The sequence below is a fragment of the Vipera berus genome, assembly GCF_964194415.1.
Source record: "Vipera berus genome assembly, chromosome: 15".
Lineage (NCBI taxonomy): Eukaryota > Metazoa > Chordata > Lepidosauria > Squamata > Viperidae > Vipera > Vipera berus.
This window is the reverse complement of record NC_138218.1, coordinates 4,221,988-4,293,721: the sequence shown is the minus strand read 5'-3', so window position 1 is coordinate 4,293,721 and position 71,734 is coordinate 4,221,988. Positions and strand designations below refer to the sequence as shown.

General features: G+C 47.5%; 1 protein-coding gene and 3 long non-coding RNA genes across 4 annotated transcripts; 3 read left to right on the top strand and 1 right to left on the bottom strand.

Annotated features, from left to right (window-relative positions):
• Positions 1–29,681: 29,681 nt before the first annotated feature.
• LOC308674780 lies at positions 29,682–62,359 on the top strand. The gene is made up of 2 exons (XR_014027957.1): positions 29,682–29,756; positions 57,825–62,359. It is a non-coding gene; the product is annotated as an uncharacterized lncRNA (long non-coding RNA).
• On the top strand, positions 48,671–50,209 carry LOC308674778. Its single transcript, XR_014027954.1, has 2 exons — positions 48,671–49,519; positions 49,969–50,209. It is a non-coding gene; the product is annotated as an uncharacterized lncRNA (long non-coding RNA).
• A 2,635-nt stretch (positions 62,360–64,994) lies between the features above and the next one.
• On the bottom strand, positions 64,995–66,215 carry LOC308675048. Its single transcript, XR_014028048.1, has 2 exons — positions 65,550–66,215; positions 64,995–65,259 (listed from the first exon to the last, which is right to left on the bottom strand). It is a non-coding gene; the product is annotated as an uncharacterized lncRNA (long non-coding RNA).
• A 297-nt stretch (positions 66,216–66,512) lies between these two features.
• LOC308675047 (uncharacterized protein) lies at positions 66,513–70,727 on the top strand. The gene has a single exon (XM_081339997.1). The coding sequence runs from the start codon at positions 66,718–66,720 to the stop codon at positions 68,377–68,379; it is 1,662 nt and encodes a 553-aa protein (XP_081196123.1). The 5' UTR covers positions 66,513–66,717; the 3' UTR covers positions 68,380–70,727.
• The last annotated feature ends 1,007 nt before the right edge of the window (positions 70,728–71,734 follow it).

The following is a 71,734-nucleotide window of genomic DNA, read 5'->3' as shown; positions in this document are numbered from 1 at the left end:
GGGAGCTATGATGTGCAATGCAATAAGGTGTACTCCTTCATTCCTTTTTTGTTCTTCTCTTTTGTAAGGCACTCATAGTCATTGAGAGTTGGGCTGCTCTCCAAATAAGTCATTCCGAAATAAATGGGCTGTTATGGAATTTATTGTGCAGAGGTCTCCTTGTGCTACCAAAGAGTTGCACAGACAAGGAAGGGCACTGAGAGCAGTAAAAGTCACACACAGAAATACACTGAGTTCTAAAAGCAAAAAGTATTTTACTTTGAGGTGGTGTAAAAACATAAATGCACAGTCAAAAAATAAACAGTCCAGGTCATAAACAATAGCAACAGTCCAAGCTACAAAGTCTTCTTACCGGTCCAGAGGTCAATACACTGTTCAGGTTACAACAGTAGTAAACCAACAGCAGAGCAAAAACAGTAACAGTAGAGAGCAGTGAATTCAGAGAGAGAGAGAAGCTACGTTCCTAGCTTCCTCTTATGGTCATGAGAACACTTACACACCCATTGGCCAATTAACTTCTTAAAGCCATAGCATTATGGTTAATATATTTTCAACCCAACATTGTAGGCTAACACCATATGCCTAACATTCTCCCCTTTGGGTAGAATAATATATAACTCTTACAATCTTATGCACATTCTTTCACAATTAGCATTGTGTTTCACAGCACTTTGTACCTTCGTAAAATGGTCTGCAATATTTACATCAGATGGACAATACTCTAACTGTATTAATTTATCTTTGACACATTGTCTGACATTTAAATAACGAGGATCAGTATGTTTAGATCTTGTTCTTACTGCAGCATTATTAGCCATCTTTATCGCAGCTTGATTGTCCTCATACACAATAAATGGATCATTTACATTTAAACCCATATCTAACAATAATTGTTTGTACACTAGCAGTTCTGTACATAACACTGATAGACATGAAAATTCAGCCTCCATTGTAGATAAGCTTATGTGTTTTTGTCTAATAGACTTCCATCCAATTAAAGAATCACCCAACATTACAGCCAACCCTGAGGTAGATTTACGACTGTTTGAATCAGAGGCAAAACTCGCATCTGCATATGCAGTAAGGATTAACTCACGATTTGGCTCTAGATATAACGAGTAGTGAATAGTCTGCTTCAAATACCTTAATACTCGTTTAGCTGATTGCCAGTGTCTAACAGTTGGATTATTGTTGTACCTTGCTAATTGATTTACACAGTAAGAAATATCAGGTCTAGTCCAATTACTCAGATACATAAGACTTCCTATCAAAGATTGGTACATAGTCTTATCAAATACAGGACTCTCAACATTAGTGTCCTTAAAATCCATAGCCATCGGAGTTTTTGCTGGTTTACACATTTCCATATTGTATCTCTTTAATAACTGAGATATTTTACTGGCTTGTGACACCTTAAAACCCCTATTTGTTTTCACAATATCTAACCCCAAATAGTGGCTTATTTTCCCAAGATTTCTAATTGTGAATTTATTTTGCAATCTTGAAATGATAGTTTGTGCTTCTAACTCAGTTTTTGTTATTATTGCAATATCATCTGTGAATAATAAAATAAAAGATAATGCTCCGTTGTGTTCTCTTCTAAACAAACAAGGATCAGCATTACTGGCTACAAAACCTATTGCACTTAACTCATTAACTAAACATGTATTACACTCATAGCCTGATTGTTTCAATCCATAGAGGCTTTTCTTTAATTCCCAACAATCATGGTCTCTATCACTGGTCAATCCTGGTGGTAGTCTTAAATAAATAGTATGTTGCAATGGAGCATGTAGATATGCAGTTTCAACATCTACATGGTTAACCATATATTGGTTTTTAGCCGCCCATACTAAAGCTGCTCTTAAAGTAGTTGCCCTTAGACTGGGTGCAAACACTTCGTCATAATCCTCAGTAGTTTGGGCAAAACCTTGTGCAACCAAACGTGCCTTATGGGTTATAGTTCCATCTACTCCCTTCTTTATTTTATATATCCATTTACAACCTATAGCTTGCTCACCAGGTGGCAGTTTTGCTTTCTGATAGACCTTAAGATTCTGCAAAGACTTCAACTCCCTGTTCATTGCAGCTTTCCATGATGCTTGTTCCTTTTCAGGATACATCCTGATCTCATCATAGTTAGATGGCTCTACACTAACTTGACATACTATACTAGCTTCATAGCGATCAGGTGGATGTCTGATACGCATTGAACGCCAAGGAATTACAGGGCTTTGAGTTTCTGACTCCTTTCCTTCCTCTGATTCCTCTATTATCTCCCCTATCTCCTCTTCATCTTTTATATTTACAGGAGATGCATTATCATTACTAGTTACGTTATCAGAGGAGTCCTCAAACACTAGAGGATCAGTATTAACAGTTACTTGCTCTAACCTATCCCAACCAACGTGCTCAAGGAACTTTGCACTAGCACTGTTATATACATTAGTTGTGCCTCGTTCCCAGAAACGATAGGATCTGTGATTAGCTTCATAACCTACGAAGTATAATTGCCTAGCCCTATGTTGGCCTTTACTCCTGAGTTGTGCAGGAATGTGGACCCAAGCTGGGGTGCCAAATGTGTGCAGGTAATCAAAGTTTGGTCTTCTACCATGCCATATAGTATATGGTATTTTACCAGTAGAAGTATTAACAACTATATTCAGAACATGGTTTGCACATTTTGCTGCCTCCCCCCACAGTCTATCTGTTAAGCCAGAATCTTTTAACATGGTTCTAATCATGGCTTGTAACGTTTGCCCACGTCTCTCAACAAAAGCATTATGTTGAGGCCTATATGGGGCTGAACGTTTATGCTCAATACCAGCTGATTGTAACATATCAACAAAACGCTTATTTGTAAATTCAGTACCATTATCAGTAATTATGCACTGTACCTTTCTCTTTGTTTTTCTCTCCACGAACTTCAGCCAGTTTGCAAATTGTTGGAAAGTGTCTGCCTTTGACTTAAGCAGATAACAAAAACCATATCTAGAGTAGTGGTCCAATATACTTAACATATAGCATGACCCTCCTAAACTTGGTTTCATGGGTCCAATTAAATCAGCAAACACAACTTCCAAAGGTACAGTTGTTTTGAAGCCGTTTATCCTGTTTGCAGGAGTTGCCTTGCTCTTTTCCTGATTACAGGCATTGCAATTCAAATACTTACTACATGGCTTCAGTTTAACTCCCTCTACTAACTCAACTGTTTTACGTAGTGAGTTAAAGTTTACATGCCCTAACCGCCTATGCAATAAATGTATACATTCATCATGTGGCTTCTTGTTCTCACATATTGAGTTAGCTTTAACTGTACTAACCTGGTTACTTGTGAGAACGAATAAACCATTTTTCAAATTTGCAGTTACACAGGTTCCATTCCTCTCAATAGTGCATTGCTCCCCTCTGAATGTTACCACAAAACCAACTTTAACCAATTCCCTTACAGATAACAGGTTGAATCTTAGCTTAGGTATATATAACATAGGTAACTGTTCATCAATGCATGGACAATAGGAATTACCTTCACCAGAGGCCTTCATCCTCCAACCATTGGCCAGTGAAACATATTGGTTGCTGTTTTTCATATTAATAAACCTCTTTTTCTCTTTAGTAATGCATTGTGAAGCCCCACTATCAACAACCCACAATTCATTATTTCTGGATGTTGGTTCACCAGAAATAGCCAAACCAATGCCCTTCTTAGCCTTCCCACTGCTATTCACATTCTGTTTTTTACCCTTTCTACAGAATTTGGCTATATGCCCTTTAGCCCCACAAGAATAACATTTCTTGACGTTGTAAGCAGTGGTGAATTGCTGCTTCTCTCGTGGCTGTGTCTCTCTCAGCTGGTCTCTGTCACGCCTTCTTCTGGACTCTTCCAGCAGTCTCCCAGTAATGTTAGTCAATGTCAGTTCCTCTCTGGTCAGGACTTCCAAAGAAGAAACATATCCATCATAACTCTCATCCAAAGATGACAGAATAATGTAGACCTGATGCAACTCTGAAAAAATCAGCTCCTTTTCATGAAGCTCTTGAAAAGTTGCCTTCATGTAATTTAAATGGGTCAGCATATCTCCATTCTTCTGCAGACGAGCCCTAAACAGCTTACGTGTAAGGTGTATATGTGCACCCACACTGTCTCGAACATAAAGCCTTCGCAAAACATCCCAACACCTAGCAGCAGACTCCTCACCACGAATATGGACAAGCTGCTGGTCATTCAGTGTTAGTCCAATAATGCAAAGAGCTTTCTCGTTGCTTCGTTTAAAGTTGTCTAACTTCTTTGCATCCTCTTCGTCATCTGGATCCCAAGCAGTAGTATCTGGTGGGTTATTTACAACAGCCCATAGTCCTTCCTTGCGCAAAAGCAAGCAGCATTTCGTGGACCAGGAAACATAGTTTGTCCCATCCAACCGGGTTATCCAGGAGATGCCTGACAACAGTTCCTGTGCCATTTTACACCAAAAAGCTAACACAAACTCAGCTAGGAAAACTGTGTGTACTTACTCTCAGTACAGGCCTGGGCCCATAACCAGTGTTATGGAATTTATTGTGCAGAGGTCTCCTTGTGCTACCAAAGAGTTGCACAGACAAGGAAGGGCACTGAGAGCAGTAAAAGTCACACACAGAAATACACTGAGTTCTAAAAGCAAAAAGTATTTTACTTTGAGGTGGTGTAAAAACATAAATGCACAGTCAAAAAATAAACAGTCCAGGTCATAAACAATAGCAACAGTCCAAGCTACAAAGTCTTCTTACCGGTCCAGAGGTCAATACACTGTTCAGGTTACAACAGTAGTAAACCAACAGCAGAGCAAAAACAGTAACAGTAGAGAGCAGTGAATTCAGAGAGAGAGAGAAGCTACGTTCCTAGCTTCCTCTTATGGTCATGAGAACACTTACACACCCATTGGCCAATTAACTTCTTAAAGCCATAGCATTATGGTTAATATATTTTCAACCCAACATTGTAGGCTAACACCATATGCCTAACATGGGCACTTCCCCCAATCCCTTCCGCTTGGATACCTCAGAGGATCCCTTTGAAACATCCCTGATGGAACAGAGCTGAGGTTGGTTATTAGTGAAGGAAAATTCAAATTCAGATTTAGAATAGAGCTGGAAGGGATCTTGGAGGTCTCCTAGTCCACCTCCCCACTCAAGCAGGAGACCCAATGTACCATTTCAGACAACTGGCTGTCCAATCTCTTCTGAAAAAACCCACAGGGATGAAACACCCACATGCCACGGATTGTGTGTGCTCAGGAAGTTTCTCCTTAATTCCAGGTTGCTTCTCTCTTGGTTCAGTTTCTGTTCTGGTGCTTTGGAAAAAGCCCTCAAATATTGGAAACTATCACATCCCCTTAGTCCTTCTTTTCTCCAAACCCTGCCACCGTTTTTCATTTGTTTTAGTCTCCAGAAAACCCCCGAAGAAATACATTTGGGAAAAGCATCATTGGCATACAAATATTTAAAGTCCAAGAATACAGGTAATTGCAGATCCTCCTATTTCCCCACGTGCGCGAAGAGGTTCCAGTGTGAATGCAGAGCGAGGGAAAGGAGAGGCAGAACTTCTGAAGAGCAGAACCTGCGGGGGGAGCCTGGCCCGAGCCCCCCCGGAGGAAGAGCCCCCCAACCCCCCCGCCTTGCCCAGGGAGAGACTCCGGAGGGGGAGGGAGGGAGGGGCGGAGACGCAGCCCGGGAGGCCCGTCAGCTCCGCCGGCCTGGATGCGGCGGGTGGGGAGAAGACGGGACCCCAAAGGTCAAGGGGAACCCCTCGCCTCTGCCCCCCCTTGCCAAAGCGAAACTCCGCTACTGCGCAGGCGCGCTCTGGCTGATTGAACGGAAGGATGCCGAATGGTCGCTCTGGCGATGACGGCGATTGGCGGGAGGACTCCTCGGGGCGGTCCATTCCAAGAAAACAGGAAGAGCTACCGGTAACAGGAAACAGGCCTGGCAGCGAAGTCCCGCCTCTACTTCCGTTAAGGAAAAGAACGGAGGCACCGAATTGATTCGTCCGCGGACGGGCTCGGAGCCAGGTAGGGCGCAAGGGATGCCGGGAGTCGCAGTCCGAGAGGCGGAGAAGGGAGGGAGGGAGGGAGGGGGAGGCCGAGGCCCGGTCTGGCGGGACGGGCGCTGGGAGGAAGGCTTGCCCGGAAAGTCTCACTGAGAGGCCGAGGTTTCGGCCTTGGCCCCAGGGAGGAAGAAGGGAGGGAGCGCCCCCCCAACTCCCCCCCCGCCCTGCCTGGGGAGAGACACAGCCCAGGAGGCCCGTCAGCTCCGCCAGCCTGGAGGCCGGGGGGGGCCAGGAGAGACGGGACCCCAAAGCTCAAAGGGAGCCGCTCCCCCGCCCACTTTGCCGAAAACAACCTCTCGCTACTGCGCAGGCGCGCTCTGGCTGATCGAACGAAAGGAAGGCGCAGATTGGTGGCTCGGGAGAGGACGGCGATTGGCAGGAGGACTCCTCGGGGCGGTCCTTTCAAGGAAAGAGGAAAACCTACCGATAACAGGAAAAGGATTCTCAGCGAAGTCCCGCCTCCGCTTCCGGAAACGAATAGAAGTGAGGCACCTAATTGATTCGGCCCGCGGACGGGCTGGGAGCCAGGTAGGGCGCAGGGGGAGGGGGGGGAGCCCGAGGCCTGGTCTGGCGGGACGGGCGTTGGGAGGGAGGTCTGCCCGGAAAGTCTCACTGAGAGGCCGAGGCTTCGGCCTTCCTCCCCGGGTGGGGCTGGGACTCCCCTCCGGGGAAGAAACGAAGCCGTGACCCGCCTCTCCCCCTTCGCCCCTGCAGGAGGACGGGCGAGCTCGGCGGAGGAAGGAAGGAGGCACCGCGGAGCAGCCCCGGGAGGAGACGGCGGGCAAGGCGCGGAAGGGATGAGCCGAAGGGCACTCCGGGAAAGGAGGCCGCCTGGAGGGCGAAGCGGGGAGCAGGAAACGGGCGGAGATCCCGAGACGGGCCTGGAGGGCGGAGGGTCCCTCAGAAGAGGCGGGAGACTCGGGAAACGCCTCAGAATCCAGGAGGGAGGAAAGAAATATCAGTGCCCGGAATGTGGAAAATCCTTCAAAAGAAATGGAGATCTTGAAAGGCATCTAAGAATCCATACTGGAGTGAGACCGTATGAATGCCCGGAGTGTGGAAAGACCTTCAGTCTGAGTGGAAACCTTTATAAACATCAAAGGATCCACTCAGGAGAAAAACCACATAAATGCCTGGAGTGTGGAAAGAGCTTCAGTCAGAGGGGAAACCTTTATACACATCAAAGGATCCACATAGGAGAAAAACATTATAAATGTCCGGAGTGTGGAAAGAGCTTCAGTGTGAAGAGCACCCTTTATACACATCAAAGAATTCACACTGGAGAAAAACCGTATAAATGCCTGGAGTGTGGAAGGAGCTTCAGTCGGCCGGGACACCTTTATAAACATCAAAGGATCCACTTAGAGAAAAAACTGCATAAACACCTGGGGTATGCAAAGAGCTTCAGTGAGAGGAGAACAGATGGAAGACTCGGGAGTCCCCAGAGAATCCAGGAGGGAGGAAAGAAATATCAGTGCCCGGAATGTGGAAAATTCCTAAAAATAAATGGAAACCTTAAAGCGCATCTAAGAACCCACACTGGAGAGAAACCACATAAATGCCTGGAGTGTGGAAAGAGCTTCAGTGAGAGGGGACACCTTTATAGACATCTAAGAATCCACACAGGAGAGAAACCACATAAATGCCTGGAGTGTGGAAAGAGCTTCAGTCAGAGGAGCAGCCTTTATGTACATCAAAGGACCCACACAGGAGAGAAACCACATAAATGCCTGGAGTGTGGAAAGAGCTTCACTCAGAGGGGAACCCTTTATGTACATCAAAGGACCCACACAGGAGAGAAACCACATAAATGCCTGGAGTGTGGAAAGAGCTTCAGTGAGAGGGGACACCTTTATAGACATCTAAGAATCCACACTGGAGAGAAACCACATAAATGCCTGGAGTGTGGAAAGAGCTTCACTCAGAGGGGAACCCTTTATGTACATCAAAGGACCCACACAGGAGAGAAACCACATAAATGCCTGCAGTGTGGAAAGAGCTTCAGTGAGAGGGAACACCTTTATAGACATCTAAGAATCCACACAGGAGAGAAAGCACATAAATGCCTGGAGTGTGGAAAGAGCTTCAGTCAGAGGAGCAGCCTTTATGTACATCAAAGGACCCACACAGGAGAGAAACCACATAAATGCCTGGAGTGTGGAAAGTGCTTCAGTGACAGGAGTAGCCTGTATAAACATCAAAGGACCCACACAGGAGAGAAACCACATAAATGCCTGGAGTGTGGAAAGAGCTTCAGTGAGAGGGGACACCTTTATAGACATCAAAGGACCCACACAGGAGAGAAACCACATAAATGCCTGGAGTGTGGAAAGAACTTCGCTCAAAATGGCACCCTTTATAGACATCAAAGAATTCACACTGGAGAAAAACCGTATAAATGCCTGGAGTGTGGAAGGAGCTTCAGTCGGCCGGGACACCTTTATAAACATCAAAGGATCCACTTAGAGAAAAAACTGCATAAACACCTGGGGTATGCAAAGAGCTTCAGTGAGAGGAGAACAGATGGAAGACTCGGGAGTCCCCAGAGAATCCAGGAGGGAGGAAAGAAATATCAGTGCCCGGAATGTGGAAAATTCCTTAAAATAAATGGAAACCTTAAAGCGCATCTAAGAACCCACGCTGGAGAGAAACCACATAAATGCCTGGAGTGTGGAAAGAGCTTCACTCAGAGGGGAACCCTTTATGTACATCAAAGGACCCACACAGGAGAGAAACCACATAAATGCCTGGAGTGTGGAAAGAGCTTCAGTGACAGGAGTAGCCTGTATAAACATCAAAGGACCCACACAGGAGAGAAACCACATAAATGCCTGGAGTGTGGAAAGAGCTTCAGTGAGAGGGGACACCTTTATAGACATCAAAGGACCCACACCGGAGAGAAACCACATAAATGCCTGGAGTGTGGAAAGAGCTTCGCTCATAATGGCACCCTTTATAGACATCAAAGGACCCACACAGGAGAGAAACCACATAAATGCCTGTAGTGTGGAAAGACCTTCACTCAGAACGGCACTCTTTATAGACATCAAAGGACCCACACAGGAGAAAACCCATTTAAATGCCTGGAGTGCGGAAAGAGCTTTAGTCAGAGGGGACACCTTAATAGTCATCAAAGAATTCACATTGGAGAAAAACCGTATAAATGCCTGGAGTGTGAAAAGACCTTCACTCAGAATGGCAATCTTTATAGACATCAAAGGACCCACAAAGGATAGAAACCACATAAAGGCCTGGAGTGTGGAAGGTGCTTCAATAAGAGGGGGCACCTTGATACACATGAAACTATCCACTCAGGAGACAAACCCTAGACAAGCGTTTATACATATCAAACACTCAAGTCACGAGAGAAATCATCAGTGTCTGGGTGTGGAAAGAGATTGTATGAGAAGTGAAGTCTTCATAAGCATCGATCCACTTGGGAGAGAAACCATACTTTGAGTGTGGAAAGAGCTTTATTGTTAAGAAACATCTCCGTGGACATTAAAGGATACAGTACATATGGGGAAAAAGCACTAAATATGCCTGAGTGTGCAGACCCTCAGTCACAACGGTGCCATTAAAATAACAATAGCATTTAGACTTATCTGCCACCCCATAGTGCTTTACAGTGCTGTCTGGGAGATTTACAAGGTAACCATTATTTGCATATTGCCCGCAACAATCTGGGTCTCATTTTACACCCTTAGAAGGATGGTCTGGCGGGACGGGCGGGACGGCCATCTCAATCTTTGTTAACATGAGTGTATACTGTATTCTCAGCCCAAACATTCAAGGTGTAAGTAAACGTATGTACAGCACCATTTTATTGTTCCCTTTATTGCTACACTCTATTTAATGATTCTGCTATTCTGTGGTGCCAAATAGTGGAATTTGAATAATATTACACACTTTTTCAAGGGGTATGTAATTTTACTCATTAGCTGCACACCCATGAATTTGATGCTGGTAACTATCTCCACAGGTGAATCATTAATACAGAGAAAAGGGTGGCTGTGCCTGCCTTTTCTGAAATCGACAATGATTTCTATGGTTTTTCTGGTATTTAAAACTAGGCTGTTTTCCTTACACCAGTTCACCAACCCCTCAACCTCCTTGCGGTAACTCATTTTCATCATGACTAAGGTCCGCTACTGTTGTATCATCTGTGAACTTCACAATATGGTTGGTGGCAAACCTAGCACCACCGTCATGGGTCAACAGGGTGAACAGCAGCAGACTTAGGAGGCAGCCCTGTGGATAACCTGTGCTCAAGAAAATGATACTAGAGGTATTTGTTCCAACTCGCACATATTGGGGCCTGTTGGTAAGAAAGTCAAGAATCCAGTTACATAAAGTGTTTCAGCCTAAAAGGCCCAGTTTATCTACTAGATGCTTGGGAATGATTGTGTTAAATGCCGAACTGAAATTGTGTGGTTGAAAACGCACCTCATTTGACTCGTGATACTTTTCCCCTTGTGAAGATTCTTTTAATGCAATGCACATTTCAATGGTTATGGTTAATATTATGGGATGTTATTGCCTATATGTGGAATAACTGAGCAGGATGATTTCTTCCATTCAATTAAGTCTTGTTTTGTACTTTTTCTAATATATGGCATATAAAATGAAACCAGATTCTGTGTCCTGGATGCCCTCTTTTCATTGAGGGAAATCTTTTTGTTATAAGTCTAATAAATTGCCTTTAAATCATCATCCCACTCAATTCCTAATTGAAGCAAATGTGCCATGGCTCAATCTAGGTCTAATTTGGCCTTCATTGTTGTGGGTGTGAAAGAACGGCTCCATCTCATTTTTGATATAATCTATATGGGTTTTCCAAATGTCAGCATCATGTAAAGCCATCCCCAGATATATGAAACTCTTGTAAATTGGATGCTGTCTATGGTCTCCTTGTCTTCAAGGCTTTTTTAGCAGAAACAAGAGACTTTGTAAAGCCAACAAAGCTCCGTGAGATACTATCCATATCCTCAGCATACAGGAAGAAGGGTCCACAGATTGAGGCAGATGTAAGTAGGAGACGATGAAATGAGCTGTCAAGGAGTTGAGATACAACTTAAAGAGGGTGGAGGTCTAAATACAGCCCTGTGAGACTTTTCTGAAGAGGTACCAGGTTGGTTAGCACATTTGGTACAAATGCTGAATGAGAAAAAGTAACATGCCTTTATATTGTATTCTCCACATTCACCAAGATTTCAAGTGGAATCAAATGTAGGCTTAAAATCTACAAAGGCCACTTGCAGTGATTTTGTCCATACCATTTATTTAGAATAATGTTAAGTCATAAATCAAAATTTACACCCAATGCATTATGAAACAATAAATTGTCCATGCCATTTAATTGCATCAGTTTCAACAGATATCACAGTAAATTGAAATTATTTGAAAAAAGTACCCCTAAATATTTTTTACTGCAATAAGAGGATTCGACCATTCACCTTGTCTTTCTCTGATTCTCCTGTACAGAATTTGAGGGGCCCAAAGTAGGCACAGTATTTATGATGCAGGTTGAGCAAGCAGAACCAACCAGAACAATTCTCAGCCTCTATTTCATGGCCCTGATCTGAATTCTTAGGAGAGGACAGTTTCTGGCTCCTTCTCCTCCTTCAGGAAGGGATTCAGCTGCATCCAGGATGGCCCAGAAAAGGGGCAGCTGAGAGGGTGGCTGTAACTCGAGCAGGAAGGCTGGTCTTGGACAACAGGCAAAGCCCCGGAAATCCAGCCCTTCTCAACACTGCCACAATTAGCACATGTGAATGTGGTTTTTATACCCTAGGGAGGAAGTTGTGTTCTGTGAATGGAAACAAGATGTGCTGAACTATAAACTGGCAATTTCTTGCCATTCAGCCTCTGGAATGCCTTCGCCAGCCTACCTGAGCAGGTTGTTGTGAGCTGTAATCTAGGGCCAGCCATTGCTCTACTATCCCCTTCAGAGGATGAGCTGTGTTCCAAAAGAAACCCGGGGCCGAGCCTCTCTGGGCTGCAGGGCTCCCAAGGGCCGGCAGGTGGCGTTAACAGCCATCCTTTGCTGCCCCCTGATGGCCGGTGGGGCAGTTGCCGCTCAGCTGTACTACATCTGCAGGGCCGGGAAAGTCCGTGCCCCCCCACCGCCCCTCGCAGGAAAGACCTCAGTGGGTCCCTCAAACATCTCGTCCCACGCCTCGGTTTACAGCCCTCCAGCCTTGAACGGGGTAGCAGCGGGAAGAGGACCCACTAGAGCTGCGCTGCACTATTGGTTGCTCTAATCTATACATTCTTTCACATGGGATGAGTCGCGCTTCTTGACGTGGAAGAGGCCTACGAGGAGAAATGCTGGAGGGCGCCATTTTGGTGCTGGGCGGAAGCGATGGAGGCTGCGGGCGCCCTCTTTACAGCAGGCGGAAGGAAAAGTAAGTTAGCACTGTCGCCTTCTGTGCAGCTGACGGAACAGAGCGAGAGTGCGCGCTCCCTCTGCAGGGAAAAGCTGGGAAAGGGAAGGAAGGAACAAGGCGATGGCTTGGAAGGATGCCCCTTTTAGGACGATCCAGCCAAATACTGTCCAAGCGGCCTCAGGAATTCTGGGAGTTGAAGTCATAAAAGGTCCATCATTGCTCACTTCTGACCTGGGAAAGCCCTAAACAAGAACCCAGCGGGACCAGAGGCTCTGTTCACAAGACTTCTTTCCCCACTCCTCGGTTTGCACATCCAGACCCCTAGCATTGTTCAACAGGCTCTTTGGAGGCCAACTTAACCTGGCATAAGACTAGCCAAACTGAGCATGTTGTGGAAATGTGAGGGCTTCCCTTGCCATTGAGTCTTATTGCAAGGACTCGCCCGGACAGTGTCCATCAGGGAACCTTCTCCAGCCAGGTGTCTCTCACTCTGTCCCTGGACATGTCTGGCTGACTTGAGAAGTAAAGCTTGTTTACACGTAGTTGGCACTTGGATGGGGCAGCACCAGGAAATGCAAGAGAAGCTGTCTAGCACTGGAAAGTTAAAAAAAGAACCAGCTCAGTCTCTATTGCTGTGCATAAATTCCCTTGAAAGGGCTTGTGAAGATACGGAGTGTAGGGTTTGACACGAGTATGGTTTCTGTGCTCAGTTGACTAATGGCTGATCTGGGAAAAGGTTAATTGAGGTCCAGCCTTTTTAGCACCTGGAGCACAGCAGGGACTGGAATTGGAAAGGCAGCGATGGCCCATTGCTTACATGTTGCCCCCCAAGAGAGCTGCAACCACCTCCCCTCTCGAACAGCATCACCCAGAGATTTCTGTGCCTCACCCAACAAATGTTCCACACATCTTTGAGGAGGAGGCTTTGCTCCTAGACTGGGGTGGGTGGGTCAGGAAGGTGGTTTGAGCCAGAGGGAGCTATGATGTGCAATGCAATAAGGTGTACTCCTTCTTTCCTTTTTTGTTCTTCTCTTTTGTAAGTCATTGGGAGTTGGGCTGCTCTCCAAATAAGTCATTCCGAAATAAATGGGCACCTCCCCCAATCCCTTCCGCTTGGATACCTCAGAGGATCCCTTTGAAACATCCCTGATGGAACTTGGTTTCTATCTCAGGCATGCAGGACAAGATCTGCCCCCCCCTCCACTCTTTCTTCCAGGTTTGATGCTTCAGCTGCTGAAGATGGAATGAGTTCCTGGGAAGAGTTCAGAGCTGAGGTTGGTTATTAGTGAAGGAAAATTCAAAGTCAAATTTAGAACAGAGCTGGAAGGGACCTTGGAGATCTCCTAGTCCACCCCCGCCCCCCTCAAGCAGGAGACCCAATATACCATTTCAGACAACTGGCTGTCCAATCTCTTCTTAAAAAACCCACAGGGATGAAACACCCACAACTTTTGGAGGCAAGTCATTCTGCTGATTGTGTGTCCTCAGGAAGTTTCTTCTTAATTCCAGGTTGCTTCTCTCTTGTTTCAGTTTCTGTTCTGTTGCTTTGGAAAAAGCCCTCAAATATTGGAAACTGTCAAGTCCCCCCTTAGTCCTTCTTTTCTCCAAACCCTGCCACCGTTTTTCATTTGTTTTAGTCTCCCGAAAACCCCCGAAGAAATACATTTGGGAAAAGCATCATTGGCATACAAATATTTAAAGTCCAAGAATACAGGTAATTGCAGATCCTCCTATTTCCCCACGTGCGCGAAGAGGTTCCAGTGTGAATGCAGAGCGAGGGAAAGGAGAGGCAGAACTTCTGAAGAGCAGAACCCGCGGGGGGAGCCTGGCCCGAGCCCCCCCGGAGGAAGAGCCCCTCAACCCCCCCGCCTTGCCCAGGGAGAGACTCCGGAGGAGGAGGGAGGGAGGGGCGGAGACGCAGCCCGGGAGGCCCGTCAGCTCCGCAGGCCTGGATGCGGCGGGGGGGAGAAGACGGGACCCCAAAGGTCAAGGGGAGCCCCTCGCCTCAGCCCCCCCTTGCCAAAGCGAAACTCCGCTACTGCGCAGGCGCGCTCTGGCTGATTGAAAGGAAGGATGCCGAATGGTCGCTCTGGCGATGACGGCGATTGGCGGGAGGATTCCTCGGGGCGGTCCATTCCAAGAAAACAGGAAGAGCTACCGGTAACAGGAAACAGGCCTGGCAGCGAAGTCCCGCCTCTACTTCCGGAAAGGAAAAGAACTGAGGCACCGAATTGATTCGTCCGCGGACGGGCTCGGAGCCAGGTAGGGCGCAAGGGATGCCGGGAGTCGCAGTCCGAGAGGCGGAGAAGGGAGGGAGGGAGGGAGGGAGGGGGAGGCCGAGGCCCGGTCTGGCGGGACGGGCGCTGGGAGGAAGGCCTGCCCGGAAAGTCTCACTGAGAGGCCGAGGTTTCGGCCTTGGCCCCAGGGAGGAAGAAGGGAGGGAGCGCCCCCCCCAACTCCCCCCCCGCCCTGCCTGGGGAGAGACACAGCCCGGGAGGCCCGTCAGCTCCGCCAGCCTGGAGGCGGGGGGGGCCAGGAGAGACGGGACCCCAAAGCTCAAAGGGAGCCGCTCCCCCGCCCACTTTGCCGAAAACAACCTCTCCGCTACTGCGCAGGCGCGCTCTGCCTGATCGAACGAAAGGAAGGCGCAGATTGGTGGCTCGGGAGAGGACGGCGATTGGCAGGAGGACTCCTCGGGGCGGTCCTTTCAAGGAAAGAGGAAAAGCTACCGATAACAGGAAAAGGATGCTCAGCGAAGTCCCGCCTCCGCTTCCGGAAACGAATAGAAGCGAGGCACCTAATTGATTCGGCCCGCGGACGGGCTGGGAGCCAGGTAGGGCGCAGGGGGAGCGGGGGAGCCCGAGGCCTGGTCTGGCGGGACGGGCGTTGGGAGGGAGGTCTGGCCGGAAAGTCTCTCTGAGAGGCCGAGGCTTCGGCCTTCCTCCCCGGGCGGGGCTGGGACTCCCCTCCGGGGAAGAAACGAAGCCGTGACCCGCCTCTCCCCCTTCGCCCCTGCAGGAGGACGGGCGAGCTCGGCGGAGGAAGGAAGGAAGGAGGCCCCGCGGAGCAGTCCCGGGAGGAGACGGCGGGCAAGGCGCGGAAGGGATGAGCCGAAGGGGACTCCGCGAAAGGAGGCCGCCTGGAGGGCGAAGCGGGGAGCGGGAAACGGGCGGAGACCCCGAGACGGGCCTGGAGGGCGGAGGGTCCCTCAGAAGAGGCGGGAGACTCGGGAAACGCCTCAGAATCCAGGAGGGAGGAAAGAAATATCAGTGCCCGGAATGTGGAAAATCCTTCAAAAGAAATGGAGATCTTGAAAGGCATCTAAGAATCCATACTGGAGTGAGACCGTATGAATGCCCGGAGTGTGGAAAGACCTTCAGTCTGAGTGGAAACCTTTATAAACATCAAAGGATCCACTCAGGAGAAAAACCACATAAATGCCTGGAGTGTGGAAAGAGCTTCAGTCAGAGGGGAAACCTTTATACACATCAAAGGATCCACTCAGGAGAAAAACCACATAAATGCCTGGAGTGTGGAAAGAGCTTCAGTCAGAGGGGAAACCTTTATACACATCAAAGGACCCACATAGGAGAAAAACCTTATAAATGTCCGGAGTGTGGAAAGAGCTTCAGTGTGAAGAGCACCCTTTATACACATCAAAGAATTCACACTGGAGAAAAACCGTATAAATGCCTGGAGTGTGGAAGGAGCTTCAGTCGGCCGGGACACCTTTATAAACATCAAAGGATCCACTTAGAGAAAAAACTGCATAAACACCTGGGGTATGCAAAGAGCTTCAGTGAGAGGAGAACAGATGGAAGACTCGGGAGTCCCCAGAGAATCCAGGAGGGAGGAAAGAAATATCAGTGCCCGGAATGTGGAAAATTCCTTAAAATAAATGGAAACCTTAAAGCGCATCTAAGAACCCACACTGGAGAGAAACCACATAAATGCCTGGAGTGTGGAAAGAGCTTCAGTGAGAGGGGACACCTTTATAGACATCTAAGAATCCACACAGGAGAGAAACCACATAAATGCCTGGAGTGTGGAAAGAGCTTCAGTCAGAGGAGCAGCCTTTATGTACATCAAAGGACCCACACAGGAGAGAAACCACATAAATGCCTGGAGTGTGGAAAGAGCTTCAGTGACAGGAGTAGCCTGTATAAACATCAAAGGACCCACACAGGAGAGAAACCACATAAATGCCTGGAGTGTGGAAAGAGCTTCAGTGAGAGGGGACACCTTTATAGACATCAAAGAACCCACACAGGAGAGAAACCACATAAATGCCTGGAGTGTGGAAAGAGCTTCATTGAGAGGAGACACCTTTATAGACATCTAAGAATCCACACAGGAGAGAAACCACATAAATACCTGGAGTGTGGAAAGACCTTCGCTCATAATGGCACCCTTTATAGACATAAAAGAATCCACACTGGAGAAAAACCGTATAAATGCCTGTAGTGTGGAAAGACCTTCACTCAGAATGGCACTCTTTATAGACATCAAAGGACCCACACAGGAGAGAACCCATTTAAATGCCTGGAGTGCGGAAAGAGCTTTAGTCAGAGGGGACACCTTTATAGTCATCAAAGAATTCACATTGGACTAGGAGTGCATATTGCAGCCTCAAATGTAAAATTGTATAAGAATAATTATGAAACACTATGGTTGAAGGTACAAAGGGACTTAAATAATTGGAAAAAATTACAATTATCACTACTGGGAAGAATTGCAGTTGTTAAAATGAATGTTCTACCAAAGTTCCTCTTTCTGTTTCAGATGATACCTATACTGAAAAAGGATGCCAACCTTGATCAATGGCAGAAGGGTATTAACAAATTTATCTGGGCGGGGAAAAAACCAAGAGTTAAATTCAAGATTTTACAGGATGCCAGGGAAAGAGGGGGACTCAAGGCGCCGAATTTGAAATTGTACTATGATGCGGCTGCTTTGACCTGGGTTAGTGATTGGCTTAATTTAACTAACAAGAGAATACTTCATCTTGAGGGATGGGATTTGGTATATGGATGGCATGCATACTTGCTTTATGATAAGAAGGTAGACAGGGCTTTTAAATCCCATATTCTTAGAAGTGCTTTACTGCGTGTCTGGAAAAAGTACTATAATAAGTTAAATTATAAAATACCGATTTGGGGAATTCCTGGACACGCGATAGAGGGTGTATCTATGGGAGTGAGTATGGATATGGTTTCTTATAAGGAACTACTCAAATTGCAAGGGAATGATTGGCAACTTAAATCAGCAGAGGAGTTAAGACAAGAAAACATTACTCTTGGTTTCAATATACCCAATTGAAAGCTAGGTGGAAGTCAGATCAAAAGGTTGGTATCACAATTACAGATCAAAATTTAGTAAAGCAAATTAGAGATTCAAAATGTGCACATATAAAGAGGATATATAATGCTTTAATTGAATTGGATTCGGAAACAGAATTGGTTAAAGATTGCATGGTAAAGTGGGCACAAAATATTCAGGAACCAATCTCGTTGGACACCTGGGAGATAATTTGGGTTAGAAATGTTAAATTTACCCAGGCTCAAAATTTAAGAGAAAAATTTTACAAAATGTTTTATAGATGGCATCTGGATCCCAAGAAGTTGTCCAACATGTATCCTAATCTGCAGTCTAAGTGTTGGAGGTGTGGTAGCTTAGAAGCTACCTATTTCCACATGTGGTGGACTTGTAGAAACATAAAAGCCTTCTGGATTAAAATTTGGAACATTCAAAAGATTTTTAAGAGGAAGATAAAGTTTTCCCCGCAATTGTTCTTACTGGGTATTGTTGTAAGTTGTGATGTCAAAGAGACTAATCTGATGTTGAATATGATAACGGCAGCACGGTTACTGGTGGGACAATATTGGAAGAAGGACAATCTGCCCACGGTAGAAGAATGGGTGTTTAAAGTTTCTAATCTTGCAGAAATGTCCAAGATTTCTGCTTATTTAAAGGATCACTCACAGGAGAGATATATTTCAGTTTGGAGGAGATGGATAAATTATATTGAAAACAAATATGGGACCAAAAAGTTCCATTTAGCTTATGAGTAGAATTTAGTGGGATATTGTTATTGTTAGTAGTTATGCTAAGAGAGAGTTAAAGCGCAGTACGAATTTGGTTGATTGTATATTGTGTAAATTTTTATTTAGAATATGATTGTTGTAACCATAATCCTGTATTTAGCTCTGGGAAGTGGGGGGGGGAAGTGGGAGGGGTGGGGTGGGAGGGATTTGGGGATATATTGTAAAATATTGTAAAACTCTTTAATAAAAAAAAAGAATTCACATTGGAGAAAAACTGTATAAATGCCTGGAGTGTGAAAAGACCTTCACTCAGAATGGCGATCTTTATAGACATCAAAGGACCCACAAAGGATAGAAACCACATAAAGGCCTGGAGTGTGGAAGGTGCTTCAATAAGAGGGGGCACCTTGATACACATGAAACTATCCACTCAGGAGACAAACCCTAGACAAGCGTTTATACATATCAAACACTCAAGTCACGAGAGAAATCATCAGTGTCTGGGTGTGGAAAGAGATTGTATGAGAAGTGAAGTCTTCATAAGCATCGATCCACTTGGGAGAAAAACCATACTTTGAGTGTGGAAAGAGCTTTATTGTTAACGAACATCTCCGTGGACATTAAAGGATACAGTACATATGGGGAAAAAGCACTAAATATGCCTGAGTGTGCAGACCCTCAGTCACAACGGTGCCATTAAAATAACAATAGCATTTAGACTTATCTGCCACCCCATAGTGCTTTACAGTGCTGTCTGGCAGATTTACAAGGTAACCATTATTTGCATATTGCCCGCAACAATCTGGGTCTCATTTTACACCCTTAGAAGGATGGAAGGCTGAGACGAGGCTGAGCGCTGTCAGAATAGAACTCCAGGCTGTGAACAGTCTTCCTGCAATACTGCACTTTTAATAACTGGGCCACCAGAACTTAAAATGCGATTGATGAAATGCAAAAGGGCTTCTCAAGGGCTAAGAAGCTGCTTGAATATTTATCACAGACCTAATTACAGCTCAGGGACACGGTGGCTCGGTTAGGATGCTGAGCTTGTCAATCAGAAGGTCGACAGTTTGGCTGGTCGAATCCCGAGTGCGTGAGTGAGTGCCTGTTACTCGTCCCAGCTTCTGCCCACCTAGCAGTTCGAAAGCACATAAAAATGCAAGTAGAAAATAGGGAACAGCGTTCTGTGTGCCTTTGGCGTCCAGTCATGCCGGCCACATGACCACGGAGACGTCCTTGGAAAAGCGCTGGCTCTTCGGCTTTGAAACAGAGATGAGCACCGCCCCCTAGAGTTGGAAACGACTAGCAGGCATGTGCAGGGGAACCTTTACCTTTAATTACAGCTCAGTAAGAAAGGTGTGAACTCTTACCTTTCATTGCCATCTCAATCTTTGTCAACATGAGTGTATACTGTATTCTCAGCCCAAACATTCAAGGTGTAAGTAAACTTATGTACAGCACCATTTTATTGTTCCCTTTATTGCTACACTCTATTTAATGATTCTGCTATTCTGTGATGCCAAATAGTGGAATTTGAATAATATTACACACTTTTTCAAGGGGTATGTAATTTTACTCATTAGCTGCACACCCATGAATTTGATGCTGGTAACTATCTCCACAGGTGAATCATTAATGCAGAGAAAAGGGTGGCTGTTCCTGCCTTTTCTGAAATCGACAATGATTTCTATGGTTTTTCTGGTATTTAAAACTAGGCTGTTTTCCTTACACCAGTTCACCAACCCCTCAACCTCCTTGCGGTAACTCATTTTCATCATGACTAAGGCCCGCTACTGTTGTATCATCTGTGAACTTCACAATATGGTTGGTGGCAAACCTAGCACCACCGTCATGGGTCAACGGGGTGAACAGCAGCAGACTTAGGAGGCAGCCCTGTGGATAACCTGTGCTCAAGAAAATGATACTAGAGGTATTTGTTCCAACTCGCACATATTGGGGCCTGTTGGTAAGAAAGTCAAGAATCCAGTTACATAAAGTGTTTCAGCCTAAAAGGCCCAGTTAATCTACTAGATGCTTGGGAATGATTGTGTTAAATGCCGAACTGAAATTGTGTGGTTGAAAACGCACCTCATTTGACTCGTGATACTTTTCCCCTTGTGAAGATTCTTTTAATGCAATGCACATTTCAATGGTTATGCTTAATATTATGGGATGTTATTGCCTACATGTGGAATAACTGAGCAGGATGATTTCTTCCATTCAATTAAGTCTTGTTTTGTACTTTTTCTAATATATGGCATATAAAATGAAACCAGATTCTGTGTCCTGGATGCCCTCTTCATTGAGGGAAATCTTTTTGTTATAAGTCTAATAAATTGCCTTTAAATCATCATCCCACTCAATTCCTAATTGAAGCAAATGTGCCATGGCTCAATCTAGGTCTAATTTGGCCTTCATTGTTGTGGGTGTGAAAGAACGGCTCCATCTCATTTTTGATATAATCTATATGGGTTTTCCAAATGTCAGCATCATGTAAAGCCATCCCCAGATATATGAAACTCTTGTAAATTGGATGCTGTCTATGGTCTCCTTGTCTTCAAGGCTTTTTTAGCAGAAACAAGAGACTTTGTAAAGCCAACAAAGCTCCGTGAGATACTATCCATATCCTCAGCATACAGGAAGAAGGGTCCACAGATTGAGGCAGATGTAAGTAGGAGACGATGAAATGAGCTGTCAAGGAGTTGAGATACAACTTAAAGAGGGTGGAGGTCTAAATACAGCCCTGTGAGACTTTTCTGAAGAGGTACCAGGTTGGTTAGCACATTTGGTACAAATGCTGAATGAGAAAAAGTAACATGCCTTTATATTGTATTCTCCACATTCACCAAGATTTCAAGTGGAATCAAATGTAGGCTTAAAATCTACAAAGGCCACTTGCAGTGATTTTGTCCATACCATTTATTTAGAATAATGTTAAGTCATAAATCAAAATTTACACCCAATGCATTATGAAACAATAAATTGTCCATGCCATTTAATTGCATCAGTTTCAACAGATATCACAGTAAATTGAAATTATTTGAAAAAAAGTACCCCTAAATATTTTTTACTGCAATAAGAGGATTCGACCATTCACCTTGTCTTTCTCTGATTCTCCTGTACAGAATTTGAGGGGCCCAAAGTAGGCACAGTATTTATGATGCAGGTTGAGCAAGCAGAACCAACCAGAACAATTCTCAGCCTCTATTTCATGGCCCTGATCTGAATTCTTAGGAGAGGACAGTTTCTGGCTCCTTCTCCTCCTTCAGGAAGGGATTCAGCTGCATCCAGGATGGCCCAGAAAAGGGGCAGCTGAGAGGGTGGCTGTAACTCGAGCAGGAAGGCTGGTCTTGGACAACAGGCAAAGCCCCGGAAATCCAGCCCTTCTCAACACTGCCACAATTAGCACATGTGAATGTGGTTTTTATACCCTAGGGAGGAAGTTGTGTTCTGTGAACGGAAACAAGATGTGCTGAACTATAAACTGGCAATTTCTTGCCATTCAGCCTCTGGAATGCCTTCGCCAGCCTACCTGAGCAGGTTGTTGTGAGCTGTAATCTAGGGCCAGCCATTGCTCTACTATCCCCTTCGGAGGATGAGCTGTGTTCCAAAAGAAACCCGGGGCCGAGCCTCTCTGGGCTGCAGGGCTCCCAAGGGCCGGCAGGTGGCGTTAACAGCCATCCTTTGCTGCCCCCTGATGGCCGGTGGGGCAGTTGCCGCTCAGCTGTACTTCATCTGCAGGGCCGGGAAAGTCCGTGCCCCCCCCCACCGCCCCTCGCAGGAAAGACCTCAGTGGGTCCCTCAAACATCTCGTCCCACGCCTCGGTTTACAGCCCGCCAGCCTTGAACGGGGTAGCAGCGGGAAGAGGACCCACTAGAGCTGCGCTGCACTATTGGTTGCTCTAATCTATACGTTCTTTCACATGGGATGAGTCGCGCTTCTTGACGTGGAAGAGGCCTACGAGGAGAAACGCTGGAGGGCGCCATTTTGGTGCCTGGCGGAAGCGATGGAGGCTGCGGGCGCCCTCTTTACAGCAGGCGGAAGGAAAAGTAAGTTAGCACTGTCGCCTTCTGTGCAGCTGACGGAACAGAGCGAGAGTGCGCGCTCCCTCTGCAGGGAAAAGCTGGGAAAGGGAAGGAAGGAACAGGGCGATGGCTTGGAAGGATGCCCCTTTTAGGACGATCCAGCCAAATACTGTCCAAGCGGCCTCAGGAATTCTGGGAGTTGAAGTCATAAAAGGTCCATCATTGCTCACTTCTGACCTGGGAAAGCCCTAAACAAGAACCCAGCGGGACCAGAGGCTCTGTTCACAAGACTTCTTTCCCCACTCCTCGGTTTGCACATCCAGACCCCTAGCATTGTTCAACAGGCTCTTTGGAGGCCAACTTAACCTGGCATAAGACTAGCCAAACTGAGCATGTTGTGGAAATGTGAGGGCTTCCCTTGCCATTGAGTCTTATTGCAAGGACTCGCCCGGACAGTGTCCATCAGGGAACCTTCTCCAGCCAGGTGTCTCTCACTCTGTCCCTGGACATGTCTGGCTGACTTGAGAAGTAAAGCTTGTTTACACGTAGTTGGCACTTGGATGGGGCAGCACCAGGAAATGCAAGAGAAGCTGTCTAGCACTGGAAAGTTAAAAAAAGAACCAGCTCAGTCTCTATTGCTGTGCATAAATTCCCTTGAAAGGGCTTGTGAAGATACGGAGTGTAGGGTTTGACACGAGTATGGTTTCTGTGCTCAGTTGACTAATGGCTGATCTGGGAAAAGGTTAATTGAGGTCCAGCCTCTTTAGCACCTGGAGCACAGCAGGGACTGGAATTGGAAAGGCAGCGATGGCCCATTGCTTACATGTTGCCCCCCAAGAGAGCTGCAACCACCTCCCCTCTCGAACAGCATCACCCAGAGATTTCTGTGCCTCACCCAACAAATGTTCCACACATCTTTGAGGAGGAGGCTTTGCTCCTAGACTGGGGTGGGTGGGTCAGGAAGGTGGTTTGAGCCAGAGGGAGCTATGATATGCAATGCAATAAGGTGTACTCCTTCTTTCCTTTTTTGTTCTTCTCTTTTGTAAGGCACTCATAGTCATTGGGAGTTGGGCTGCTCTCCAAATAAGTCATTCCGAAATAAATGGGCACCTCCCCCAATCCCTTCCGCTTGGATACCTCAGAGGATCCCTTTGAAACATCCCTGATGGAACTTGGTTTCTATCTCAGGCATGCAGGACAAGATCTGCCCCCCCCCTCCACTCTTTCTTCCAGGTTTGATGCTTCAGCTGCTGAAGATGGAATGAGTTCCTGGGAAGAGTTCAGAGCTGAGGTTGGTTATTAGTGAAGGAAAATTCAAAGTCAAATTTAGAACAGAGCTGGAAGGGACCTTGGAGATCTCCTAGTCCACCCCCGCCCCCCTCAAGCAGGAGACCCAATATACCATTTCAGACAACTGGCTGTCCAATCTCTTCTTAAAAAACCCACAGGGATGAAACACCCACAACTTTTGGAGGCAAGTCATTCTGCTGATTGTGTGTCCTCAGGAAGTTTCTTCTTAATTCCAGGTTGCTTCTCTCTTGTTTCAGTTTCTGTTCTGTTGCTTTGGAAAAAGCCCTCAAATATTGGAAACTGTCAAGTCCCCCCTTAGTCCTTCTTTTCTCCAAACCCTGCCACCGTTTTTCATTTGTTTTAGTCTCCAGAAAACCCCCGAAGAAATACATTTGGGAAAAGCATCATTGGCATACAAATATTTAAAGTCCAAGAATACAGGTAATTGCAGATCCTCCTATTTCCCCACGTGCGCGAAGAGGTTCCAGTGTGAATGCAGAGCGAGGGAAAGGAGAGGCAGAACTTCTGAAGAGCAGAACCCGCGGGGGGAGCCTGGCCCGAGCCCCCCCGGAGGAAGAGCCCCTCAACCCCCCCCCCGCCTTGCCCAGGGAGAGACTCCGGAGGAGGAGGGAGGGAGGGGCGGAGACGCAGCCCGGGAGGCCCGTCAGCTCCGCAGGCCTGGATGCGGCGGGGGGGAGAAGACGGGACCCCAAAGGTCAAGGGGAGCCCCTCGCCTCAGCCCCCCCCTTGCCAAAGCGAAACTCCGCTACTGCGCAGGCGCGCTCTGGCTGATTGAACGGAAGGATGCCGAATGGTCGCTCTGGCGATGACGGCGATTGGCGGGAGGATTCCTCGGGGCGGTCCATTCCAAGAAAACAGGAAGAGCTACCGGTAACAGGAAACAGGCCTGGCAGCGAAGTCCCGCCTCTACTTCCGGAAAGGAAAAGAACGGAGGCACCGAATTGATTCGTCCGCGGACGGGCTCGGAGCCAGATAGGGCGCAAGGGATGCCGGGAGTCGCAGTCCGAGAGGCGGAGAAGGGAGGGAGGGAGGGAGGGAGGGGGAGGCCGAGGCCCGGTCTGGCGGGACGGGCGCTGGGAGGAAGGCCTGCCCGGAAAGTCTCACTGAGAGGCCGAGGTTTCGGCCTTAGCCCCAGGGAGGAAGAAGGGAGGGAGCGCCCCCCCCAACTCCCCCCCCGCCCTGCCTGGGGAGAGACACAGCCCGGGAGGCCCGTCAGCTCCGCCAGCCTGGAGGCGGGGGGGGCCAGGAGAGACGGGACCCCAAAGCTCAAAGGGAGCCGCTCCCCCGCCCACTTTGCCGAAAACAACCTCTCCGCTACTGCGCAGGCGCGCTCTGCCTGATCGAACGAAAGGAAGGCGCAGATTGGTGGCTCGGGAGAGGACGGCGATTGGCAGGAGGACTCCTCGGGGCGGTCCTTTCAAGGAAAGAGGAAAAGCTACCGATAACAGGAAAAGGATGCTCAGCGAAGTCCCGCCTCCGCTTCCGGAAACGAATAGAAGCGAGGCACCTAATTGATTCGGCCAGGTAGGGCGCAGGGGGAGGGGGGGGAGGCCGAGGCCTGGTCTGGCGGGACGGGCGTTGGGAGGGAGGTCTGGCCGGAAAGTCTCACTGAGAGGCCGAGGCTTCGGCCTTCCTCCCCGGGCGGGGCTGGGACTCCCCTCCGGGGAAGAGACGAAGCCGTGACCCGCCTCTCCCCCTTCGCCCCTGCAGGAGTTCGTGCGAGCCTGGCGGAGGAAGGAAGGAGGCCCCGCGGAGCAGTCCCGGGAGGAGACGGTGGGAAGGGCCCGAAGGGATGAGCCGACGGGGACTCCGCGAAAGGAGGCCGCCTGGAGGGCGAAGCGGGGAGCGGGAAACGGGCGGAGACCCCGAGACGGGCCTGGAGGGCGGAGGGTCCCTCAGAAGAGGCGGGAAACTCGGGAAACGCCTCAGAATCCAGGAGGGAGGAAAGAAATATCAGTGCCCGGAATGTGGAAAATCCTCCAAATCAAATGAAGCTCTTAAAAACCATCGAAGGATCCACACTGGAGTGAGACCGTATGAATGCCCGGAGTGTGGAAAGAGATTTAGTCTGAGGGAAAACTTTTATGTACATCAAAGGCTCCACACTGGAGAGAAACTGCATAAATGCCTGGAGTGTGGAAAGAGCTTCAGTTGCAGAAGAACCCTTTATGTACATCAAAGGATCCACACAGGAGAGAAACCTTATGAATGCCCAGAGTGTGGAAAGAGCTTCAGTCAGATAAGTGGCCTTTATGTACATCAAAGAACCCACACAGGAGAAAAACCTTATGAATGTCCGGAGTGTGGAAAGAGCTTCAGTTGCAGAACAAACCTTTATGTACATCAAAGGACCCACACAAGAGAAAAACCTTATGAATGTCCGGAGTGTGGAAAGAGCTTCAGTTGCAGAGGAAACCTTTATGTACATCAAAGGACCCACACAGGAGAGAAACCACATAAATGCCTGGAGTGTGGAAAGAGCTTCAGTGACAGGAGTAGCCTGTATAAACATCAAAGGACCCACACAGGAGAGAAACCACATAAATGCCTGGAGTGTGGAAAGAGCTTCAGTGACAGGAGTAGCCTGTATAAACATCAAAGGACCCACACAGGAGAGAAACCACATAAATGCCTGGAGTGTGGAAAGAGCTTCAGTCAGAGAGGACACCTTTATGTACATCAAAGAACCCACACAGGAGAGAAACCACATAAATGCCTGGAGTGTGGAAAGAGCTTCAGTGACAGCAGTAGCCTGTATAAACATCAAAGGACCCACACAGGAGAGAAACCACATAAATGCCTGGAGTGTGGAAAGAGCTTCAGTCAGAGAGGACACCTTTATGTACATCAAAGAACCCACACAGGAGAGAAACCACATAAATGCCTGGAGTGTGGAAAGAGCTTCAGTGACAGGAGTAGCCTGTATAAACATCAAAGGACCCACACAGGAGAGAAACCACATAAATGCCTGGAGTGTGGAAAGAGCTTCAGTGAGAGGGGACACCTTTATACACATCTAAGAATCCACACAGGAGAGAAACCACATAAATGCCTGGAGTGTGGAAAGAGCTTCAGTGACAGGAGTAGCCTGTATAAACATCAAAGGACCCACACAGGAGAGAAACCACATAAATGCCTGGAGTGTGGAAAGAGCTTCAGTCAGAGAGGACACCTTTATGTACATCAAAGAACCCACAAAGGATAGAAACCACATAAAGGCCTGGATTGTGGAAGGTGCTTCTATAAGAGGGTGCACCTTGATACACATGAAACTATCCACTCAGGAGACAAACCCTAGACAAGCGTTTATACATATCAAACACTCAAGTCACGAGAGAAATCATCAGTGTCTGGGTGTGGAAAGAGATTGTATGAGAAGTGAAGTCTTCATAAGCATCGATCCACTTGGGAGAAAAACCATACTTTGAGTGTGGAAAGAGCTTTATTATTAACGAACATCTCTGTGGACATTAAAGGATACAGTACATATGGGGAAAAAGCACTAAATATGCCTGAGTGTGCAGACCCTCAGTCACAACGGTGCCATTAAAATAACAATAGCATTTAGACTTATCTGCCACCCCATAGTGCTTTACAGTGCTGTCTGGGAGATTTACAAGGTCACCATTATTTGCATATTGCCCGCAACAATCTGGGTCTCATTTTACACCCTCATAAGGATGGAAGGCTGAGACGAGGCTGAGCGCTGTCAACGGGGTGAACAGCAGCAGACTTAGGAGGCAGCCCTGTGGATAACCTGTGCTCATGAAAATGATACTAGAGGTATTTGTTCCAACTCGCACATATTGGGGCCTGTTGGTAAGAAAGTCAAGAATCCAGTTACATAAAGTGTTTCAGCCTAAAAGGCCCAGTTTATCTACTAGATGCTTGGAAATGATTGTGTTAAATGCCGAACTGAAATTGTGTGGTTGAAAACGCACCTCATTTGACTCGTGATACTTTTCCCCTTGTGAAGATTCTTTTAATGCAATGCACATTTCAATGGTTATGCTTAATATTATGGGATGTTATTGCCTATATGTGGAATAACTGAGCAGGATGATTTCTTCCGTTCAATTAAGTCTTGTTTTGTACTTTTTCTAATATATGGCATATAAAATGAAACCAGATTCTGTGTCCTGGATGCCCTCTTTTCATTGAGGGAAATCTTTTTGTTATAAGTCTAATAAATTGCCTTTAAATCATCATCCCACTCAATTCCTAATTGAAGCAAATGTGCCATGGCTCAATCTAGGTCTAATTTGGCCTTCATTGTTGTGGGTGTGAAAGAACGGCTCCATCTCATTTTTGATATAATCTATATGGGTTTTCCAAATGTCAGCATCATGTAAAGCCATCCCCAGATATATGAAACTCTTGTAAATTGGATGCTGTCTATGGTCTCCTTGTCTTCAAGGCTTTTTAGCAGAAACAAGAGACTTTGTAAAGCCAACAAAGCTCCGTGAGATACTATCCATATCCTCAGCATACAGGAAGAAGGGTCCACAGATTGAGGCAGATGTAAGTAGGAGACGATGAAATGAGCTGTCAAGGAGTTGAGATACAACTTAAAGAGGGTGGAGGTCTAAATACAGCCCTGTGAGACTTTTCTGAAGAGGTACCAGGTTGGTTAGCACATTTGGTACAAATGCTGAATGAGAAAAAGTAACATGCCTTTATATTGTATTCTCCACATTCACCAAGATTTCAAGTGGAATCAAATGTAGGCTTAAAATCTACAAAGGCCACTTGCAGTGATTTTGTCCATACCATTTATTTAGAATAATGTTAAGTCATAAATCAAAATTTACACCCAATGCATTATGAAACAATAAATTGTCCATGCCATTTAATTGCATCAGTTTCAACAGATATCACAGTAAATTGAAATTATTTGAAAAAAAAGTACCCCTAAATACTTTTTACTGCAATAAGAGGATTCGACCATTCACCTTGTCTTTCTCTGATTCTCCTGTACAGAATTTGAGGGGCCCAAAGTAGGCACAGTATTTATGATGCAGGTTGAGCAAGCAGAACCAACCAGAACAATTCTCAGCCTCTATTTCATGGCCCTGATCTGAATTCTTAGGAGAGGACAGTTTCTGGCTCCTTCTCCTCCTTCAGGAAGGGATTCAGCTGCAGCCAGGATGGCCCAGAAAAGGGGCAGCTGAGAGGGTGGCTGTAACTCGAGCAGGAAGGCTGGTCTTGGACAACAGGCAAAGCCCCGGAAATCCAGCCCTTCTCAACACTGCCACAATTAGCACATGTGAATGTGGTTTTTATACCCTAGGGAGGAAGTTGTGTTCTGTGAACGGAAACAAGATGTGCTGAACTATAAACTGGCAATTTCTTGCCATTCAGCCTCTGGAATGCCTTCGCCAGCCTACCTGAGCAGGTTGTTGTGAGCTGTAATCTAGGGCCAGCCATTGCTCTACTATCCCCTTCGGAGGATGAGCTGTGTTCCAAAAGAAACCCGGGGCCGAGCCTCTCTGGGCTGCAGGGCTCCCAAGGGCCGGCAGGTGGCGTTAACAGCCATCCTTTGCTGCCCCCTGATGGCCGGTGGGGCAGTTGCCGCTCAGCTGTACTTCATCTGCAGGGCCGGGAAAGTCCGTGCCCCCCCACCGCCCCTCGCAGGAAAGACCTCAGTGGGTCCCTCAAACATCTCCCACGCCTCGGTTTACAGCCCTCCAGCCTTGAACGGGGTAGCAGCGGGAAGAGGACCCACTAGAGCTGTGCTGCACTATTGGTTGCTCTAATATATACGTTCTTTCACATGGGATGAGTCGCGCTTCTTGACGTGGAAGAGGCCTACGAGGAGAAACGCTGGAGGGTGCCATTTTGGTGCTGGGCGGAAGCAATGGAGGCTGCGGGCGCCCTCTTTACAGCAGGCGGAAGGAAAAGTAAGTTAGCACTGTCGCCTTCTGTGCAGCTGACGGAACAGAGCGAGAGTGCGCGCTCCCTCTGCAGGGAAAAGCTGGGAAAGGGAAGGAAGGAACAGGGCGATGGCTTGGAAGGATGCCTCTTTTAGGACGATCCAGCCAAATACTGTCCAAGCGGCCTCAGGAATTCTGGGAGTTGAAGTCATAAAAGGTCCATCATTGCTCACTTCTGACCTGGGAAAGCCCTAAACAAGAACCCAGCGGGACCAGAGGCTCTGTTCACAAGACTTCTTTCCCCACTCCTCGGTTTGCACATCCAGACCCCTAGCATTGTTCAACAGGCTCTTTGGAGGCCAACTTAACCTGGCATAAGACTAGCCAAACTGAGCATGTTGTGGAAATGTGAGGGCTTCCCTTGCCATTGAGTCTTATTGCAAGGACTCGCCCGGACAGTGTCCATCAGGGAACCTTCTCCAGCCAGGTGTCTCTCACTCTGTCCCTGGACATGTCTGGCTGACTTGAGAAGTAAAGCTTGTTTACACGTAGTTGGCACTTGGATGGGGCAGCACCAGGAAATGCAAGAGAAGCTGTCTAGCACTGGAAAGTTAAAAAAAGAACCAGCTCAGTCTCTATTGCTGTGCATAAATTCCCTTGAAAGGGCTTGTGAAGATACGGACTGTAGGGTTTGACACGAGTATGGTTTCTGTGCTCAGTTGACTAATGGCTGATCTGGGAAAAGGTTAATTGAGGTCCAGCCTCTTTAGCACCTGGAGCACGACAGGGACTGGAATTGGAAAGGCAGCGATGGCCCATTGCTTACATGTTGCCCCCCCAAGAGAGCTGCAACCACCTCCCCTCTCGAACAGCATCACCCAGAGATTTCTGTGCCTCACCCAACAAATGTTCCACACATCTTTGAGGAGGAGGCTTTGCTCCTGGACTGGGGGTGTCAGGCAGGTGGTTTGAGCCAGAGGGAGCTATGATGTGCAATGCAATAAGGTGTACTCCTTCTTTCCTTTTTTGTTCTTCTCTTTTGTAAGGCACTCATAGTCATTGGGAGTTGGGCTGCTCTCCAAATAAGTCATTCCGAAATAAATGGGCACCTCCCCCAATCCCTTCCGCTTGGATACCTCAGAGGATCCCTTTCAAACATCCCTGATGGAACTTGGTTTCTATCTCAGGCATGCAGGACAAGATCTGCCCCCCCCTCCACTCTTTCTTCCGGGTTTGATGCTTCAGCTGCTGAAGATGGAATGAGTTCCTGGGAAGAGTTCAGAGCTGAGGTTGGTTATTAGTGAAGGAAAATTCAAAGTCAAATTTAGAACAGAGCTGGAAGGGACCTTGGAGATCTCCTAGTCCACCCCCGCCCCCCTCAAGCAGGAGACCCAATATACCATTTCAGACAACTGGCTGTCCAATCTCTTCTTAAAAAACCCACAGGGATGAAACACCCACATGCCACGGATTGTGTGTGCTCAGGAAGTTTCTCCTTAATTCCAGGTTGCTTCTCTCTTGGTTCAGTTTCTGTTCTGGTGCTTTGGAAAAAGCCCTCAAATATTGGAAACTGTCACGTCCCCCCTTAGTCCTTCTTTTTTCCAAACCCTGCCACCGTTTTTCATTTGTTTTAGTCTCCAGGAAACCCCCGAAGAAATACATTTGGGAAAAGCATCATTGGCATACAAATATTTAAAGTCCAAGAATACAGGTAATTGCAGATCCTCCTATTTCCCCACGTGCGCGAAGAGGTTCCAGTGTGAATGCAGAGCGAGGGAAAGGAGAGGCAGAACTTCTGAAGAGCAGAACCCGCGGGGGGAGCCTGGCCCGAGCCCCCCCGGAGGAAGAGCCCCCCAACCCCCCCGCCTTGCCCAGGGAGAGACCCAGGAGGAGGAGGGAGGGAGGGGCGGAGACGCAGCCCGGGAGGCCCCCCAGCTCCGCCGGCCTGGATGCGGTGGGGGGGAGAAGATGGGACCCCAAAGGTCAAGGGGAGCCCCTCGCCTCAGCCCCCCCTTGCCAAAGCGAAACTCCGCTACTGCGCAGGCGCGCTCTGGCTGATTGAACGGAAGGATGCCGAATGGTCGCTCTGGCGATGGCGGCGATTGGCGGGAGGACTCCTCGGGGCGGTCCATTCCAAGAAAACAGGAAGAGCTACCGGTAACAGGAAACAGGCCTAGCAGCGAAGTCCCGCCTCTACTTCCGGAAAGGAAAAGAACTGAGACACCGAATTGATTCGTCCGCGGACGGGCTCGGACCCAGGTAGGGCGTAAGGGATGCCGGGAGTCGTAGTCCGAGAGGCTCTCTGGAGGAGAAGGGAGGGCGAGGCCTGGTCTGGCGAGACGGGCGTTGGGAGGGAGGTCTGGCCGGAAAGTCTCACTGAGAGGCTGAGGCTTCGGCCTTCCGGTCGGGGCTGGGACTCCCCTCTGGAGAAGGGACGAAGCCGTGACCCGCCTCTCTCCCTTCGCCCCTGCAGGAATTCGGGCGAGCCCGGCGGAGGAAGGAAGGAGGCCCCGCGGAGCAGCCCCGGGAGGAGACGGCGGGGAAGGCCCGGAAGGGATGAGCCGAAGGGGATTCCGCGAAAGGAGGCCGCCTGGAGGGGGAAGCGGGGAGCAGGAAAGGGGCGGAGACCCCGAGACGGGCCTGGAGGGCGGAGGCTCCCTCAGAAGAGGCGGGAAACGCCACAGAATCCAGGAGGGAGGAGAGAAATATCGTTGCCCTGAATGTGGAAAATCCTTTAAGAGAAATGGAGATCTTAAAAATCATCTAAGAATCCACACTGGAGACAGGCCGTATGGATGTCCGGAGTGTGGAAAGAGCTTCAGTCTGAGGGTAAACCTTTATAGACATCAAAGGATCCACACAGGAGAAAAACCGTATGAATGCCTAGAGTGTGGAAAGAGCTTCAGTCAGAGGAGCATCCTTTATGTACATCAAAGGATCCATTCAGGAGAAAAACCGTATAAATGCCTGGAGTGTGGAAAGAGCTTCAGTTAGAGGGGAAACCTTTATTTACATCAGAGAAAACACACAGGAGAAAAACCACACAAACCATTTAAATGCATGGAGTGTGGACAGTGCTTCAGTCAGAGGGGACACCTTTATGTACATCAAATGATCCACACAGAAGAAAACCTGTATAAATCCCTAGAGTGTGGAAAGAGCTTCGTTCATCTGCGAAACCTTTATGCACATCAAAGAATCCACATAGCAGAGAAACAGCATAAAAGCCTGAGGTGTGGAAAGAGCTTCAATGACAGGAGAACAGTCAGACAACACAGAAATCTCCAAAGAATTTGCCAGGGAGAAAAGAAATATCAATGCACAGAATATGAAAAATCCTTCAAAAGAAATGGAGAGAAACCACATAAATGCCTGGAGTGTGGAAAGAGCTTCAGTGTGCGGGGACAACTTTATAGTCATCAAAGAATTCTCACTGGAGAGAAACCACATAAATGCCTGGAGTGTGGAAAGAGCTTCAGTGTGCGGGGACAACTTTATAGTCATCAAAGAATTCACACTGGAGAGAAACCACATAAATGCCTGGAGTGTGGAAAGAGCTTCAGTCAGAAGGGACACCTTTATACACATCAAAGGATCCACACAGGAGAAAAACCGTATAAATGCCTGGAGTGTGGAAAGAGTTTCCGTCAGAGTAGTAACCTTTATGTACATCAAAGGATACACACAGCAGAAAACCTGTATAAATGCCTGGAGTGCGGAAAGAGCTTCATTCATCTGCGAAAACTTTATGCACATCAAAGAATCCACACTGGGGAGAAACCATTTAAATGCCTGGAGTGTGGAAAGAGTTTCAGTCAGAGGGGAAACCTTTATGTACATCAAAGGATCCACACAGGGGAAAAACCATATAAATGCCTGGAGTGTGGAAAATGCTTCAGTATGAGAGGAATCCTTTATAAACATCAAAAAATCCACACAGGAGAAAAACCACATAAATGCCTGGAGTGTGGAAGGAGCTTCAGTCAAAGGGGACACCTTCATAGACATCAAAGTATCCACTCAGGAGAGAAACCATATAAATGCCTGGAGCGTGGAAAGGGTTTCAGTGGACAAGCTTTTATACATATCAAAGACTCAAGTCAGGAGAGAAATGGTATCAATGTCTGTCTGTAGCAAGATATTCCGTGAGAAGGGAAGTCTTTATAAGCATCGATCCACTTGGGAGAAAAACCATACAAATGCTTTGAATGTGGGAAGAGCTTTATTGTTAATGGACATATCTATGGACATCATAGGATACATATGGGGAAAAAGCGCTAAATATGCTTGAGTGTGCAAAGACCTTCAGTCACAACGGTGCCACTAAAATAACAATAGCATTTAGACTTATCTGCGACCCCATAGTGTTGTGACTCAGGGCCAGCCTGTGGGTCCGACAGCCGGGTCCGATGTATCGGAGGACTCAGATGTGGGGGAGGAGGGAAACGAACCGGCTGATGATGATTTGGAGGCTTTGCAGAGTCCTCAGCCGGGGACCTCTTCTCAGCTGTGTGAGCCCGAGAGTGCGGAGGATGATGACCCACAGCTGGCCCTGTTCAAGGACGCCCGACGCAGGAGGCAGACGAGCAGGGACAAACAAAGAAAGACTATGGGACTCCTCGGGAGGAGGCACAGGGAGACCACGCCCTGAGCTCTCTATAAAAGAAGTGTTTGGGGAGGGGCTGGTTGCTGAAAGCAACTTTTCCGCTTGAGAAGACAAGCTCTTGTGTTTTTGTTAACTGCGTAATTAAATCTTGGCAGAAGCCTTTTAGCCTTGGACGCTTTCCAGACTCTTCTCTTAATTAGGGGTTGCGAGAAAAGGGCTGGTTCAGAACAGTTTGCTTTCAGCACCCACCCCTTAATACTACGATGGAGCAGCTTCTTGCCGAGAATGCCCAGCTCAACCAGCAACTCACCTTGCTGGCCACTCAGGTGGCACAACTGCAGGCTCAGGTACATGCTGCCCCCCCACCCAGGAGGAAATGTCAGTTAGCTATGCCGGATAAATTTGCTGGTAAACCAGAACTGTTTCCTGCCTTCCTGGGACAATGCCAGCTTTATATCAGCGTGAGAGCAGCTGATTTCCCCACTGACCGTGATAAGGTGGGATTCGTGTTGAGCCTTCTGTCGGGAGATGCAGCTCGTTGGGGCACGCCTCTGTTGGCACAGCCTAGCCCTTTGTTGGATAACTTTGGGGGGTTTTGTGACCATATGCGCCTCATGTACGAGGACCCGATTAAGGCGCAGATCGCCACCCGACGTCTGAAAGCTTTGAGGCAGGGTCAGCGCCCCCTACAGGCCTATATCAGCGATTTCCGGCTGCTTAGCCAGGATTCCGCCTGGAATGAGGCTGCGCTCGTGGATGCCTTTCAGGATGGCTTGTCAGAGGAGATGTTGGATGAGCTGGCCCGCGTGGACATTCCCTCAGATCTGAATGGGCTGATCCATCTTTGTCTGCGGATCGATGCCCGGCTGCAGCAGCGTAAGAGTCGCCGTGCTACCCCACAGACCCCTGCCGCCCCTGTTGTGCGTGAGCCCCCAGTCCAGAGGGAGGAGCCAATGGAGCTGGGTGCCGCCAGGTCCCGTCTATCGGTGACGGAAATGGACAGACGACGATCGGAGGGGTTGTGTTTTTACTGTGGGGACCCTGGACATTTGGCTGCTTCTTGCCCAAAGAAGCGTCAGCGGGCGTCAGTGACCAAGCCAGCTCCGAGAAAGTCCCCTGCTTTGCTATCGGGAAACGGTCCGAGCCCGATCTAGACGGTGTGAAAGATCGGGCGACCCACAACGATCACGCCGAGCGACGCCGTTCCGACGGTGCCTGTGAACCTCCACGGCATTTGATTTTGGAGGCACGACTGATCCTTCCTGGCAAGCCAGAGGGGATTCCGGTCCATGCCTTAATTGACTCTGGGGCTACCACTAACTTTATGGATTCGGCCTTTGTGGCCAAATGGGCTGTTCCCCAGTGTCCGGTGGATCCGCCCATGCTTGTGGAGACCATCGATGGTCGAGTGCTCCTGTCCGGGCCTATCACGGCCGCCACGCAACCCGTGTGTATGGCCATCAGTACCCATGTGGAGGCCATTCAGTTTTACGTCACTTCGGATCTGCACTTCCCCGTGGTCTTGGGACTGGCGTGGCTCCGGGCGCATGATCCACAGATCTATTGGTCTCAGAACTTGGTCACCTTCCCAAGTTTGCAGTGCGTGGACCACACCCGCCATATCTGTGCCGGCCAGGTGGAGGGTTCCTCAGGGGTTTCCTTGCCTCCCGTACTGTCCGACTTTGCTGACGTGTTCAGCGAGTCAGAGGCGGACCAATTACCCCCGCACAGGCCCTACGACTGCTCCATTGACCTAGTCCCTGATGCGCCTCTCCCAGTGGGGCGTTTGTACTCCATGTCGGAGCCCGAGTTGGCCGCATTGCGGGACTTCCTGACAAAGAACTTGGCTCGTGGATTCATCCGGCCCTCGTCCTCGCCAGTGTCTGCGCCCGTGCTCTTCGTCAAAAAGAAGTCGGGCGAGTTACGGCTTTGCTGTGACTACCGGAAACTCAACGCTATCACGGTGCGTAACCGCTACCCGCTGCCCCTCATCCCCGAGCTCTTGGACCGACTCCGGGAGGCTAAGATCTTCACGAAACTGGACCTGCGTGGAGCTTACAACCTCGTCAGGGTTCGGCCGGGTGATGAGTGGAAGACAGCGTTTGGTACTCGCTATGGACATTTCGAGTACACGGTGATGCCGTTTGGCCTGACCAACGCCCCCGCTGTGTTTCAGCATTTTATGAATGACATCTTTCGGGATCTGTTGGACCAGTTTGTTGTGATTTACCTGGACGACATCCTGATTTACTCCCCGTCGCGTGAAGCGCATCATCAGCATCTCCGTCAGGTCCTGCAGCGCCTCCGGAAACATCGGCTGTTTGCCAAGTTGGAGAAGTGCCAGTTCTACCAGGTGACCATTGATTTCTTGGGCCACCGCATTTCTCCTGAGGGCATCGCCATGGATCCAAGTAAAGTTGAGTCGTTGCAGAGTTGGCAACCCCCGCGTCGCGTGAAGGATGTTCAGCGACTTCTTGGATTTGCCAACTACTATCGGACATTCATCCCTGGCTTTGCTGCCTTGACAGCCCCCCTCACCCGGCTCCTGCAGAAGAAGACTCGGTTCCAGTGGAACGCCCCCGAACAACAGGCGTTCCAAGCTTTGAAGGACGCCTTCATGAAGGAGCCCATCTTGAAGCATCCTGACCCGCAACGGCCGTTTGTCGTGGAGGCGGACGCCTCCGACATTGCCATTGGGGCCGTGTTACTCCAGGCAGCGACGCCCAACGGTACCCTTTTCCCTTGCGCGTATCACTCTCGGAAATTGAATCCCTCGGAGCGCAACTATACCATCTGGGAGAAGGAGCTGCTGGCCATCAAGGCGGCGTTCGAGGCTTGGAGGCATCATCTGGAGGGGGCGCGGCATCAAATCGAGGTCCGGACGGACCACAAGAATCTGGAAAGCCTGCAGACCGCTCGGAATTTGAACCAACGCCAGATCCGGTGGTCCCTCTTCTTTGCGAGGTTTGACTTCCGGGTGCGGTACATACCAAGCGGGCACAACCAGAGAGCGGATGCTCTGTCCAGGAAGCCCGAGTACACCCGAGTGGAAGACAAGCTTCCGCCCAGGACAGTGATCCCCGTCGAGTCTTTTGCTGCGGTGCGGGAGCCGGTGGATATACGGGCTCGGATCCGGGAGGCGCAGCAGCAGGAGGCGTGGGTGGCTCAGCGGAAGGAAGAGGTGGGGCCAGATTCGCCTTGGTCGGTCACGGATGGACTCCTGTATTATCGTGACCGGCTCTATGTTCCAGGAGGGCCACTCAGGGGACTCGTCCTCAGCCAATGTCATGATAACCCGGCTGCGGGGCATTTTGGCCTGTTCAAGACTCTGAACCTGGTCTCCCGTACTTTCTGGTGGCCCTGAGTCCGACACGATGTCCAGTCTTATGTCACCTCTTGCGTCCCATGCAGGCAGGCCAAGTCAGCGACAGGGGCCCCGCCTGGTTTACTGCAGCCTTTGCCAACGCCCAAGAGACCCTGGGGGGCTGTGTCCATGGACTTTCTGACGGATCTACCCCCATCCTCCGGCTTCACGACAGTGTTTGTGGTGGTGGACATGTTGACCAAGATGGCGCACTTCATCCCCTGTCGCGGCTTACCGTCAGCTCGCGCCACTAGTCGCATGTTCATCCAACAGGTGTTCCGGCTGCACGGCCTTCCCGACAGGGTCGTCTCCGATAGGGGGGCCCAGTTTACAGCCCGCTTCTGGCAGGAGTTGATGCGGGCGTTGGACATTAAGGTTTGCCTCTCGTCCGCGCATCATCCTCAGACAGACGGGGGTACCGAGAAGGTCATCGGCATCTTAGAGCAGTATCTGCGCTGCTATGTTAACCTGCAGCAGGACAACTGGGTGGACTATTTGGCCATAGCCGAGTTTGCCTTTAATAACTCGCAACACACCTCCACGCAGATGACACCGTTCTTGGCCAACGTGGGTTATCACCCCAGGTTCTTCCCTCTTTCTCCCGTGGACTCACCGGAGCCGGCAGCGAACGAATTCATGGCGGAGTTACAGGCGATCCATCGGTTGGTGCGACGGCAGCTGGAGAAGGCCAAGGCCGACTACAAGAGGTTCGCCGATCGGTCGAGAAGGGATACGCCTCCACTATCGGTGGGGGATCGGGTCTGGCTGTCCACCAGGAACCTACCATCCACTCGGCCGGCGAGGAAGCTGGACCACCGTTACCTTGGACCGTTCCCAGTCGAGGCCGTCATCAACCCGGTCGCCTATCGTTTAACTCTGCCACGTTCCCTGCGCGTGCACCCCGTCTTCCATCGGTCCTTGTTGGTCCCCGAACAACCGGCCTGTCCACTTCGCCAAGCGGAACCTCCCCCATCAGGAACTCGTGATGGAGGCAGCACCCCCGAGTACGAGGTCGCCAGCATCAGGGATTCCCGCTGGCTGAAAGGTCGCTTCCAGTACCTGATCGAGTGGAAAGGGTACGGGCCGGAGGACTTCACATGGGAAGACGCGACCGCCGTTCATGCCCCTGCGTTGGTGACTGCTTTTCACGAACAGTTCCCATCCCGACCGCATCCGGATCGGCAGACCCGAGGGAAGGGCCCTGCGGTGCGGGATAGTGTTGTGACTCAGGGCCAGCCTGTGGGTCCGACAGCCGGGTCCGATGTATCGGAGGACTCAGATGTGGGGGAGGAGGGAAACGAACCGGCTGATGATGATTTGGAGGCTTTGCAGAGTCCTCAGCCGGGGACCTCTTCTCAGCTGTGTGAGCCCGAGAGTGCGGAGGATGATGACCCACAGCTGGCCCTGTTCAAGGACGCCCGACGCAGGAGGCAGACGAGCAGGGACAAACAAAGAAAGACTATGGGACTCCTCGGGAGGAGGCACAGGGAGACCACGCCCTGAGCTCTCTATAAAAGAAGTGTTTGGGGAGGGGCTGGTTGCTGAAAGCAACTTTTCCGCTTGAGAAGACAAGCTCTTGTGTTTTTGTTAACTGCGTAATTAAATCTTGGCAGAAGCCTTTTAGCCTTGGACGCTTTCCAGACTCTTCTCTTAATTAGGGGTTGCGAGAAGAGGGCTGGTTCAGAACACATAGTGCTTTACAGTGCAGTCTGGGAGATTTACAAGGTAGGCATTATGTGCATATTGCCCGCAACAATCTGGGTCTCATTTTACACCCTCCGAAGGATAGAAGGGTGAGATAAGGCTGAGCGCTGTCAGAATGGAACTCCAGGCTGTGGACATTCTTCCTGCAACTTAAAATGTGATTGATGAAATGCAAAAGGGCTCCTCAAGGGCTAAGAAGCTATTTATCACAGACCTAATTACAGCTCAGTAAGAAAGGTGTGAACTCTTACCCTTCATAGCCATCTCTATCTTTGTCATTATGACTGTATTATGACCTAATAAGCAGGCATATACATAGAATGAAGGCTACTGCTAAGCTTGTAAGCCGCCCTGAGTCTTCGGAGAAGGGCGGGAAATAAATGGAATTAAAATAAATAAAAAAAATAAAAAGTATACTGTATTCTCACCCAAACATTCAGGAGTAAGTGTTGGAATAACCATGATCTCTATTCCTATACATGAAGCTGGCCAGTACTTTTCTAACATGGAAAGTCTTCAGTGAATCATGAATAAGGAAGCAAGCAAAAAACCTTGGAGAGATGTCATTGGCTACAGCCGTATAAGGGCATAGTTACAGAATCTTTCACACCATTGGCTATTCCATATAAGGCAAATTCTGATGCCTCCTGCAGGTGATTGGTCATTACTGTATTTGAATCTACTATTAACACCAATGTTTCCTTTCAGGATAGGTTTAGAACAGCACGTGTGTACTTAAATCATGCAGGATTGGCACGATGTAACCATTTAATCCTGATTGGTTGATTTGAACAATAATAAAACATGATTGTTTGCTTATACTATAAATAAACAAGGTCCACCGCTCCTTGTGGTTTGGTGTTCGTCCCAGGAGCAGCGGAGCCCTCACCCTGAGAGATCTCTGTGTCCTTCTTTCATGGGCGCCAACCCTGGGCGGGAGCAGCCGCTGCCCAGCCTCACCAGAGGCTAATTATTCTCAACCTGGCTGCTCACAGACCCGGTGGGGTCAGACAGCAGCAGGTTCTCAGCAACTGGTGACCCCGACGTGATTCTGCGGAATACGTCTTCAGCCATCCATTCTCATTCGACCGACGGTGGCCGTGACTCATCCTTGTCCGTCGCTAGACGCAGGACTTTTTGTGAGTATGGGCGGAAAATTCTCTCAACAGCAGACAGCGCATCTGCAGGAGTTGAGGGAATTAATTGATAATTGCAGGAAATTGGCTGGTTCTAAAAAAGGCAAGCAACTTCCTCCGGTAAAAAACGGAGACTTAATTCGGCTTCTTTCTTACGTGTGGGAACAATGCCCAAAATATCCTGAAAGGGGATCACTCAAATTGGCTACATGGACCAAATTAGGAGAATATTTTCATGAGACCCCTAGGGCTCCGGTAAAAATCTTAAACTCGTGGAGGATCATAATGGAATGTTTAACTCTCCACTATGCATGTTTTAACCAGATAGGAGGGACGGACAGAACATTGGCCTTCTCCGTGCCGCCCCCACCTTATGAAAAATCGGAAACTCCTCCTACCTCTTCTCTTTACCCTGCTGTGCCTGTCCCTCCCTCTGCTCCCGACCAAGAGGAAAAAGCCTCTGAGTTTATTACCATCACTATTTCTAAACCTCCTCCCCACCCCATTCAAGGGGCACCTTTTGTTCACTCTATGCTTGCAGCTCGTGCCTCTGGGATGTTAGATCCAGAGGATTTAGAAGCTTGTGCTGCCGACCCTGTCACCTTTTTTGTTCCTCAGGCTGCTGCGGCTCCCGCTGCTGCTGCTGTTTAATGATTGTGCTATTTTGTGTTGCCTAATAGTTGAATTTGAATAATCTTACACACTTTTCAAGGGGCATGTAATCTTATGAGTACAAGTGTATTGAATTCCCCAAACTCGAATCACGATTTCTTCTGATTGGTGAGTGGAATAATGTGGCTGTAAAACAGGTAGGCCGTACAGGTTGCCTTAAACAACTTCAGTGGTGAAGTACTAAACTACAGGTAATCCTCGAGGCATGACAGATCACCAGAGGCTAATTATTCTCAACCTGGCTGCTCACAGACCCGGTGGGGTCAGACAGCAGCAGGTTCCCAGCAACTGGTGACCCCGACGTGATTCTGCTGGTTCTAAAAAAGGCAAGCAACTTCCTCCGGTAAAAAACGGAGACTTAGACGTGTGGGAACAATGCCCAAAATATCCTGAAAGGGGATCACTCAAATTGGCTAAAGGTAAAGGTAAAGGTTCCCCCGCACATGCGTGCTAGTCGTTTCCGACTCTAGGGGCCGGTGCTCATCTCCGTTTCATAGCCGAAGAGCCAGCGCTTGTCCGAGGACGTCTCCGTGGTCATGTGGCCGGCATGACTAGACACCAAAGGTGCACGGAACGCTGTTACCTTCCCACCGTGGTGGTCCCTATTTTTCTACTTGCATTTTTACGTGCTTTCGAACTGCTAGGTGGGCAGAAGCTGGGACGAGTAACAGGCACTCACTCTGTTACGCGGCACTCGGGATTCGACCCGCCAAACTGCCGACCTTCTGATCGACAAGCTCAGCGTCCTAACCCACTGAGCCACCGCGTCCCTTTTTAAATTGGCTACATGGACCAAATTAGGAGAATATTTTCATGAGACCCCTAGGGCTCCGGTAAAAATTTTAAACTTGTGGAGGATCATAATGGAATGTTTAACTCTCCACTATGCATGTTTTAACCAGATAGGAGGGACGGACAGAACATTGGCCTTCTCCGTGCCGCCCCCACCTTATGAAAAATCGGAAACTCCTCCTACCTCTTCTCTTTACCCTGCTGTGCCTGTCCCTCCCTCTGCTCCCGACCAAGAGGAAAAAGCCTCTGAGTTTATTACCATCACTATTTCTAAACATCCTCCCCACCCCATTCAAGGGGCACCTTTTGTTCACTCTATGCTTGCAGCTCGTGCCTCTGGGATGTTAGATCCAGAGGATTTAGAAGCTTGTGCTGCCGACCCTGTCATCTTTTTTGTTCCTCAGGCTGCTGCGGCTCCCACTGCTGCTGCTGGGGGGGCTGCGGCTGACGGGGCAGCCGCTGCTGCCCCACCACCACCTCCACCCGCACAACCTGTTTATGCTCCTCTAGCTCCAAAAACTATTAAGGACATTAAAGTTGCTGTGATTCAATATGGCCTTCATTCTAAATACACTTTCTGCCTGATCACAGGTTTGAGTCACCTTGGCACTCATATGACCATCGCTGATTATCGCATGCTGTTTGATATGATTTTAACCCCAGCTCAAAACGTTGTTTGGTCAGCAGAATATGCCAAACAAATCCAAATTTTAGTAGGGAGAGGTCTTCCCCAAAATGTAACCAAAGAACAACTATTGGGGACAGGCCAATTCCTAAATTTGGACAATCAACTTCAAATGAACCAAGCTGGCTTTCCTTTAATCACACAAGCTGCTATGGCTGCGCTCAGGAAAGTTGATGAGTCTGGCAGAACACCCACCCAGACATTTTCTAAGATTCAGCAAGGATCAAACGAAAGTTATCAAGACTTCATCAGTCGTTTGACGACTGCTATAGAAAGACAAATTGACAACGCTCAGGCTCAAGATGAAATTCTGCTCAAGTTAGCTTTTGAAAATGCAAACAAAGATTGTCAGAAATTACTTCAGGCTATCGCAAACAAGCCTGAGGTTACTGTGGCGGAAATGTTGGAGCAATGCCGCATCGTCGGCACCACCGCCTACTCCATGGAAGCACTGGCATCAGCCATGGTCACTGGCTTTTCTACCCAGGGGGAACTCCAAAAGGGGTCCCGCCTGGGCGGAAATTGCTTTAACTGTGGTAAGCCAGGCCACTTCAAATCTCAATGTAGAGTCCCCGGCGGAGGTGCTTCCAAAACAGGCAACCAATCGGCTAAACTGAAAACGGTGTGCCCCCGCTGCAAAAAGGGGTTCCATTGGGCCAATCAATGCCGCACCTCTTCTGGCTCCCAGCAGGGAAACTAGAGGAGGGGCAGTCAGCCAGCCCGACACCAAAGGCTGACATTTCTTTTCCTCTTAATGCTTCTAACCCCTCTGATCTTTTCACTGATTCTCTTTTTCATTCTCCCCCGATTCGCATAGTCGCCTCAGAGGAGGTTGAAATTAATGTTCCTGGCTTAGTCTATTTTCTGCCTACTGAACCTGATCCTAAATGCCCTTTACCTCCTAAAGGCCCACTCCTGGTTTTTCCAGTGCGCGATCTTGTTGCTAGGGGAATTCTAGCTTCCCCATTTTTGCGAGACTCTCGTGACTTTTCCTCTGTTGCAATGGCGGTTACCGGAAACTCACCCACAATTTTTCACAAAGGGGACCTCGTGGCGTCAGCCATTTTGTTGGTCCCAGCCACGGCTCCGCCCTCCTCTGAGGTCACGGATGCGCTTGCAGTTGAGCAGCCAGTCCAAGATGGCCGCCCCATGATGACGTTTACTATCAGTGACCGGAGTTTTTCTGGTTTATTGGATACAGGGGCGGACGTCAGTGTCATCCGATCTTCGGAATGGCCACAGGGCTGGGAGACTGAGAGCGCCCCGGCTGTCAGAGGAGTAGGGGGAATTCAACATGCCATGCGCAGCAAGAGGTGGCTCCTGGTAACTTCTTCCTTTGTTTCTTCAGTCGCTTACTTTCAACCTGTTATATTGCCTATTCACACAAATCTGTGGGGTCGTGATTTGATGCAACAGTTTCAAGCTAAATTGACACTTGAATAGATTCACTATGTCTATTTCACCTTTAAAGCTCCAATTGACAACTGATACTCCTGTTTGGATAGACCAATGGCCCCTCACCTTAGAAAAATTAAACGCTTTAAAGCAATTAGTTAAGGAGCAATTGGAAAGTGCTCATATTGAGCCATCCAACAGTCCTTACAATACGCCTGTCTTTGTCATTAAAAAGAAATCTAGAAAATGGAGATTTTTGCACGACCTCCATGCGGTGAATGCCATAATAAAACCGATGGGGGCTCTACAACTTGGCCTGCCAAATCCGAATTTGATTCCTCAAAATTATGACCTCATGATCATTGACTTGAAAGATGCTTTCTTTTCTATTCCTTTATGCGAGGAAGATAGACAACTGTTTGCTTTTACTTTGCCTGTTCTCAATAACTCTGAGCCTGCTCAGCGATACCAATGAAAGGTTTTACCTCAAGGCATGCTTAACAGCCCCACCATGTGTCAATGGTACGTGGCAAAGGTGTTGCAACCATATCGTGATAAGCATCCACATTTTTTGGTTTATCATTATATGGACGATATTTTAATTGCAGCACCAGGCCCCAAAGGAACTGTTATGGCCACTTTTGATTTTTTTTTTAATTGAAAAGTTTTATCATACATTTTATCTTTAACAAACCCCCCTACCCCTCCCCTATCCCTCCCTCCTTACCCCTCCCCCCTCCCCCCCCCCGACTTCCCAGAGCTAAGTACAAGGTATAAAAGACAAAAAAAAGAATCATAAACAACCATATGCTAACAACCGTAAACTCTAAAATCTATCACTCTCTAGCTCATATAGGATAACTACAAACACTATTAATATAAAATATATAAAAAAAGAGGAAAAAAAAGAGAAAAGAAGGGAAGGCTTATTCAAATGCTACATGAAACTTTTTAGTCCCATATTTATTCTGGATATACTCAATCCATTTGTCCCATATTTGTTCTGGATATACTCAATCCATTCCTCTTAACAGTTTAATTTCATTCTCCAATTCTTTCCTCCTAGCTTCCACAGCACATCTATGTTTATTATTCATATATATCAACACCCCTCTCATATAGGCCTTGCTAGCATCCCAAACCATGTCCATAGAGGTGCCCTTATTCATATTAATTTCTAAAAAAAAAAAAAAAACCCTTCATCCGCTGTTTATATTCTTCCACATTTCTCTAGTTTCTAAACAAATTCTCATTTACGCGCCACGAGCGCCTATCTCTATTCTCCTTATTAATCTCTAGCCAAACTGGGCTATAATCAAAAATAGTTCTTGCACATATCTTCACCTTCTTAATCCTTGAAAAAAAGTCATTAGTCAACAAAATAAAATCGATCCGGAAAAAAGATTGATGTCTGTCAGAAAAAAAAAAAGTATAATCCTTTTCATGCGAATGTCTTTCACGCCAAATATCTCACGACGCGCTTAAAAGCTCCAGCCTTGTCCATCTGTACATCCAAAACACCATTCCAATCCCCCATAAAAATAAAAAATTTATAATCCAACTGGGTAAACTAAAAAAGTCAGCTTGTTGTTGATTAGGAGCATATAATCCAACTAAAAGCATCTTTTTACCTTCTGGCAGCAACTCTATCATAACGTATCTTCCATGCTTATCTGCTTCAATTAAGTCCGCTGTTAAAGCACTTTTAACATAAACAACCACTCCATTAATATTGAAAAACTTTCTTCCTCTTCTGTGGTAAATTTAATCCATTAACGTTCCAAGTTAAAAATTTAGTTGCCATGCATATCATCCCAAAGCTCTTGGAGCACTGCTTAAATAGGACTATCTTTTTTAGGCCGTACTCCTCCCACTGCTTGGCTGTGAGTACATTTTGGAAATTCCATAGACTTCTGCTGACCTTATTCTTTTATTTTTTTTTGATCGTTTTAAAGCAGCACGCGTCTCCCTCTGCTCTCTAAAATCATCCAAAGAAGTTGTGGCTTGATCTCCTCCAGCACCATTCTCCTCTGTCTGTCCATCTTCAGCCTCTTGGTGTTCTCCTTCTCCAGATCCCTTTGCAGCTTCCAGAAGTGATAGTGGGGTTGCTTTTAAAACGTTATTATAAAAATCACGCGCCTGCATCACAGTGGCCAAACGGTGCCTTTTACCTTCATGCATCACCATCAACCCAACTGGAATCTCCCATCTGAACCTTATATCTCGTTGCTTGAGCTCTTGCACTAAAAATGTAAAATCCTTCCTTCTCCTTAAAATCTTTGGAGGAATTTCTTTTAGAACCAAAACTTCTTGATCAGCAATCACAACTTTAGCATCATAGGCAGCTTGAATAACTTCATCTCTAATTTCCCTCTTTGCAAAATAAACCACCACATCTCTAGGTAACTTTCTCTGTCTAGCAATCCATGAATTCACACGAAACACTTTATCCATGCCTCCCTTTATTTCAGATGCTGGCTGACTCAATACTACTTCCAGAGCCTCAGAAATCAGCTGCTTTAGGTCTTCCTTAATATTCTCTTTTAAACCTCTGATTCTAACAGCATACTGCATCTGGAAATATTGAGCAAGACTCAGTTCTCTGTCCATTTTGTCTCTTAAATCTTCATTCTCCAGTACTTTTGCTTCTAATATGGCATTCTTTTGAGTCAAATCTTCCACTTTTTCATCCAAATCTTCCACACATTCAGCCACTCTATACACTGAAGACAAAATGTCTACCTTCATCACTCTGAACTTCTCTTCCATCCTCTCTTCTATTCTCTCCTCCAATTTCTCCAATTTCTCCTCCATCTTTGCAAATTTATCACCCATTGTTTCCAGAATTACCTGGGCATATTTTTCAAGAGCATCTTGTAAATCCTTCGGTGTCAATACATCAGGAAGAAGCAACGCTTGCAATGATGACTGTTGCATCGGAGAAGTTCCAGCACTCCAAAGAGCTTTTGGGGGAGGTTTAACCGCCATCTTTACTTTCACTTACTACGCACTTTCACTTTTAAATTTATAAAATCCATTAAGCTAGAAAGCAGCAATAAAAATCCTCTTCACCTTTTCCTCCTGTACCGCTCTGCCTGCTCCTTTTATTCCATAGTCTTTCCTTCTGGCAGGGGTGGTCGCAAACGCCTGGCTCCGCTCCAGAAATCGCGGAGCAGAGACGCTGACCAGCTGGGAGCAACCCAGGCTACGGGGGAGTTCGATCCTTCAGCCGCCCAAGCTTTAAGCTCAGGCGGCCCCGGAGAACTCAACCCCTACCTGGGGGCTCACCCCCTCCTCTTCTCCCGAGGAGGGGGCTTCAAATCCACCCGAACAGCTGATCGGCGCTGTTTCGGGTGGAAATAACACAGCTGAGCCGCGGGCAGCCCGCAAGGGCTGTCTCCGGCGCCGCGCCACCACCGGAAGCCAAGGCCACTTTTGATTTTTTAACAAGGATTTTAATTGGTTTTTTTGTCAGTCCTCAAAAGATCCAGCAGATGTCGCCATTTTCCTATCTGGGCCACAAATTGTTGAGCACAGCTGCTCATCCACACATCCAGGCATTACATTTGCCTCCAGAACCAACCTTGGTGCAACTTCAACAGTATCTGGGCACAATAAACTGGGCCAGGCCTTATTTGTCCTTGTCTACTGCTGATTTGTCTCCCTTGTTTCATGCCTTGTCCTCTGCTAAACATCCTGCAGACAGAATCGTACTCACATCGTCTCATTTTGAATCCTTGCAACTGGTGAGTAATGCCCTACATAAGGTCTGGGTGGACCGCAGCATCCCGGATGTTCCTTTTGCTGCTATTATTTTAAACACTAAATCACTTTTCACAGCTGCAATTGTTCAACATACTGACAAACTGAAAATCATTGAATGGATTCATTTGTCTCACACTCCAAAGGTTTCCATTCTCACTAAAGAAGCTCAATTGGCACAAATCATCTTTAAAATTCGGCACAGGACGCAAGCCCTTGCAGGCCAAGAAATTCACACACTTTTCATTCCAATGTCACTGCAGATCTGGGAACAAGTATTCCAGCACTCCAGTGACCTTCAATAATCCTTGGCGGATTGGTATGGGAAAGTCTCTTGCCATCCACCTCCGGATTATCGTTTGCAATTAGTCCGAACTATTCCAATCAGATGGCATTCACCTCTTTCCCCCAGTCCTCTCAGAAATGCTGTTACGGTTTTTCTGGATGGTAGTAAGGGAGGAGGCGCTTGTGCCTGGTTGGAAAATGGTTCTTGGAAAACAGAATTAACCACCCCCCAGAAGTCTGCACAGAAAGCCGAACTGGCTGCTTCAATCTTGGCCTGTCAACTTTTTTCAGCTCGCCCCTTGAACCTAATTGTGGATAGTCTTTATGTCTATCACACTATCACTGTAATTTTTGGATCTTACTTGTCTCCCTCTATTCAGCCAGAGTTATTGCAACTTTTTTCCACGCTGCAAGAATTGCTTTTCTCACGCCCACATCCTATTTTTGTTGCTCACATTCGTAGTCATCAGCCTTTCCCAGGTTTTTTGCAAGAGGAAAACAATGTTGCAGATCAGGCTGCCTCCGGACCTTCGGCCTGTTTGCAACCCCTCACCCCCTGGGAAAGTCATTCATATTTTCATCAAAATTCCAAAGCTTTGCAGAAGCAGTTTGGCATCACCGCTGCAGAAGCAATTGCAATTCGCCAGCAATGTCCAACATGCAGCTAACAAGCAACTGCAATCCCTATGGGTGTTAATCCAAGGGGATTGGAGCCTTGCCAAATTTGTCAAATGGATGTCACACAATATGCACCATTTGCCCCATGGAAGTATTTGCATGTTTCAATTGACACCTTTTCAGGATTCATCATGGCCACCCCCCAAAGGGGAGAAGCCACCAAACATGTCATTAATCATTGTATTCGGACCTTTGCAGTGCTGGGATGTCCAAAAGAACTCAAAACAGATAATGGCCCTGCCTATAGCAGTCAAGCCATGGCAGAATTTTGTCATCATTGGCAAATAACAGACAAATTTGGAATTCCATATAATAGCCAAGGCCAAGCCTTGGTGGAAAGGGCTAACCAAACCCTGAAACATGCTTTAGATCGCTATAAAAATCAGAACGGGGGAAAATGAAGCCCCAACCTCCCGGCAGTGCAAAATATTTTAAATCTTTGTCTTTATACTTTGAACTTTGCTAATTTGACTGGTCATCCATTAACCACGGCTGCAGAGCGGCATTTTTCATCTCAAGTTGCAGATCAGCCTAAACCCAAAGTGTGGTATCGCCAACTTCCAGACCTAACTTGGAAAGGCCCTGCAGACCTTCTCACTTGGGGAAGAGGCTACACAGCTGTTCAACTGCCAGACAAAGTGCTGTGGATCCCCGGTCGTCATGTTCGTCCCTATCATGGCTCCACAAACCCAACTGCAGCAACCAATAACGCATGGTTTGTGACTTTTTTCAGCTTTGTTCTAACACCACTGACTGATGCCACTAAAACACAATTCCACCTGAAAGCTTACCCCAGATGTCAAGTTTTGCCGCCTACTCAGCCTGCAGTATTTCATTGTGCCTCCACTTCACCAGCTATCCCATCCCGTTTTCAATGGCTCACACCTTTGACATTGGTTCCAGTCAAAAATGACTCTTTTCACACTGTTTTTATTCAAGACTCAGTGCTAACCTTGATTCTTTTTCCACCCATGATCAATCAAACCGCCAACTATTGGTGTTTTGGCTATGACATCATTGATAATTTTGAACATTATTGGATAGGGGTTCGAGTCATTTGGCAGCCACGTCCTCGCCCCTCTCGGTCCCCACACCATGGGGTGATACTTGGCCCTACCTTTGTTTATGGACATACTGGAGATATTGTTTATTTTCATTGTTCAGATCACTCTCAACCTTATTGCCCCATCGTATGGACCCAGAAGGAACAACCTGTTGTTAACAACGAGTCCATGGTCATTTACCATCATCATCAACTTCAAAAAAACGATGCTGGGTTGAAGGTTACTTTCAGATAAAATACTCAGTGTCTATTTGAGTCCTCGTGTTTATGCAATAAAAAGCCGGTGCAAACTCTAAAAACTACAAATAGAAAAATAGAAAAGAAAAAAAATTGGGGGGGGGGGAGAAAAGGACAGGAGAAAGAAAAAAACACCTTTCTCCTTCATCCCAATAGGTAATAATTTTGGTAACTTATCTACCATCTTTAAATACAGCACAATTATCCCCATCCCTCCTCTCTTAATTAAAAAAAACATCAAAAATTATTTCATTAAACATTCTTTACTAAAGGTCCAGTAAGGACAACCACATATATTCATATTCTCTCCCTCCCTATCCCTCTCTTTGTGCCCATTATTAATCCAGTCCAAGCGCCCACCCACCCCCCACACACAGGTTTTTCTGTCTTGCTCTCATGGGTATCGAGAGGAGGAGAAACCGGCCCGAATGGAATGGGACAAATGAACACGGCTGCCTTAATACGCCCGCTGCATCTCAGGCACCCCACCACGGCTGACACCATGGACAATCTTATATGGACCCACCGGCACGCGTCTCCTACCATTGGTCTGCCAGTTCATCTTACCCCAGTCACTGTGTTTGTGTGGGAGGGAGGGGGGGGGCTTTAAGGTTGTGGATCTTCTGGACCTCCATCTTCTTGCGGGTTCCAACCCACTGCTTTGTATCTTTCCGAGGTCCCCGGAATAGCTGCGATCGGAATGCGCAGATAAAGTAGCGTTACACTGGCATTGAAGGCAAGTGGAGGCAGCGGATGGAGCAGGTAGGGCTCCCAATGGCTAGCCTGGGACCCGGGGCAACTCCTTTGGACTAACAGACTGCCTCTAACTAAGCACTCGGAGTTGGCAGCCTGATGAGTGAGTCTGACTGCACACCATTGCCGAGCTGCTGCCAAAAAGGCCACCCCCATTTCTCCTCTGCTACTTGTCCTTCCCGGGACAGCCTTGTGTGCTCTCTCGCTCGCCTCCTGTGGACGAGGCAATGGAGTTGCAACCCTGGGAGTTGGAGGAGCCCTGCTGGGCAGAGACACTGCCGAAGAAGCGGGAACCCGGGTGAGGGGGAGCGAAGGAAAGGCAAGCGAGTCGGGGAGGGACCAGGTGTCGCGGGCATTGCACCTAGGAGATGGCAGCTCTGCTGCAAGCGGTGGGAGAATACACATCAAAGAATCCACACTGGAGAAAAACCGTATGAGTGCTTGGAGTGTGGAAAGAGCTTTAGTCTCGATGTAGATCATCCCCCTGTGGAAATTGTTAAGGATAGGAGAAGGAAGATGTGCTTTTCTCAATGCAGGCGCTGCTGTGCCTGCTTCACCAGCGTCTCCCTGTTGAGCAACCAAGCCGGCCTACTCGTTAGCTGCACACCCATGAATTTAAGAAGAGACTGGACAGCCATTTGTCTGAAATGGTATAGGGTTCCTGCCTGAGCAGGGGATTGGACTAGATTACCACCAAGGTCCGTTCCAACTTTATTCTTACTACTACTACTATTTGGGCTGGTTCTTTGACTTAGAGGGGAAAAGGTGAGTATAATATCCTGTGCCCTCCCTCATCTTCTTCAGGGTTTGATGCTTCAGCTGCTGAAGCTGGAATGAGTTCCTGGGAACAGTTCAGAGCTGACATTGGTTGTTACTGAAGGCAAATTCAAGTTTAGAATAGAGCAAGCAGGAGTCCCTATAGACCAGGCATGTCAAAGTGATGACCCGTGGGCCGGATGCGTCACGCCAAAAGCGCGCGCGTCACGCCAAAACCGCGCCCATCCCACTGCAGGCAATGGGGAAAAAGTCACGACATGTCACGTGATGTCGCGAGTTTGACATCCCTACTCTAGCCAAACCCAAATCTTTGCAACCTTTCTTCATAGTCTCCAGGCCTTTAACTATCTTAGTTGCTCTTTGCACTTCTTCCAAAATCTCAGCAGGTGAGTGATTACAGATGCCCACTGAAATGGATAGGTAAGTTGGGAGGGGGGGAAAGGAGAGTTAACTTGCAAATGTGCTGGCGGATAACAGGTGTATTGTTTTGCAGGAAGGAAAAGAGATAGCTGCCAACCCAGGGTTGGGGGGGCTATATCTCAGGGTACGCTGGCCCAGCTAGCAGCTGTAATAAAAGCCCCCTCCAAAGGGGGGGGATAGGAGGGAAATGTGTGCCTGTGTGGCAGCTTTGGCCTCAGGGTGCCAAAAGACCAACAAAGGTAGAAAAAAAACATGTATGAAGGGGAGAGGCGTTGGAGGGGCTTTCCCCCTCAGCTGCAGTTCTGCAAAGGGGTCCTGGGGACAGAAGGGGCCAGAGAGGAGAAGCTGGGTCTGGGCAGGGAGGGGCTGGGGATGCCGCCAGAGGGGAGGGGGCTGACTGACCCAACCCTCTTTGCTGCCCGTGATGCTTTTTGCAGTTATCCTTCCTGACAGCTTGATAAATTACTATATTGACCCCGAACTGCACACCTATGACCATAATCTAGCCAAACATTTCTGTTGCTGACCGTTTTTTTTTTAAACCATGTTTTTTGCCATACAGTAGTGGCCAAAATTGTGGAAACCTTTTGGGAAAAGTGTATTTTTGGGGTTTGATGGCTAATACCACTTTTTTGTACTAGTAGTATCATAAAATTATGTATCAATGGAAAGATAATTTAATCAAGATGTAACGCAACAAGGTTTGTTCAATTATCTCTACTGTATTCTATGAAAAGGTATAGCCAGAAAAAGGAAGCACACCTTGCTTAGGTTGGTATCAGGTCGCTTTCCTTCATCTGATTGTAGCCATTGAGCGTGGGTGTTTAGAGAGCCAATCAGGAGTCATCTTGCTTTGGCAATGAGCCAACCGTATCACAGTTGGATTCAGTTATTGATGGCATGTATTGAAGCTGAGGCGGGGATGCGGTGGCTCAGTGGGTTAGGATGCTGAGCTTGCCGATCAGGTCAGCATTTGGCGGGTTGAATCCCGAGTGCCGCGTAACAGTGAGCACCTGTTACTTGTCCCAGCTTCTGCCAACCTAGCAGTTCGAAAGCACGTAAAAATGCAAGTAGAAAAATAGGGACCACTACGGTGGGAAGGGAACAGCGTTCTGTGCACCTTTGGCGTCTAGTCATGCCGGCCACATGACCACGGAGATGTCCTCGGACAAGCGCTGGCTCTTTGGCTTTGAAACGGAGATGAGCACCGGCCCCTAGAGTCGGAAACGACTAGCACGCATGTGCGGGGGAACCTTTGCCTTTACCTAATCTAGTCAAAAGAAGAACCAGGGATGAGGTGATACCAATGTTTCAGTATTTGAGGGGCTGCCCCAAAGAAGAGGTGGGTCAACCTATTCCCCAAAGCACTTTCTGAAGGCAGGACAAGATGGAAACTAGTCAAGGAGAGAAGCAACCTAGAACTCAGGAGAATTTTTTTTATTGAAGGTGAGAGGGGGACATTATGTGATCGCTATCAAGTTGGTTGGGTTTTTTGGTGTTCATTCAATGAGCTTGTAAAATGTAATAAAATTAAAGTAATGGTGCAAAGAGCTGACTGGTTGCCCAGAAAGCGATGTAAAATAATATTATTAAGTGAACAAGGCTACACTGATAAAAGAAATTAGAAGAAAAATGGGTGGAAGCTTAACCAAAGGTGCCATTTCTACTGTACACTTTTCCTACAAAGTTTCCACAATTTTGGCCACTACTGTAGTTGTCAGGTCATCTCCTAGGGTTAGTTGTTAAGCCAATTAGTGCAGCTGCTAAGTGATTTACGCTGCTGTTCAGTGAATCTGTTCTCCTCCCCTGACTTTGTCAGACACCAGCTGCAGAGGTAATAAAGGGTGAACAAGCGAGGCTGGCACCCTGGGATTATCAGAAATACATGCCAGTTGCTACGAGCCTGAATTTTGGTCATGTGACCATGGAGATCTGCAGTGCTCACAAACTGATCATGTCATCTTTTTTCAGAGCTGCTACAACTTCAAACAAGCACCAAAGAAATGGCTTATAGTCCAAGACGATTGCTACAGCCCTTTCAAAATAGCACATAATAGCCCCCAAAACGGAACCCACCAAGGTCAAAATTGTCCTGCAACTAATCTCCAAAACTAGCCCAATTGGGGAGAAAGCTGTCAAAACCATTCCCAGCCAGCATTTCAACTTAATCCCCAAACCTCCCCCTCCCCTCACCCCCTAGAGAGAGTTTATTTATTTATTATTTATTTATGAATTCAATTTATATACCGCCCTATTCCCCGAAGGAGTCAGGGTGGTTCACAGGGCAAGTTAAAAACAATACAAAAAGAGAGAACAAAGTTTGGCTTTCCAAGGAAAGAAAACAGCAATATTATATTTTTGCTTTACCCCAGGGGTAGGCAACCTCGGCTCTTTTATGACTCGTGGACTTCAACTCCCAGAATTCCTGAGTCAGCATAGCTGACTCAGGAATTCTGGGAGTTGAAGTCCACGAGTCATAAAAGAGCCGAGGTTGCCTACCCCTGCTTTACCCTAAACTTATATTCGGTCTGCTAAAGTGTTGCAAAAACTCAGACGACCAATTTGGGAATTGTTCAACTCAAATTAAAGCCTCTCACTCCACTGAAGAACGTAACACCCGAAATCTAATCTACCCCAGTCCGAAGCACCCCGAGAGCCTGGGTCTTTAAGGGAGGGGGAGGGGCGGAGACGCAGCCCCGGGAGGCCCCCCAATTCCGCCGGTCTGGATGCGAATGGGGGGGGCGAGGGGGAGGCAGAAAACGGGACCCCAAAGATCAAAGGGAGACGCTCGCCCCTCCTCCCGCGGGGAAGGGGGGGAGACGAACACAATTTCGCTACTGCGCAGGCGCCAACTGGCTGATTCCAGGAAGCACGACGCCGAATGGTCGCTTGGGGAGGGCGGCGATTGGCAGGAGGACTCCTCGGGGTGGTCCGTTCAAAGGAAAGACGAAGAGCAACCAGGAACAGACCTCGCACAGAAGTCCCGCCTCCACTTCCGGGAACAAATAGAACTGCAGCGCCTTAATTGACGCGGCCGCGGACGAGCTCAAAACCAGGTAGGGCGCAAGGGATGCCGGGAGTCGTAGTCCGAGAGGCTCTCTGGTGGACAAAGCGGGGAGTGGGGAGGCCTGGTCTGGCGTGTCGGGCGATGGGAGGGAGGCCAGCCCGGAAAGTCTCACTGACAGGCAGAGGCTTTGGCCTTCCTCCCCGGGCGGGGCTGGGACTCCCCTCCATGGAAGGGACGAAGCCATGACCCGCCTCTCCCCCTTCGCCCCTGCAGGAGTTCGGGCGAGCCTGGCGGAGGAAGGAAGGAGGCCCCGCGGAGCAGCCCCGGGAGGAGACGGCGGGAAACGCCCGAAGGGATGAGCCGACGGGGACTCCGCGAAAGGAGGCCGCCTGGAGGGAAAAGCGGGGAGCAGGAAACGGGCGGAGACCCCGAGACGGGCCTGGAGGGCGGACGGTCCTTCGGAACACGCGGGAGACTCGGAAAACGCCACAGAATCCAGGAGAGAGGAGAGAAATATCAGTGCCCGGAATGTGGAAAATCCTCCAAATCAAATGAAGCTCTTAAAAACCATCGAAGGATCCACACTGGAGTGAGACCGTATGAATGCCCGGAGTGTGGAAAGAGATTTAGTCTGAGGGAAAACTTTTATGTACATCAAAGGCTCCACACTGGAGAGAAACTGCATAAATGCCTGGAGTGTGGAAAGAGCTTCAGTTGCAGAAGAACCCTTTATGTACATCAAAGGATCCACACAGGAGAGAAACCTTATGAATGCCCGGAGTGTGGAAAGAGCTTCAATCTGAGGAGCACCCTTTATAGACATCAAAGGCTCCATACAGGAGAAAAACCGTATAAATGCCTGGAGTGTGGAAAGAACTACAGTGAGAGGACCAGCTTTTTGGTACATCAACGAACCCACACAGGAGAGAAACCACATAAATGCCTGGAGTGTGGAAAGTGCTTCAGCCAGGTAGGACACCTTTATAGTCATCAAAGAATTCACACTGGAGAGAAACCGTATAAATGCCTGGAGTGTGGAAAGCGCTTTAGTCGGGCAGGACACTTTTATATACATCAAAGGATCCACACTGGAGAGAAACCATTTAAATGCCTGGAATGTGGAAAGGCTTTCAATAGGAAAGAATGTCTCGAGAAACATCAGAGGTTTCACACTGGTGAAAAACCATATGAATGCTTGGAGTGTGGAAAGAGCTTTACTCTGGATGCACAGCTCCGTAGACATCAGTGGATTCACAGAAGAGAAAAACCATATAAATGTTCGGTGTGTGGAAAGAACTACAGTGAGAGGAGCAGCTTTTTGGTACATCAAAGAATCCACACAGGAGAGAGACCGTATAAATGCCTGCAGTGTGGAAAGGGCTTCAGACGGAACAGCCACCTAAGTGAACATCAAAAAATCCACTCAGGGGAGAAACAAGTGTATAAATGCCTGGAATGTGGAAAGACCTTCAGCCACAGGGGCAGCTTATCTGCACATAAAAAAAAACATACGGGAGAAAAACCTTATAAATGCCTGAACTGTGGAAAGAGCTTCAGTCTGAGGGGCACCCTTTATAGACATAATAAAATCCACTCAGGAGAAAAATTGTATAAATGCCTGGAGTGTGGAAAGAGCTTCAGTGAGAAGAGCAGCGTTTATAGACATCAAATAATCCACTCAGGAGAAAAACCATTTAAATGCCTGGAGTGTGGAAAGAGTTTCAGTGCTAGAGGAAGTCTCAATAAACATCAAAGGATTCACACGGAACAAAAACCATATGAATGCTTGGAGTGTGGAAAGAACTTTACTCTGGTTGAACAGCTCCGTAGACATCGAAAGATTCATGCAGGAGAAAAACCATATAAATGCCTGGAGTGTGGAAAGAGCTTCAATGTGAGCAGCAGCCTTGATAAACATCAAAGAATCCACTCAGGAGAAAAACCTTATAAATGCGTGGAGTGTGGAAAGAGCTTCATTTGGAAGAGCAGCCTTTATAGACATCAAAAAATCCACTGAGGAGAAAAACAATATTAATGCCTGGAGTGTGGAAAGAGCTGTCAGAATGGAAAACTTTATAAACATAAAAAAATCACTTGGGAGTGAAGCCCTAAAAATGCCTGGAATGTGGAAAGAGCCTCAATGAGATGAGCAACTTTGATCTACATCAAAGAATCCATTCAGGAGAGAAACTGTATACAGGTAGTCCCTGAGGTACGAACCTAAGGGAGCCTGGTCATTTGTCTTGTAAGTCAAAAAAACTCATCAATCGAATCAGACTCAATTTTACAAATTTAGTCAGAGGGGAAACCTTTACAGGCATCAAAGACTCCACTCAGCAGAGAAATCAAATAAATGGCTGGAGTGTGGAAAGAGTTTCGGTGGACAAAATTTTATACATATTAAAAGACTTAGGAAAGAAATCATATCAATGTGTGTGTAGAAAGGGATTATGTGAGAAGGGAAGTCTTTATAAACATCAATCCACTCAGGAGAAAAAGCATACAAATGCTTTCAGAGGGGAAAGAGCTTTATTGTTACTGGACATCTCCGTGCACATCTAAGGATTCACATGGAGAAAAAATGCTAAATATGCCTGTGTGTGGAAAGACCTTCAGTCACAACGGTGCCACTAAAATAACAATAACATTTAGACTTACATGCCGCCCTATAGTGCTTTACAGTACACTCTGGGAGATTTACAAGGTAAGTGTTATTTGCATATTGCCCACAAGAATCTGGGTCTCATTTTACACCCTCAGAAGGATAGAAGGGTGAGATAAGGCTGAGCACTGTCAGAATGGAACTCCAGGCTGTGGACCGTCTCCCTGCAATACAGCACTTTTAACAACTGGGCCACCAGAAGTCCTTAAAACGCGATTGATGAAATGCAAAAGGGCTTCTTGACAGCTAAGAATCTACTTGAATATTTATCACAGATCTAATTACAGCTCAGTAAGGAAGGTGTGAACTCTTATCCTTCATTACCATCTCAACCTTTGTGTCAACTAAGTGTATACTGTATCTTCAGCCCAAACATTCAAGAGTAAGTTAATTTATGGACAGCACCTTTTTACTATTCCCTTTATTGCTACACTCTGTTTAATGATTGTGCCTAATAGTTGAATTTCAATAATGTTACACACACTTCAAGGGGTTCGTAATCTTACCAGCACAGGATTATTCAGTTCCACAAATTTGAATAACAATTTCTTCTGAGTGGTGAGTGGAATCATGTGGCTGTAAAACAGGTAGGCCATTGTTGTTAGCTGCGAAGTCGTGTCCAACCCATCGCGACCCTATGGACAACGTTCCTCCATGCCTTCCTGTCCTCTACCATCTTCTGGAGTCCATTTAAGCTCACGTCTCCTGCTTCAGTGACTCCATCCAGCCACCTCATTCTCTGTCGTCCCCTTCTTCTATTGCCCTCAATCTTTCCCAGCATTAGGCTCTTCTCCAGTGAGTCCTTCCTTCTCATTAGGTGGCCAAAGTATTTGAGTTTCAACTTCAGGATCTGGCCTTCTAAAGAGCAGTCAGGGTTGATCTCCTCTAGGACTAACCGGTTTGATCACCTTGCAGTCCAAGGGACTCGCAGGAGTCTTCTCCAGCGCCACAGTTCAAAGACCTCAATTCTTTGGCGCTCAACCTTTCTTATGGTCCAACTTTCACTGCCATACATTGCAACGGGGAAGACCATAGTCTTTACTGTACTCACTTTTGTTGACAGGGTGATATCTCTGCTTTTTAGTGTGCTAGGTAGGCCATATGGTTTGCCTTAAAAAAACTTCAGCGGTGAACTATTAAACAACAGGTAATCCTCGAGGTATGACATGTCATTTAGTGATCGTTCAAAGTTACAACTCACCTTCCAAAAGCCCTGTATAACCGTGATTCAAAGATAAGAATTTTACAAAAGTTATCCCGTCATTCGCACTTTCGAATGACCGGGCAGATACAAAACTTTGCAGAGCCACTGAAGCATGCCCACCTTTCTCTCCATCCCTACATCCTTGCTCTGCTGGATCCCCAAAGGCATGAGCCTGCTTCTCCCCTCCCCCCCTCCCTCTGTCCCACTCCTCACAATGCCTTATTTACCTTCCAGAGATCTTCAAAATGATAATGATAATGATAACTTTATTGTCACTTTGAATGTACACCAATCAGCATTACTGGGCCACGTGGAGCAGCCTTTGCAAACTGACTTTGATAAAGCAGAATTTCCCCCACCTTCTGCCTTGGTGCATGGCCTCTTTAATTCCAAAGAGGATAATGAGCCACAGTTTGTGCTCTGCAGTTTCTATATTTCCTGGGAAGAAACAAGTGCCTCTTGCAGTGAGAATGAGAACAGGCAATGAAGGGTGAAGTGTTAAAAGGGCAATGCAGCGGGAGGGAGGTGGAAGAGCAACTTTGCCTTCCAGGTCGGGTTTCAAACCACGCAAAGCAGCTCCCTCTGCATCCCCCTTTTAACACTTCACCCTTCATTGTCTGCCCTCCCTCTCACTGCAACAGGCTCCTGCAGATCTCCAAAAGGTAAGCAAGGGATTGTGAAGGGTGGAGGTGACTGTGGAAAGGAAGCAGAGCACGGGGGTATCTCATGGGGTTGGGGATGCCCAAGGCAACATCCCTGAGCCATCCCTTGTGTATTTAACAACTCCTGTATTCACCCCTACATTAGTTTAACTTAGATCCCGACTAGCAGCAGGAGTAAGAAGATGAAGGTAAGATTGTACTGTAAAGTGGACGCCAGGCAGGGTCTTGGAGTGGAGGTTGGTGCAGGCAACTCTGGCCAGGATGGCTGGGCATTCTTGGGATATGGCGCGCTTATCGCATCGCAATGCTGGGCTAAGACTGGGCTTTGTGCTGCAGCTCAATGGCTTTTTCAGCCCCAGAGCCATTTGGCCTTCCAAGAAGCCCCTGCTCTGCCGCATATTTCCCCGTTTCCCTTGCCCCCCCCAAATCTCCCTGAACTCAATCTGCACTATGGCACCTCCCTTCCTCCACTTCTTGGAGGGGACGATGTCTGTGTTGCAGGAATGCATTCCTTGCCGAGGGCTCAGCAACAGGGGTTTCTTGCATTTTACCTGCATTTCCTTGTAATTTTTATAGTTTTCTCATAACCTTGTAATAAAGAAGGTTCCTGCTTTAGCAGAAATTGTATGGCTGAAGTTGTACCTTTTCACAACGGCCTCATTGGACTCGTGGCACTTTTTCCCATGTGAACGTTCTCCTTTTAATGCAATGCTCATTTTCAATGGTTATGTGTAATATGTCTCTGACGTCAGGGCTTTTCAACCATTTCACAGATTGTACCACTTTTACTAAAGGTAAAGGTTCCCCCACACATCCGTGCTAGTCGTTTCCAACTCTAGGGGCCGTTTCAAAGCCGAAAAGCCAGCGCTTGTCCGAGGAGGTCTCCGTGGTCATGTGGCCGGCATGACTAGGCGCCAAAGGCAACACGGAACACTGGTACCTTCCCACCATAGTACCACTTTTAGGACATGACAATATTTGAGTACTGCCAGCGATTAGCAAGGTGTTAAAAACTTGATGACTAAAAAAAATAGGGTGGGGGATTTGGGGTTTTACTGATTAGATTCATTTGTTATAGAAATGGCTACTTTATAATATTATGGAAAAGTAAAAATATGAGGTTCAATGTTAATGCTTCCTTCTACTGCAACAGAGGATGTCTGTTCTTTTTCCCTTCTCCCCCTCCCTTTTTCCTCCCCACAGTGTCTTACTTTTTGCTTTTGCATTTTTGTATTTTATTCTATAATCTAATGTTACAAACTGTAGAAAAAAGTAAAGTACCAATTTTAATTTCTTTGGTGGCAGTTCCTTTGTTGAATCACTTTCTCTTTGCACTGACAAATGTATGATGAATTTATCCATGTTTATTAATATGCACCACTACCAGCTAGCTCAGGGGTCTTCAAACCTGGCACTTTTAAGACTTCTGGACTTCAACTCGCAGAATTCCTCAGCCATCATGGCTGGTTGAGGAATTCTGGAACTTGAAGTCCACAGATCTTAAAGTTGCTAAGTTTGTAGACCCCTGAGCTTGCTGGTCAGCCCTTCTTCCTCTCTCCCTCTCCTCTTCTCCCTCCCTGCCTTCTGAGCTCTCCTTCCACAGTTTAGTAAGAATGCACACACACCCCAGTCCCTTCCCTGTACCCCTAAAGATACAGGAATCAAGCATGAAGCAAGAAAGGCTCACAAAACTAGACTCCGGGGTTTTTTTCTCTTTAAGCTGCCTCAGACATATCACATGTCAGAACGTTGCAACTCAAGACTGAAATGCTCTGGCAATTGCAAAAAGCTTTAACCTCAAATTAAGCCTGTTTACCTACAAAGAAATTTTTGCTAAAATGCATACAGAGACTCAAGGGGGTAAAACTAATTACTTAGTGGTCCAAAGTCCTCTTTTCTGATGAGAGCGACTTTTGCACCTCATTTGGAAACCAAGGACCCAAAGTCTGGAGGAAGAATGGAGAGGCACACACTGCAAGATGCTTGAAGTCCAGTGTGAAGTTTCCACAGTCTGTGTTGATTTGGGGAGCCATGTCATCTGCTGTTGTTGGTCCACTGTGCTTTATTAAGTCCAGGGTCAACACAGCTGTCTACCAGGAGATTTTGGAGCACTTCATGCTTCCTTCCGCAGATGAGCTTTATGGGGATACTGACTTCATTTTCCAGCAGGACTTGGCATCTGCCCACACTGCCAAAAGCACCAAAACCTGGTTCAATGACTGGGATTACTGTGCTTGATTGGCCAGCAAACTCGCCTGACCTGAACCCCATAGAGAATCTATGGGGCATTGCCAAGAGAAAGATGAGAGACATGAGACCGAACAATGCAGAAGAGCTGAAGGCCGCTATTGAAGCATCCTGGTCTTCCATAACACCTCAGCAGTGCCACAGGCTGATAGCTTCCATGCCACGCTGCATTGAGGCAGTAATTGCTGCAAAAGGGGCCCAAACCAAGTACTGAGTACATATGCATGCTTATACTTTTCAGAGGTCCGATATTGTTCTATGTACACTCCTTGTTTTATTGATTGCATGTATTATTCTAATTTTCTGAGATTGTGGATTTGGGGTTTTCATGAGCTGTACGCCATAACCATCACAATTATGACAAATCACAGCTTGAACTATCTTGCTTTGCATATGATGAGTCTATCTCATATATTAGTTTCCCTTTTTAAGTTGCATTACTGAAACAAATGAACTTTTGCACGATGTTCTAATTTTTTCAAGTTTCACCTATATGTCTTAGTAAAAGTTCCTGCTTGGACAATCTTGCCTGCAAGAGTATTTTTTTCTTAAGGTGTGGATTGGAGTGGGTTCTGACACGGAGGCCTAGAATGGGGTTGGGGAGCTATGGCACTTTAATGACTTGTGGACTTCAACTCCCAGAATGCCTGAACCATGACAGCTCAGGAATTCTGGGCCTCGTTGGAGGCCAACTTAACCTGACATAAGACTAGCCATACTGAGCATGTCATGGAAATGTGAGGGCTTCCCTTCCCATTGAGGCTTATTGCCCTGACAGTGTCCACCGGGCAACCTTCTCCAGCCAGGGGACTCTCAGCCTGGCCCTGGACATCGTTGGCTGACCTGGGAAGTAAAGCTTGTTTAGGCTTAGTTGGCACCAGGAAATGCAAGAGAAGCTGTCCAGCACTGGAAAATTTTAAAAAAAGTACCAGCTCAGTCTGTATTGCTGTTCAGAAAATGCCTTGAAGGTGCTTGTGAAGATACGGGCTGTTGGGTTTGACTTGAGGATGGCCTACCTGCTCAGTTAACTAATGGCTGATCTGGGAAAAGGTTAATTGAAGTCCAGTCTCTTTAGCACCCGGAGCACAGCAGGGACTGGAGTTGGAAAGGCAGCGATGGCCCATTGCTTACATGTTGCCCCCCAAGAGAGCTGCAATCACCTCCCCTCTCGAACAGCATCACCCAGAGATTTCTGTGCCTCACCCAACAAATGTTGCATACCTCTTTGAGGAGGCGGTTTTGCTCCTGGGCTGGGGGGTCAGGCAGGTGGTTGAGCCAGAGGGAGCTTTGGTGTGCAATGCAGTGTTTTTCCCAGGGGTACCTGTACATTTGGGCTGCTCTCCAAACATAATAAAAGTCAATGAGGACCTCCCCCGCCCACCCCCGAATTCCCTGCCCTTGGATACCCGAGAACCATTTTGAAACCTCCCTGATGGAACTTGGTTTCTATCTCAGGTATGCAGGCCTTTAATCATCTTGGTTGCTCTTCTTTGCACTTTTTTTTTCAGAGTCTCAGCAGGTGCGTGATCGAAGATGCCCATGGAAGTGGATAGGTACGTTTGGGGGGAGGGAGAGTTAACTTGCAAATGGGCAGGAGGATAAGCAGGTGTATTATTTTGTCAGTCACCTGCAGGAAGAAGAGGAGATGAGATAGGTGCCAGCCCAGGGATGGAGGCCTATGTCTCAGGGCATGTTGGCCTGGGCAGCAGCTGTAATAAGAGCTCCCCTGAAAGAGGAGATAGGAGAAAAATGTGTGCCTGTGCGGTAGCTTCAGCATCAGGGTGCCAAAAGGCCAACAAAGGTTAAAAAAATGTATGAAGGGGTTCCCCCCCCTCAGCTGCAGTTTTGCAAAGGGGTCCTGGGGAGAGAAGGGGCCAGAGAAGAGAAGCAGGGTCTGGGCAGGGAGGGGCTGGAGATGCCACCAGAGGGGAGGGGGCTGACTGACCCAACCTTCTTTGCTGCCCCTGTGATGCTTTTTGCAGTTATTGTTCATGACAGCTTGATATATTACTATATTGACCCCGAACTGCACACCTATGACCATAATCTAGCCAAACATTTGTGCTGCTGACTGTTGTTCCTTTTTTGCCATGTTTTTTGCCATACAATAGTGGCCAAATTTGTGGAAACCTTTTGGGAAAAGTGTATTTTTGAGGTTTAATGGCTAATAACACCACTTCTTTTGTACTAGTATCATAAAGTTATATACCAATGGAAAGATAATTGAATCAAGAATGTAACACAACACAGTTTGTTCAATTATCTCTACTGTATTCTATGTAAAGGTATAGCCCACGGGTGTCAAACACAATTTCATTGAGGGCCGCATCAGCATTGCGGTTGCCCTCAGGGGGCCGGGTGGGTATGGCCAGGGTGGGCGTGGCCTACTGGGTGGGCATGACTAGAGTGCATATGGCCTACTGGGTGGGCATGGCCAGCTCTACATCATTTGCATCAAGGGTGCCTATGGGGGCCTGGGCTGGAGTGGGACAGATCTGAGGGTCTCTGGCAGAAGGAGAGTCTCTGGGCCAGGGCCAAGGCAGAGGGGGCCATTCCCTCACTGTCTCTAGGATGGCTTCACGGGCCACATGAAACCACTTCGTGGGCCGGATCCGGTCCCCAGGCCTTGTGTTTGACATGTCTCGTATAGCCAAATAGCCAGAAAAAGGAAGCACACCTTGCTTAGGTTGGTATCAGGTCGCTTTCCTTCATCTGATTGTAGCCAATGAGCACAAGTGTTTAGAGAGCCAATCGGGTGTCATCTTGCTTTGGCAATGAGCCAATCATTTCACAGTAGGATTCAGTTATTCATGTCATGTATTGAAGCTGAGAGGACATTATGTCATCGCTGTCAAGTTGGTAAAAATAGCCCAGAATAGCCCCCAAAACAGAACCCACCAAGGTCAAATTTGTCCTGCAACTAATCTCCAAAACTAGCCCAATTGAGTAGAAAACCTGTTCCCAGCCAGCATTTCAACTAAATCCCCAAACGTCCCCCCACCCCTAGACAGAATTTGGCATTTCAAAGAAAGAAAACGGCACTGTTTTTGTTTTTGGTTTACCCTAAACTTAAACTCAGTTCTGCTAAAGCGTTGCAAAAACTCAGATCAATTTGGGAATTGCTCCAACTCAAAATAAAGCCTCTCACTCCACTGAAGAACGTTCCGCCCTGGAAAGACTCCCCTGGGTTCTAATCCAACCTTTATTAGGGCCAAAGGTGTTATAGAGTGGGGTGAAAAAGCATAAAAAATATTGCAAAAGTAAAAAAAAAATTGGTTTTACAATACATGGATGTAGTCCCAGTACTGGCACTCAGGGCTAGGATTCCTAAGCCGGCAGAGGGGCTGCAACACACCTGCCACCCTCGGGGCGTGGATGGATTCTTCTCTCAAAGGAAGCCCCCAAAGCTCTGGGAAAGGTGGCCTTTAAATAAATAAATAAATATAAATAAATAAACCTTTATTGTCAAAGTACAACATGTGTACATTGAGATTAGCTGAGCCTCCCCCTGTGCTCTCTCCCCCCAACACACAGTGGCAACAAACCCTCCATCCCACCACACTATGTGAACCAACCACACCACACACCGGCCTCCCAAGTCAATTCTGCATAAGTTCACAGAGATTATATCCCATTTAAAAGCCTAACAGCCCACGGATAAAAGCTATTTTTCAGCCTGTTGGTATGGCTGGCTATATTCCTATATCTCCTACCGGATGGTAGGAGAGTAAAGAGATACCGTCCAGGGTGTAGTCATCCCTGAGAATCTTCCTCACTCTTCCAAGGCAACGAGCCCTGGCGAGGTCATCCAGCGGTGTCATGGAACAGCCCACAATGTCTTGTGCTGTGCTCACTACCCTCTGTCAGACCAGCATACCAAACCACAATACCATACGAGAGGACGCTCTCTATAGTAGACCGGTAAAAGGCCGGTTTATGGCATCGTCTCATCTCAGGGACCTCGAGGCTCCTTCGTGCCCCCCCATTTCCTCCTTCCTCTTTGGCAGGGCAGAACTGGGGGGAAAACCATTTGGGAAAAGCACCATTGCGATAAAAGGGCTTCAAGTCCAGCAAGACGTGCAACGGGGACGCAGAGCGAGGCAAGCGAGGGGCAGAAGCCCCGAAGAGCGAAGCCCAAAGAAAGGCAGGATCGGGCCCGAGACGCGGGAGGGGCTGCCTGGGGGCCGCGGGGGGAGCCTGGCCGGAGCCCCCCCGGGAGGAAGAAGCGGGGAAGCGCCCCCCACCCCACGGGAGACACGCCGGAGGGGGAGGGGCGGAGACGCAGCCCCGGGAGGCCCCCCAACTCCGCCGGCCTGGATGGGGGGGCAGTGGGGACCCCCAAAGATCAAAGGGAGCCGCTCGCCTCTCCTCCGCGGCGGGACGAAGCCGAACCTCGCTACTGCGCAGGCGCCAACTGGCTGATTCGAGGGCGGCGATTGGCAGGAGGACTCCTCGGGGCGGTCCATTCAAAGGAAAGAGGAACCAGGAACAGACCTGGCAGCGAAGTCCCGCCTCCACTTCCTGAATGGAATAGAGCTGAAGCGGCGTAATTGATTCGGCCGCAAACGGGCTGGGAGCCAGGTAGGGCGCAAGGGATCCTGGGAGTCGTAGTCCGAGGGGCTTTCTAGGGGAGGGGGAGGGCGAGGCCTGGGAGGGCGGGACGGGCGCTGGGAGGGAGGCCTGCCCGGAAAGTCTCACTGAGAGGCCGAGGCTTCGGCCTTCCTCCCCGGGCGGGGCTGGGATTCCCCTCCGGGGAAGGGACGAAGCCGTGACCCGCCTCTCCCCCTTCGCCCCTGCAGGAGTTCGGGCGAGCCCGGCGGAGGAAGGAAGGAGGCCCCGCGCAGCAGCCCCGGGAGGAGACGGCGGGGAAGGCCCGAAGGGATGAGCCGACGTGGACTCCGCGAAAGGAGGCCGCCTGGAGGGAAAAGCGGGGAGCGGGAAACGGGCGGAGATCCCGAGACGGGACTGGAGGGCGGAGGGTCCCTCAGAAAAGGCGGGAGACTCGGGAAACGCCACAGAATCCAGGAAGGAGGAAAGAAGTATCAGTGCCCGGAATGTGGAAAATCCTCCAAATCAAATGAAGCTCTTAAAAAACATCTAAGAATCCATACTGGAGACAGACCGTATGGATGCCCTGAGTGTGGAAAGAGCTTCAATCTGAAGAGCACCCTTTATAGACATCAAAGGATCCACTCAGGAGAGAAACAGCATAAATGCCTGGAATGTGGAAAGACCTTCAGTCGGAGGGGCACCCTTTATATACATCAAAGGATCCACACAGGAGAAAAACCATATAAATGCCCGGAGTGTGGAAAGAGCTTCAATCTGAAGAGCACCCTTTATAGACATCAAAGGCTCCACACAGGAGAAAAACCGTATAAATGCCTGGAATGTGGAAAGAGCTTCATTCAGCCGGGAAAACTTAATGCACATCAAAGAATCCACACGGGAGAGAAACCATTTAAATGCCTGGAGTGTGGAAAGAGCTTCACTCTGAATGGCACCCTTTATAAACATCAAAGAATCCACATAGGAGAAAAACCGTATAAATGCCTGGAGTGTGGAAAGCACTTCAGTGTGAAGAGCAACCTTTATAAACATCAGAGGATCCACACTGGAGAGAAACCATTTAAATGCCTGGAATGTGGAAAGAGTTTCAATAGTAGAGGATGTCTCGAGAGACATCAAAGGTTTCACACTGGTGAAAAACCATATGAATGCTTGGAGTGTGGAAAGAGCTTTACTCTGGATGAACAGCTCCGTAGACATCAATGGATTCACAGAGGAGAAAAACCATATAAATGTCTGGTGTGTGGAAAGAACTACAGTGAGAGGAGCAGCTTTTTGGTACATCAAAGAATCCACACAGGAGAGAGACCGTATAAATGCCTGCAGTGTGGAAAGGGCTTCAGACGGAACAGCAACCTTAGTGAACATCAAAAAATCCACTCAGGGGAGAAACAAATGTATAAATGCCTGGAGTGTGGAAAGACCTTCAGTCACAGGAGCAGCTTATTTGTACATCAAAAAAACCATTCAGGAGAAAAGCCGTATAAATGCCTGAACTGTGGAAAGAGCTTCAGTCTGAGGGGTACCCTTTGTAGACATAGTAAAATCCACTCAGGGGAAAAATTGTATAAATGCCTGGAGTGTGGAAAGAGCTTCAGTCAGAAGAGCAGCGTTTATAGACATCAAATAATCCACTCAGGAGAAAAACCATTTAAATGCCTAGAGTGTGGAAAGAGTTTCAATACTAGAGGAAGTCTCAATAAACATCAAAGGATTCACACGGGACAAAAACCATATGAATGCTTGGAGTGTGGAAAGAACTTTACTCTGGTTGAACAGCTCCGTAGACATCGAAAGATTCATGCAGGAGAAAAACCATATAAATGCCTGGAGTGTGGAAAGAGCTTCAATGTGAGCAGCAGCCTTGATAAACATCAAAGAATCCACTCAGGTGAAAAACCTTATAAATGCGTGGAGTGTGGAAAGAGCTTCATTTGGAAGAGCAGCCTTTATAGACATCAAAAAATCCACTGAGGAGAAAAACAATATCAATGCCTGGAGTCTGGAAAGAGCTTTATTTGATGATGGAAACCGCCCTAAACAACAAAGGATCCGCATTGGAGAAAAACCTTATAAATGCCTGGAGTGTGGAAAGAGCTGTCAGAATGGAAAACTTTATAAACATTAAAAAAAATCACTTAGGAGTGAAGCCCTAAAAATGCCTGGAATGTGGAAAGAGCCTCAATGAGATGAGCAAATTTGATCTACATCAAATAATCCATTCAGGAGAGAAACTGTATACAGGTAGTCCCTGATGTATGAACCTAAGGGAGCCTGGCCATTTGTCTCGTAAGTCAAAAAACTCATCAAATGAATCAGACTGAATTTTACAATTTTTTAAAATTAAATTCATTAATTAGATGGTTTGTTAAATGAAGAAAGATCTGACTTACTATTTCCTCGTATGTTAACTGATGTGGGAAGGTTTCTCGCCAGCCGCCTGTCAGCTGTTTCTGGTACGGTCAGGAACTAAATTGCCTCTAATTTAGCTTGGAGCCATTGCAGTTACTTTTTTTAAAAAAAAAAACTGCTACTAGCCAGCTCAAGATTCTTCAAGTACCTGCCCAAAGGGGGGGGGGGAGAGCTGTTGCTTTAAAAACAAGCTTGACAATAATTCACTTGAGAGTCTTCAACCAGGCACCGAGAGGGTGATGGGAGAGGAATTTGCCGAACCCTCAGCTTGCAATTGTAACAGAAATGGAAGGGACCTTGAGCTCATCTAGTCTAACCCACTGGTCTCAGAAGACAGTATTTCTGATAAATGCCTATCCAGTCTCTTCTTAAAAGCTTCCAGTGATGGGGCACCCACAACTTCTGGAGGCATTTTAAATTTAAAACCTACAAGGTAATATATGCTAATCTCCAAAATAAAAACTCAATAGTTTGCAAACACAATAGTTTGCAAAGTACAGTACTTAAAATGCAGAGCAGTTCCCAAAGAGCTTGCAAACAAACACTAAAGAGTAACAACAAATATTTTTTAAAATACATAAATAATTTTAGCACTGGAGCCCAGCCAGTAGCAGATTGCAGCAAAAGCAAAAACGGATGCCAGCTTGGCTTTTGTTTGGCTATGTGACCAGGGACAAAAAACAACAACAACAACACCCTGCCAGGTTTTTGTTGCCCTGAATGGCCCAGGACAGTCACAGAGATAAAAATGGCCGCCACTGCGGTATAGACTGAAACCAAGTGACATGGCTACACAGGCCTCTTTTTGGTCATAATTTTGAATTTCTACTGTTAGTACCCTTTCTGAATTAATTCATTTTTGTGAAAACTCACTAAATAAATGCTAGTACCAGGGGGATTACCTGTAAATGCTTCCAGTGTGGAAAGAGCTTTACTGAAGATGACGATCTCCTCTCCGTAAACAAAGAATTCACATAGGAGAGAAACCCTATGAATGCCTGGAATGTGGAAGGAGCTTCAACAGGGCAGGAACTCTGTATAGACATCAAAGGATCCACACAGGAGAAAAACCATATAAATGTACGAAGTGTGGAAGGAGCTTTAGTCAGAGGGGAAACCTTTACAGACATCAAAGACTCCATTCAGGAGAGAAAACATATAAATTCCTGGAGCGTGGAGTTTCAGTGGACAAACTTTTATACATATTAAAGACTCGGGAGAGAAATCATATCAATGTCTGGGTGTGGAAAGAGATTATGTGAGAAGGGAAGTCTATAAGCATCAATCTACTAGGACTCCGAGATCCCTCTCACAGTTACTACTATTGAGCAAGGTACCACCTATACTATACCTGTGCATCTGATTTTTCCTGCCTAAATGTAGAGCCTTACTTTTTTCACCATTGAATTTCATTTTGTTAGATAGCGCCCAGTGTTCGAATCTGTCCAGATCCTCCTGTATTTTAAGCCTATCTTCTGGAGTATTGGCTATTCCTGCCAACTTGGTGTCGTCTGCAAATTTGATGAGTTCCCCATCTATCCCCTCATCCAAATCGTTAATGAAGATATTGAAGAGCACTGGGTCCAGAACAGAGCCCTGGGGCACCCCAACTACACACTTCCTTCCATGTAGATGCGGTTCCATTGAGGACCACACGCTGAGTACGGCCTGTCAGCCAGCTACGAATCCATCTGGTGGTGATGCTATCTAACCCACATTTTTCTATCTTATCAAGTAGTAGGTTGTGATCTACTTTATCAAATGCCTTACTGAAGTCCAAGTAAATTATATCTACAGCGTTCCTCTGGTCCACTAATTTTGTCACTTGGTCAAAGAACGTAATAAGATTTGTCTGGCATGATCTGTTTTTGACAAACCCATGTTGACTTTTAGTGATGACTTTGTTTGCATCAAGGTGTTCCCTGATTTGTTGTTTGATTATCTTTTCCAGAATCTTCCCAGGTATTGAGGTCAGGCTGGTAGGTCTGTAGTTTCCTGGATCTATTTTTTTCCCTTTTTTGAAGATGGGAACTACATCAGCTCTCTTCCAGTCCTCTGGTAGTTCCCCAGTGCTCCAGGATCTTTGAAAAATACAGTTCAGTGTTTCTGAGATCACGTCTGCCAGTTCCTTGAGAACTTTGGGGTGTAATCCATCTGGTCCTGGTGATTTGAACTCGTCTAGGCTGGACAGGTGCTCACTTACCATTTTCTTGCCTATCTTAACTTGCGTTTCTATTCTGTTTTTTATGGCACTGGTTTTGGTAGGTTGGACTTGTTTTTTTCCTTTGTGTAAAGACAGATGCAAAAAAATGAGTTAAATAGTTCTGCTTTCTCCCTATTGCTTGTCACCTTCTTGCCACTTTCCCCCACTAATGGACCAATCATTTCCTTAACTTTTTTCTTGTTTTTTATATGTTGAAAGAAGCATTTTTGTTATTTTTGACTTTGGTTGCAAACCTTAGTTCATTTTGAGACTTAGCTTCCCTCACTTCATCTTTGCAGGCACGGGCTATTTGCTGATATTCTGACTTAGTTATGTGCCCCTCTTTCCAATTCTTATACTTGTCCTTTTTATCTTTCAATTTATCAGAGAGTTCTTTATGCAGCCATGCTGGTTTCTTTTGAGAGCTGTTATTTTTCTTCTTTGTTGGTATTGTACTAGACTGGGCCTTTATTATCTCACTTTTCAAAATTTCCCAAGCTTCTTGAGTTGTTTTCCCCTTTAGGATTCTCATCCATGGAATTCTTCCCATGGTCTCTCTAAGTTTATTGAAATTAGCTCTTTTAAAGTCCAAGATTCTAGTTTGGCTGTGTTCTATTGCTTGTGCTTCCAGAATGTTGAATTCCAATATTGCATGATCACTTCCCCACAAGGTTCCTGTGGCTTCAACATTTTCTATCATTTCATCTCTGTTTG

Coding starts and splice junctions, on each gene's coding strand:
- LOC308675047 (XM_081339997.1), top strand. CDS start 66,718: ATGAGCCGACGTGGACTCCGCGAAAGGAGGCCGCCTGGAGGGAAAAGC.